Below are 72,089 nucleotides of genomic sequence, written 5' to 3' on the forward strand. Positions count from 1 at the left end.
GGTCTGAGCGGCTGTGGGACTGATGGGTGACAGAGATTTGTCCTGACTGTGGGCAAGGCAGGAAAACTCTAGCTACAGCATGGTGATTTCTACTTCTCATTGACAGTGTTTGGTCTAAATGCCACATCACATCACACCTAGTATCCATGATAAGCCTATTTCAAATCTTTTAGTACTTCTGAATTGCTAATAAAACTTCTTTGTTTTTGTTTCAACAGCTATTTACAGTAATCTTTTAAAATTCTTTCATTATTTAATAGTGTATGCTCACTATTCTTTTTTCTTTGTAAGGTGCAGTAGGATTTACAAATTTCCATGTCACTAGAAATTATCAAGTTAGCTACATTCTTAGTAACATTTATTGAAATACATTTACTGTATTGGTCTATTCAATAAGCACACCCCCTTTTTGAGTGCGACATTAGAACATCTTATCTGCCAATATGCAGTGTCTCTAGATGTTTCTGGATCCATCTCATTGTAGTTGAAGACATTTAATTTGTCCATTAAATTTCCTAATTCCTTCTTTCCTTGTGGCTGGCTGGTTGGCTGAGAATATGTCCATGATCTATGTTATTAATAAAGATGCCATGGTGCATGTGAGATACAGGGCAGGAGTCAAATGTCCACCCAAGCATATGCTCCCAGGGAAGCAACAGATGCTGAAGCCTCAGGAGACACATACCCACCTTGGTTTTATGCCCCTGCTGAGTGGCCAGCTCAAAAGGAGAAATGAGAGCTATGAAAAGATGAATGAGGCCTCAGCTCTTTACACACTCAAACTACATGGAATTGCTTCATCTTCTGATAATGGGTGGAGGGATGGTCTTATTCCAACAATTTATTATCTGAAACAGTTGATCTGATCCACTTTGTACAACAGAAGTTATACTCAGTGGCTTTAGTAAGAGCAAGTCAGTCCTAGAAAATGATTCATGGAATGAACTCATACTTTGATTTTTTTCATAATGGATTTCAAATAAAATAGTGCTTCAGAGTATGCCAATATCATTAGTCCATTGAATACAATTGAATATACAATGAGATAGCATTTCATTAACAGTAGAGTGGTAAAAGTCAAAATGGTAGATAGCAGTGTGGTCAGTAATAATGTAGAGATAATAAACCTCATCTTCTTCTCATGGAACTGTTAACTGGTGCAGCCACTTAGCAAAGGTCTGAGGCAGTTCCTCCGAAGAATAATGATTTTTGCATCCTGGTTATTTAAACAAGACATTTGGAAATATATGCCTATAGAAACACTTGAAATTTGAATATCAGTGTAAGAATGTAGAAAATGTGGGTCAGCATACCTTGCTCACAAAACTGTAAATTTATCCAGCCACTTTGAAAAGGAGAAATTTCCACAGAAGAGTCACAGTATTTTCTAGAATTTCAGATCCTGATAATCTGTTCCCAAAGGGTAGAAACCTATGTCCACAGAAATAGTTGAAAAGTACAGGCTGATATCTATAGCAAAAATGCTTATTAATTTAAAGTCTTCTATATACAGCATTTTTCCTACATGTATGTCTGCATACCAGAAGAAGGAACCAGATCCCATTACAGATGGTTGTGAGCCACCATGTGGTTGCTGGGAATTGAACTCAGGACCTCTGAAAGAACAGCCAGTGCTCTTAACCTCTGAGCCATCTCTCCAGGCCCAATTTAAAGTCTTTAAACCAGTTTTGTCCCCAAACTGGTTAAAGGTTGGCCCACCAGTAGTGTATCCATAGAATTCAAATTAAATTAACAATTACCTGATAGTACAAAATTATACTGTCTGATATATGTCCAAAACAGCAAACTAGTACACAGTTGTTTTAAATAACAAAAGTGATACAAAAAATCCCCCAAAATGTAATTATAAGCCAAAATTACAATACTCTACTGTACATCTAACTAATAATGGTTTATTTTCAGGATATTATATTCCAGGTTATGTTATCTGGACACTGCACCACTACAAATATGAAAAATATAATTTTACTGCAGTCTTTAAATGGAGATAGATGGTGGCTTGCAAAGTGTATCTCAATAAAGCAGTTAAGATCCAGCCACATGAAGATCACCAAATGTCACCACCACTCAAGGCTGATCTGTCCTCTGAGAATCTGATCTGAGGAGTAGGACTCTGGTCCTCACAATCACCCAGTCGTACAGACTGTCTTGGGGTGAATAGACTGGCAAGGGTCATGGGAATGTTTTAGTCTCAGTTCCCCAGGCATCTGGAGCACTGTGTGAGCATTTGTGCTGGTGTCCCATGCTGAGCAGAAATAACTGGCCTCATTCTCAGGCGGCAGGTCTGTCACAGTTATGCAATATGTGTTGCAAAAGGGCCAGGAATAGCCAATTGTCACACGTATGGGCACATCACCTGAGACCTTTTATGGCAGGCTGCATCATATGCTCCAACATCACCACCACTTCCAGTACAGACAAAGGTAACTTCTTTTCCAATAGAACCAGACATGGAGGCTTCCTGACCCAGCCCAGACTGTGCCCAGGTCTCTGGAACAGAGAAGTAGGAGACTCAGCAATACAGGTTTTCTCTCAAATAGGAAGACAGTTACGTTTCTCGTGAATTCTTAATCCCTTCTGCTTTTTATGAGGAGTCACCTGAGAAGAGAATATAATGGGAGAGAGGAGGAGGAAGACCCCAGCCAGTCAAGGTGAGAATTTGCACAGTGCTGGTTCCTTAGGAGCTACAGCTACTGCAAAGACCATCCATGTCTCTGTACCCACGTTCCCAAAAATAGGACAGAGGGACCTCCCCTGCAAATCATGTCCTCCTCTAGAAGGCCTCTCACCTCAGTTTCTGAGTCTTCTTTTGGGGGAGCTGGGCAGAAAGAGCCAAGATCATAGATTTGTTCTGGACCCTGAGCGTTAGCTTTTCCCAGAGGAGTGAAGGGCTGATTTCCAAAGGGACAGGTATGCAGCGCCCCTACTGTCTCCATACAGGTCACTCAGGACTGCCTTACCTAGGAACTTTGGAGAGAAGCAGGGGCCCTGCTCCCTTCCCTGCACAGGAGCTTCCTACAAAGGATGCAGAGACGTTTACCAGGTGAAGCCCCGATTTCAAAGATGTGCTGTCCTTAGCGGTTGACCAAGGTGGCCTTTTCTTTATTGTGAGTTTGCTGGTCAGCACAGCAAAGGGCGCAGCACAGTGGCAGACCAAGCAGAAAGAGTATAAACAGCCTGCAGCTGGGCTTTGTTCATTGTTTGCCACTTCCTACCACGACAAGCAGGTGGTCCTTCTCTAAACCCTTTCTATCTTCCTTCTGCACCGATGGTACAAGAAGGACCCTTGATAACAGTGAAAGACATAGGGTTTGGTTGGACATCAGCCTTCCCAGAGCCAAGCCTCGTATCATCAACCTGAGATGGCAGCAAAGGATTGATGACACCTAAGAATTGAGAACACATGGGCTGGAGAGATGGCTCAGTGGTTAAGAGCACTGGCTGATCTTCTAGAGGACCCAGGTTCAGTTCCCAGCACCCACATGGTAGCTCACTAACTGTCTGTAACTCCAGTTCTAGGGGATCTGACACCCTCACACAGACACACAGGCAGGCAAGACACTAGTGCACATAAAATAAAAATAAATCTTAAATAAGTCTTAAAAAAAAGAAATTTGGGAGCATTTAAACAAATGGCATTGTGAGGCATGTGAGCAGAAGTACTAACCAGAGGTAGTGAAAGGCCCCCAGCACGTTGCATCTTTTACTGTATGCATACCTCAGTTAAATCAACCTGAATGGGAGAAATATTAAATTTACATCTGCCTCCAAATCAGGGTTAAACTATCAACTGAGGGACAATGCCACATCACCATACCTTCTTAAATAGTGTTCCATATCTTCTTAGCAGTGAACTAAATTTAACATAAGATTAACCATTTCAAGAAGCAAGTCAGTGACATTACCTGCATTCACAATGTTATGCAGTCCCTTTCTTAGAACAGACTAGATGTTATGGGTAAAACCCAGAGCCAACCATTCAGAAGGACCAAAGGTTAATACATAGTTTCTGTATGAAGGTGGCTGGAGGAGCCTGGAGAGAAGTGGTTCTCATAGAGCAACTCTAAAGGACTCAGTGTTCTACTCCACAGACACTAGCTCAGCCATCTTCATTACTGTTCTGTTCACAATAGCTAAGAAATGTAAACAACCATATGCCCTACAAGTGACAAATGGATAATAAGAATGTGATAAAAATACTCCATGGAATACTATTCATATATAAAGAAAAATGACATCATGTACTTTGCAGGTAAATGGATGGGACTAGAAAAGATCACATTGAGTGAGGTAAGCCAGAACCATGTTCTCTCTTACTGGAGGCTCCTAGCTCCAAATCTCCACATGTGAGTACATATTCTGAAAAATAAAATGAGACTAATGACAAGAACCGAGGTGCTGGTTGGGGAGCGATAAAGAGGGTAATGACAGCAGAAGTGACTGGATAATAGGAAAGGGAAAGGCATCACCTTTGGGATGGAGAGAGATAAATACAGAGAGAGGAGGGCAGAGGGAAATAGTAGAAGACAAGTCATCTGATAGAAGAAATGGGAAACATGGGCCTTCTGAGAGAATGTGAGGAAGGTAAATAGAAGAGAAGGGTGGAGGATGTTTGGGAAAGCCACAAAGAATCATGTATTAACTATTTACCAAAAATGCTATAGTACATGTAAGTCAGTGAATAAATATGCACATAATTCTAAAAATTTTATCATCTAGGCAGATGGTGCTCCTCCAAGAGCCAAAGGTGACGTAACACAAATGACAGTACCAGACATGAGAATGTCTCTGTTGAGTTGTTGGCCAAGCTGTCAAAAGACTCCTAAAACATACAGCCTACTGCTGTTGCCCTTTGTTGCTTCCCAGATTGGTAAGTTCCTATTGATGAGGACACCATGCACTTCAGAAAAAGACCCCTGAGACCTGTTAACTGGACTGACCTAAACATTCCCCTCCTGAGGTCTAACTCCCATGGTAGAAGGAGTCACGTGAGCTTCAAAGGAAGGAGACAACCAACAGCCCTACCAAGCAATGCTGCCTATGAAACATAACAATGACTAGCATGGTATGATAACCCTGAGGATTTGATATTGACACACATACCTTGGGTTAACCATCAGGTCTCTAATTGTATTTAAGATCCACAAAATAAGATAAATACCGTACCTTGTAGTGGAAATCTAGCTAACTACTCAGAGCTAGAGAAACCATGGCTGTTAGATGAGAATCTACAACCACTAACTTATTAAAGCAGCACAATCTGTAGCAACAATCTATAAACACATCTTTATACTCACAGCCAAGTGCATTTTTCACCTTTCTTCAATGAAACTTCTCTTTGCAACAGATGGAGACAATACAGAAAAGCATAATCAAATAGCCTCAGAGTTATGGAGCCCAGTCCCAATGAATACATCTACAAAACACTCCTGAACCTCAGGGAAAATTGAGTAAGGTGGTAGAAAGATTGGAAGGGCCAGAGAATCAGGGGGTTTGCAGTGAGATTATGTCTCTTAGTAATATCAGAAGCAATTCCCATAAAATCTCACTGACACATCTGGACCTGGGAAAGCCCAAAGCTTCTAAGCTAAATAATGAACTAAATCAACTTAGAACGTTGAGAGTGGGAGAAATGGTCTTTCCCATGGAGGAGCACACTTATTGGCTATCCAGTACTAAATGGTCAACCCTGAAAACATGTATACAAGTAATATTATATAGACTGAGCAGGTTGTATCTATGTACAAAGGAATACATATGTATATACATGTATGTATGTAACAATGAAAAAAGAGGCCATGGTTTGAAAGAAAGCAAGGTCTATGGGAGGGTTTGGGAAGAGAAAAGAGAAAGGGGAAATGATGTAATTATAACCTCAAGAAATAATTTTTATAAAAAAGGCAAGTTTAAAGAAAAGAGATCTGAACTCTATTAAAGTGGAAAACCTAATAGAAATAGATACAATTCTAGATATAACTGAATAAGAGAAATTAAACCAAGAAGGGATCTACAATTTAAATAGGTCTTTCAAAAAAAAGATTGAAACAGCACCAAAAATGTTTACCACATCAAATTTTTGGATGCAGAATGATCCACACCAGAATTATGAAAGACTTTGAAAGAACTACAATCAATACTTATTAATTTATCAGAAAAAAAGAAATGGAATAAGCACTTTCAAACTCCCCTTGTGAAGTCAGATTTACTCTACTGTGAAGCCATGAGAAAAGGCAACACACAAACCAACCAACAAACAAAACTTTAGTAGTAGGTAGATGTAGCATTTTTTTCCACTAGGGCCTATGAAGTGTCCAGCCATGGGTTATTGACTTGGGTTATGTGCAATACATAAGTTCCCTGCAGTTGAGTTTTTTTTAGGTCCAATTAGGGAGCTGTTGGCTCTACCCAAGATGCATATGCCTCTATGGCATTGTTAGGGACGTCTTGCTATTTCTTTTGTGTAGTTTCAACCTTATCATCTGGGTAGAGCAATTGACACCATGTTCCCCTTGCATAGTACCTCCAAAATTTGTGAGGGTTACCCCTCAGGAAAGCAGCCTCCAAATCAAAGACACTTTGGTGAGCATAGGATGTGATGTCTTCAGCAATAAGAAGTGGACGAATTTCTTTCTTTTTTTTTTTTTTTTTGAGACAGGGTTTCTCTGTGTAGCTTTGTGCCTTTCCTGGAACTCACTTGGTAGCCCAGGCTGGCCTCGAACTCACAGAGATCTGCCTGGCTCTGCCTCCTGAGTGCTGGGATTAAAGGCGTGTGCCACCACCGCCCGGCTATGAAGTGGACAAATTTCTAAATGGTCTTATTAAATAAGAAACACAGAGCCAAATACAGAGGTGAAAGCCATAGAGATCAGAGAAATAGTGAGAGTCACCAGCTAACCTTAGCTCACCACACCACCATAGCTTTCCAGGAGAGAGCTTCTTCCTGTCTAACCTGCACCTGTATTGCCTTGCTGTTCTGCCCTCTCATTGGCTATTAGCTCAGCACCTCACTTCCTTGTCACTGCCTGTCTGACAGACCTCCTGGTTTCTATGGTTGATACTGGGATTAAAGGTGTGTGTCACCACACTTGGCTGTTTCCTAGTGTGTCCTTGGACACACAGAGACCCTGTCTGCCCTGTGATCGGATTAAGGGCATGTGCTACCACTGCCTGACTTTTGTTTATGGCTGGCTATGTCCTGTGATCTCCAGGCAAACTTTATTTATTAACATACAAATAAAGTATCACCACAATAAGATCTCACCCTGATGTTTTAACAGGCTAACAAAAGCAGTGGCAGGAGAAGCTAAGCTGTCACCTCTGGGAATGATACATAAATGTTTTGTGAATGGTGATCCTTATGGCAAGGCCCTTTGGAAAATCCCATCCACCTGGCAAGGACCTCTAGAAGCAGTGGTGCAGACCCTTGTGTTACTGGAGTTATCTCCAGTCGCGCCCAGGCTTGCAGCCACTCAGACCCAAATAAACACAAAGATGGTTACATTATTTAAACTGTTTGGCCTAATGGCTCAGACTTCTTGATATCTAGTTCTTATATCTTAAATTAACCCATTTCTGTTAATCTATAAGTTGCCACATGGTTTGTGGCTTACCGGTACTTTACATCTTACTTCTCATGGAGGTGGCTGGCAGCGTCTCCTGACTCGGCCTTCCACTTCCCAGAATTCTCTTCTCTATTTATCCTGCCTATACTATACTTACTGCCTGGCTACTGGCCAATCAGTGTTTTATTTATCAATCAATCAGAGCAACACATTCACAGCATCCCCAGCACCCCAGGGCTGATCCTAGGGAGCTCATGGGCTTCAGGAGTCTCTAACTTTCGCTATATTTATTCTTATGATAATTCTTAGTTTTGCTTTTTAGTTATGATTGTGGCTGAGTTTATTGGGAACAAAACTGATAAGTTTTTAAAATGTTTCTACAAAAAAATTAATCCTTTCTGCAGTCCAGTTTCTCTGGTCACCCTTGACTTCCTGTGTGGTCATTCTGAGTAAGCAGGAGGAACTCACTGAGGTTAATGACTCTTGCTGATTTAACTATCTTAAAAAAGAGATAACTATATTCCAAAGAACTTAAGAACTTAAGAGACAGTTGTAGCATGAATCTTAGAGAGTCTTACTAATAAAATCAAACCCGAGGCCAGTTATTGGGGTGAACATTGGAAGGTCAGAGAGACAGAACAAGCCACAGCTACCTCGCCCCTCCAGATCCTCAGCTGGTCTTGTTTCCTCAGACTAGAGGCCTCTGGGTCCTCATCCAGAATGAATCTCAGCTGAACTGTGTTGCTCCAAAGCCTGAAAGCTTAACCAGCCAAAATGCTTCCAGTTTCTGATCCTCATGCCTTATAACCTTTTTGCTTTCTACCACCACTCCCTGGGATTAAAGGCTGATTTCTGGGATTAAAGGCATGAGTCACCATGCCTGGCTGTTTCCAATGCGGCCTTGAACTCACAGAGATCCAGAGGGATTTCTGTCTCAGGAGTGCTAGGATTAAAGGCGTGTGCTAACATTTTTCTAGCCTAAGTATCTTGTGGCTTTTCTGTTCTCTGACCCCAGATAAGTTTATTAAAGTACACAATATTTTGGGGAACACAATACCACCACAGACAGTTTCTTAAAAGATGACATTACAACTTATAGGGACATACAAGGAAAATGTAAAGGAAATGAAAGGTCAGACATCTCCCTGGTGCCAGGACATGAATGGTTAGATATTTTTCATTTAAAACTCCCTGTTCCCTTGGGAGTAAAAAGTACACATATAAACTGCCAGGAAGAAGGGAAACTGGTCCCAGCAGTTAAAAAGTTAGGTAATCACTGCCATTTTGAAAGTTTATAAAGAATAGCATTATAACTGTCCTCTACAAAAAAAAAGTGATATATAGATTATTTAGAAATTTATTTAGACCTAAAAATTAAATCCTAGGTATGTCATCATACACTCAGTTGATTACAAAAATATAAAAGTATCACATTGTTAAGGTTAAATCATAGGCTTGAATATCTTTTTTTGTAACCGAATTTTTGCTGATAGCTAGGGCACAGTATGAATAAAATGTGGCTAGATATAATCATTTGACTTGCGATATAAAATTTAATGATATGGGATAAAGGTCAATGATGTCAATGGAGTGGGAAAGAGGAAAGTAAACTAAAATGAGTAATGTCAATAATTCTTGGAAAATGATTAAATTAAAGAAAAATGTGTTGCAATTGCTCATGCTTGAATGCATTAGAATTTGTATAAATAAAAACAGGCTGAGTTGTTCGATGTTATCTGTTTGAAATAAAACCAGTAGTCAGATTCTTCATTTTTTGCCTATTTCACACCTCTGTCCTGTGGCTCACAACCCCACTAGAGCTGGAATCTGACACAATAGCAGTAGTTTCTATCATTTTGGAGGTCTCTTGGACCAGTGACCAACAACTCAACGGATGATGAAATTGGGTGGTTTCAGCCAATCTACAGGTCCAAGGGATTCATATTCCCACTATGTGAAGTTACTTCACTAAAACAATATGTGTTTCTATGTATTTTTAAGTGAGCATATAAAATAGTAGGTTTTGCTCTTGATCTCAAACACCCTTAGTGTTATGTCCCTTTCTCTAACTTACAAGTGAAGGGATAGGTAACAAGGTCTGGGAAAGGTGTAGCGCAGTCCGGCGGTGTGGTCCGGTGGTGTTCTCTGGAGAACTCTGCTCAGTCTACCTCCAGCGTCCAGGGTCCAGGAACCAAGAGAACTGGCCCATCTGTATCTTGGGTCTTCAGGGTCCTCTCTTGGCCCTGCCTTGTAGGCGTGACAGTTACCGAAGCCTCAATGGGGGGTTGGAACTTCCAGATCAAAGCTGGAATGGCTACCCACTGCATGCTACTTTCCCCTTTCCTCCCTCTCACTGTGTATTTCTCCCTCCCCTTCCCTCTCTCTATGGAGTACTTCCTTCCTCTTCCCTAGTCAAGCCCCCACCTTAATTTTTCCCTTCATAGCACCTGTGTCCTGCTATTTCTCTCTCAGAAGCTATATCTCCTCCCACAGTGCTCTCTTTCTACTTTCCTGGCTTTCATGATTATTCAAGGTTTTACATTCAAACCAAGAAGATTCGGTTCTAGAATCTACAAAAAAGAGGAAACAGAAGGCATTTGTCTTCCTTCACCTGGGTGATCTAACTAAGTATAATCTTTCCCAGTTTCACTGATTAATTTGCAGATTTCATTTTTCTTTATAGTTGAATGGAATTGTATACTTGTACCACATTTCCATCATCCATTAACCAATCGAAGGATAGCTGGGCTGCTTCCATTTATTAGCTATTGTGAATAGAATGTTGAGGAACATGGCTGCAGAAGTACATCTGTAGTGGGAAATCATGTGTTTTCAGCATATGCTAAGGAGTCATACATCTCAGTCATATAGTATTTCTCATCTAAGACCTTTTGTAGAAGTAACCAACCGTCTTATTAAATAAGAAACACAGAACCAATGCAAAGAAGAAAGCCAAGAGGTCATAGCTAAGAGCTAAAACCTTACCCTTCCTCCTGTGGTGGTCCTACCTCTCTGAACTAGAACTACCCCTGTGTTAAAGTCCTTATATAAAATTTCTGTTCTGCCTTTTCATTGGTTGTAAACCCAACCACATGACTGCCTCATCACGGCCTGTCTGTATAGACCTCCAGGTTTTCTATGATTGGTATTGAGATTAAAGGCATGTGTATCCAATACTGGCTGTATCCCTGAACACACAGAGACTTACCTAGCTCTGCCTACCAAGTGCTGGGATTACAAGTGTACGCCACCACTGCCCTGCTTTCCTATGGCTTGCTAATAGCTCTGACCCCTGGACAACTTTATTTATTAACATACAAATAACATTTTAATACAAATAAAATATCACCATAACCTTTGGAGAATTTTCCACACTGATTTCCAGAGCGTCTGCTACACTTTGCAAGCTCACAACACTGGATGAAAATTCTCCTTCCCCTTCATCTTCACCAGCATTTGCTGTCAAATATACCCTCAGTAGGTCTGAGGGTTTTCTTTGATAGTTTGATTCTTTTTTTCTCTATTATTTGGTGAAAACATGGGACAAAATTTCTGAATGAACTTTTTCCATTATCTTTTTTTAATAGTGTACAAATATTTCAAGGTAATGAAGAAACAGAACTGATGTTTTTATCACAAGCTAGAATTTATGCCTTACTTCCCCATCTGCCTGTATCACTGTGAGACACATTACCAGATAGCACAGTAATAGTCAGCCTCATCCTCTGCTTGTAGCTCAGAGATGTGCAAATTTGCAGCATTTTTGGAGGTATCTTTGGATCCAGAGACTCTATTGGTGACTCCAGGCCCCAGCTTCTGTCTGAGTCTGAGTAGTAGTACAGAAAAAAACTGGGGAGAGCTCCCCTGCATCTGCTTATACCAGTAAATGTATTTACCAGCAACACTGATACCACTCTTCAGGATGCAGGTGAGTCTGGCTGTTGATCCAAGAGCCTCAGAGATGGACGGTGGTTGTGTCAGTATAGACTGAGAAAAGGAACCTGTAAAAGAAGACACCACAGTGAACAGCAGAGCTGAGATGCAAATTCTTGGGGATCTGAAGCAGAAGAGAATCACTGAGTCTAGGAGTCCTCCCCACTACTCTTAGGCCTGTTCCTACCTGTACAGTAAGATAGAATCATGAAGATGAGAGGAGTCCAAGCCATGGTAGGCACAGCACAGCTTCTCCTTAGACCAGAATCTTCTGTCTGGGCTGTCTCAGTATCTCATCTCCAGGGACCTCACAATAGAAGAGGGGCTAGTCATGCAAATGAGTTCTCATATCCTCCTAGTGGTTTATTCACAGTGTGAGTTCCTAAAACAGCAAATTAGGTGAAGTGAATTACTTTGTCCCATAGAATATAAAGCAGGTGGTAACACAAGCAGAACTGTGTGCAAAGACCTCTTTCAGATCCACAGTAGGACAGTAGGTCCTCACAAAAAGTGAGTCAGTCATTTGGCCCCATTTCTGTTAGAGTTACCACATGTGGGTACCTGTCCTCCAGAAACTCCAGAGAGAGACTCAGTATACTCCTTTAAGTCCCAAAGCAACGAATACCTTTCACAATTGTTCAATATATCAGTTCTGCTGTGTTTTCTTCACCTTACATTTCAGACACATGAATCGATGATGTGTTCTAGTGGAGCCATCACTGATACATTTCTCTGATGAATGTGGATGGGCAGGGAGAGCACACAGCAGTCAACCCAGGAGAGCTTGTGAACCACTCAGGGACTGAAGAGGGGAGAGGAAGTCCCTGGATGGATGAACATTCCACTTTTTTGTTGTAGGCATTATTTAAATAAATGAAGTTGCTTATGTCTGGCTGCGCAAACACTTCTAAATCTTGAAGAGGAGTGGGCACCTAGTAACGGACATCAAAGGACTGAGAAAGCAGAAGTTCAGTATTGATGGAAGAGAATAGAAAGACGAGATTTGTTTTACACTATTTGATAAGAAAATTGAGAATTTAGTATTTCTTGCAGGACCACTTCCTATTGACTAGAGGGGCAGCCAAGGAGATATGAGGGATGGAGGTCTGACTTTTGTTTTGCATCACTGTGTGCTAGAGACAATAGAACTGATTTTGATGCTCAAGGTTCAGGTAAGTCAGAAAAGTTAGCAGAGGTGCAGAGGGCAGGATGGTGGATGGGAAAGGTTACTTGCAGTAAATAGGTACTAACAGATGACAGATGAGGTGCTGCTGTGGGAAAGTGTTGAGTGATCTGTGCATAAGAGCAGATATAGGCAGGTGACACCAGAGCTCTTAGGCCAGTCTCTACTGCTGCAATGAGAAAGAAGCAGTTCAAGAGAGAATAAGTGGGCACAGACCCTGATCTCCACAGGGAGTCTAGGTTGCCCCAGGCCTCCTTTCCCACCTTTGCAGAGAAGTGGATGTTCCCTCAGTCATGTCTCCACTGAGACTGAGAAGAATCTGTGAGCCCTACTGTGGGACTCAGCTCACATGACAGCCTGGGGCAGAGACAGTTAGACTTTCAGGAGAGGAAGAGTCTTGGGAGGTATCACTAGCTAAGACAGAGTGGAGCCACTTTCTCCCTCAACTCTGACAGGACAGAGTGTCCTCAGTGAGCACAGGGTGAGCCCTAAGGCCAGCTTCTCTCAGCAAGTGGAAGTGGTATGTCACAGACACACAGTGTCCCCTGTTAGCCAAAGGATCATTATTTACCATAGTGCAGAGACCTCAGAATCCAGCTGGATTCCACTACTCACCAGATCACTGTCTGAACCCATAATCCCAGACTCAGATTTTTAAATCTGACATGGATATTCTTTGATCTGCTGTAAAGGTTGTCACATCCAGAAGAAATCTTTGACACTCTTACAAAAATCTAAGGAAATAATAAAGTGTTAACTCTCCCACAGAAGAATGGCAAATATCTGAATACTTCATTGGTATATAATTTAACATGAAGATATATATTTTGGGTTCCTCATAGCATCCATTATTAAGGAAATATATTACAGTTACTATCAAATAAATTAACTTCACTACAATCTCCACGTTTTGGCCTTTACAACAGTGAATCTTACTTTACACCTCTTAACTTCCAATGTTCCATCTGTGCCCCAGTAATGTCCAGTTCTTCCCATGCATGATCAGACAGCCATTATTGAGTTTCCTGCACTCACTTCCAGTGTCTCTGTATTTCTTCAGTTGATGTAGAAATTCTAAAAACCATTACTTTTGTTTCTTATACACTCCCCCCCACCACATCCCATCACATTGTCCTCATCAGCAACAACAGAAACACTCTCTACCTGCAAACACACTTGGCATGCTGAGCACGGAATCAGGTACGAGAACTTCAATCTCCTTCCCATCCTCCATTTCTACTTCCCCGTCTCATTCTCACCTTTGTAGCAGGGCGCCTGCTCTGGCCTCTCCTTTTTCCTGTTCCCAAATCCTGGGAGAGTAAATGAAACCTCTCTTGCAGCCTACTCCTCATCTCGTCTCATTTTCTCAGCCACCTTCACTGGAGACTGTCTGCCACTGAAACCTCACTGGCCATACTGGCCAGGGAAGCAAGAAGGCAATCTTCTCTGCTCTGTCCTCCATTTTCAAACATCCAGTCTCATGCCCAGCCCTGGAGTAGAAACCCTGCTGAGGGGGGACCTGACTTCACCCTCTTCCTCCATTTCCTGGGGACTCCACAGATCCAGCTGGGTGACTCATATTTCCATCCTCCCTATGTACCCTCTCAGCCCCTTGCCAGTCTAGCCCATCCCATTCTTTCCTGCAAGCTCCCAATACCTAGACTCACTTTCTACCTTGGACCACCAGTGGCCACACTTGGAAGAGACTCAGAGCACTCCCTTCAAGGCAACCCACAGCCACAATACACTTTGCCAATATCGGGGGAGGACAAAAGAAACTAAGGAATGAAAAGCCTACCCAACAGAAGCAAGACCAGCTATCAACTTCTAGAAGTGCTATCCTCCTAAACCCAGATGCCTAGATGCCAGCAGAAGGACACAATCAAAATAGTCCTGACACTGCGTCCCCACTAGAGCTCAGTAACACGACTACAGTGGTTCCTGAGAAAGGCAATAATGCTGAAGCACAAAACAAGGACTTCAAAATAGTTATTATAAACATGGTCAAGGACCTTAGGATGACATAAATCAATCCATTAATGAAATCTAATGTAACACAAACAGTGGATTTGAATAAAGAAAACTGTTTAAGAAGTGCACTGAAGACCAGATAGAAGAAATGGATTCTCCTGTCAAAGAAAATGTGAAATCTAATAAAATTCCAAGCACAAACCACCAAGGCTATCTGGGACATCATGAAAAGACCAAATCTATGAATAATGGGAATAGAGGGAGGAGAAGAAACCAAAGTCAAAGACACAGTTAACCGTCTTCAACAAAATTATAGAAGAAAATTTCCCTAACCTAAAGAATAAGCTGCCCATTAAGGTTCAAGGAGGATCCAGAACACCAAATAGACTACACCATAGAAGAAATTCCACTTGGTACATAACAATCAAAACAATACAATAAATAATATTAAAAGCTGTCATGGAAAAAGACCCAGTAACATATAAAGGCAGAACTATTAGAAGAAAAGGTTGACCCATTATACTATGACTGTCACTAGGGCTAGGGTGAGCATGCTACATAAAGGACTTGGTCATGGCTACAGGTACAAGATGTGGCCAATGAAGTGGATTCCAGACAAACTGATAAGGTGTCACAAAGGACCATACTACCATTGACCATGGCCATCAGCCTCTGCTGAGAAAGGAACTCAGTAGGGATGGTTGGTGTACATCAAGACCAGGATGTAGAAACTCATCTTCCACCACAAAGAGAAACACAGTGGACACAAATTTACTACACCCAAATGATCCTGGAAGAGCAGACTCCTGCAACCCTCTGTCAGCTGGGGTGCCCTTTGGTGACTCAAGAAGATGTTCCCTATGTGAAAGGTGGGCAGGAGAAGACTGCAGACAGCTCACTCAGCAAGGCTCTACACCACACCACCAGCTGTCATCTACAGCTCCTTGCCAATTAGGTTTCCTTCTAATCCTAACCCTGAAGGTGGCACTGGGCTTAAAGAAGTCCCAAGTTTGCTGGCCTTGTCTGGGCAGTGATGTTCCACAGTCCTGTCAAGCACTGCTCACCTATTCACACATTTAAGGAATCCCCCATGGGACATGAAATTTATAAGTTTGAGTAGTCTTTGGATGGGTGGACAGCAAGCACCTTGGCCCTGAAGGAAGAAGGCAGTGAAGACAAAGACACAGATGCCACCCAATCAATCCAAGACGGGGTCCAGCAGAAAGAGGAAGAGGCTCCCGGGAAGCATGTGGCTTCTCTTCTCTACAGCCACACCCTGTCTGAGCACCCCAGGACAAGAGCAGAGGGTACACAAGAGGAGAAGACCATGTCTTGTGCCCCATGAGCCCCAACTCTCCTCTTGAGGGGAATTTTGCTTCTTCTCCTGCTTGGCTGTGGCCCCTTTCGCCACGCCACACATTCATCCCTTACTTTCCTGCTGCCAAACTGGAATTCCCTCTGGACAAGTCGCCTCCTCCTCATCCTGCTTCATGCCCTTTCCTCCTCCCACTCTTACTGCTTTTCTCTCTTGACATGTCCTACTTGCCTCCTCTTCTCCCCTCCTCATTCTGTGCCTCTTTACCACCTAGGAGTAAAGAGTGCAAGCACTTCTTTGAATCTGCTTTACTGATTCTGTTGCTGGAAATGAGAGGAGCAGGTGATGAGGACCCAGAGTCATGTGGGGCACTTACTTTTCTCATGTGGACTGTGGAGCAGGATGGATGCCTCTTCATCACCAGATGATTCTGTGGCTGGCTTCTCTGTCCAGCCACTAGTGCTTGGGACCAGTTAAGTTAAGCCTCATACGCTGCAGGAGAGGAGGGTTACAGAGCTTGTGCCCTGGTTGCTGGCAGTGTCTGGCAGCTAATAAGAGGTTTGGGGCAAACCTCCTCTTTCTCGTTCTGGCCTGGTTCCCTCCTATGGCTGTTATGCCCCACCAGGCCGAACACAGACCTGTGGTTTAGGAACCACGGGCCTGGGCCTCATCTTCCGCCCTTGAAAAGACACAAACAAAGCAATGTTAGTGTCTTTGACATAGAAGGACCTAGCAAAGAGCTGCCCTGTGGTACAACAGCTTTCTACAGGATTCTTCCCTACCTAAACTCTGCTCCCTTTCACAAAGCCCTCCTCCCTCCACCTGCATCTCCAGCCCCTGGTAACACCCTCTGCTGTCTGCTCCTGGCTCAACTTCTCTAGACTTCTCATGAGCAGGATTCAGTGGGAAAGCTGCTTCTAGGGTCACAGACACATTGAGGTTCATCTTCTATGAATGGGTGCAGCCTGTCAGGGGCAAAGTGCCTTTGAAAAGGAAATACAAATATGAATTTAGTGGCCTCACCTGCTCCATTTCCCTGGGACTCCAATTTCCATTCCTTGTTATCCCTTACCTGGATGCTGTGTCTCCTCTCCTTGGGGTGGGGAGACAGAAACATAACCTTCGAAACAGGTTCCGAGCCTGCCTCCTCAGGCCCTTCCAGCCCCTTCTCGTGTGCCTGTTGGAGGCTATGGGTACCTCCTGGGGCTGTTCATTGGTAGATGTAGATGGTGATTCCCTACTTATTAAGTCTTTGACTGTTTCATATTGGCTGCTCCCATGCTGTGGAGGGGAAACAGTGAACATGAGATCACTTGTCATCTGGCTGATATTGTCGTTCAAATCCATATTGGTGGTTTCCTCCATAATGCCAGCATCATCCGGTGGTCCATGGTAATTCTGGCATGTGGTGTCCTCTAGGAAGTACAAGACATCCAGCGTTGTGTGACTGAAAGTGATGGTATGGCCAGTCTCCTCAGTCTCAGCCTCCACATGTGTCCTCTCTGATGTTACACCCAGTGAGGCAGATGTCTCCTCAGATGTGTCCAATGTCTTCACACCATCACCCTGTGGGGCAGAATTCACACGTGAGTTAATGTCTGATGTGTAAATCAGGTGAGCTGGACATAGAGGAGCCCTTGCTACGTTTTTCATTTACCTCCTGCCCTTGGTTGCCTTCTTCTGTTGTCACAAACGTCGGCAGAGCCAGCTCACTCCATCTCCTCTTTAAGGGAAAGGGAGGGAGAATGAGACGATGTGCAGGCCTCTTGGTGGAGGAGTTCTTTGGATGATTTCCCATTTGTCCAATGACATAAGTACTTTTTCTCTCATATAGTATGTCATTTTTGGCGAGGGTCTCAAAAAGTCTCTTTGTTCCAGGAATTTCTAAGTTGTTCTCTGCCATGTGGCTAAGGGAACACATAGTTTTTACCAGGGTGGAGATGGACCACCTTGAACCTAGTTTTATGGATTCTGGTTGTAAGTTGTCATCGCTGAGATCCCTCCATGATAATTCCTCTGCCATGTCCTCTACCTTTTCAGGTGAAGAATGGCACCCCCACAAGACACTAGAAGTAAAAAAAAAAAAAAACAAAGTCAGCTCTAGAAGACAAGGTTATAGCTATCATTTGTACATCACAAAAAGCAGAGGTCTCTCAAAAATCCTAATGGTGCATCTTGGGGTCAAAGTTAAAAAAAAGAAAACCACCCAAACCCAAAAGCAGTTATGAGAAAGCAGAAGAAAGATTAGAGCTGGAAATAACTGGTCACTTAGAGGTTGAAACAAAGATCAGAGGAACAAAGAGCTGGTCCCTTGAAAGGATGTACAAATCTGAGAAACCCTTGATATGACTCACACAAAGGAAGACACAAATTATTGAGATGTGAGACAGGGAAGAGATGAGTAAGACCCATGGGAACCGTAGGGGATGCAAGACAACCATGTATTCCAGAGTGTTGACAATCTGCAAAGAGAGATGCTGGAGATGTCTTTTTATATGCTGTGAATGTGTTGCTTTGGTTGGTTGATAAATAAAATGCTGATTGGCCAGTAGCCAGGCAGGAAGTATAGGTGGGTTAAACAGACAAGGAGAATTCTGGGAACAGGAAGACTGAGTCAGGAGTCGCCAACCAGACACAGGGGAAGCAAGATGTGAAGGCAGAACTGAGAAAAGGTACCAAGCCACGTGGATAAACATAAATAAGAATTATGGGTTAATTTAATGGTAAGAGCTAGTCAATAGTTAGCCTGAGCTAATGGCTGAGCAGTTTTAATTAATATAAGCCTCTGTGTGTTTACTTGGGTCCAAATGGCTGCAGGACTGGCAGGTGAGAGAGATTTGTCCTGACTATGGGCCAGGTGGGATACAGGAAAACTTCAGCTACAGAGAGATATTGCTCAATTCACAAAAGACACCAAAATTGATAGAAGAGGTTATCACAATGCACCACCTGCTGCCTTTCCACTGCTACATCCTGAGTGTGATGATAAATTCAGGAGCTTATGAAACATGTAAAGAGATCGATATTAGTACAAGATTGAAAGAGTAATATAATCTCTCCCAGTAAGGACAAACTAGCACCAACAGATTGTATAATGGATCTTTCCTGCTGGCTGTAAAGGACAGTGGGGATCAATGTTCCTCAAGGTGTTTCACCAAAGAACAAGGAAACATCATTCTAAATATTCTAAAAAGCCATTATTCCCCTATGCTAAAAATCATAATAAACACACACACACAGGCAATGTATAATATAATATACTTGATGAACATCATCTGAAATGAGGTTCCTTGTTCATCATTGTTCAATAACACATGACAGAGATACCTCATGTTCACATTGGGTTCATCATGGAGTTCTAGGATAAGTCCATACAAAAACTGATAAACAGTAAATAGGCAAGGTCAAAGAAAGAGGCCATGCTCAGCCAGGAAGAATGAAATTTTGTTATTTTTGCAAAATACCCATGGACATAGAGTTTGTTGTAATATGAAAGTCCCAGAGATATGCTGAGACTAACTAGAGCCATGGATAGGTAGGTGGAATCTTAATCAAGAGGGGAAGAATATAAGCACATGCTGGGGGCTGTTGCAATATGACACAGGAGGTAAAAATGATCCAAGTTCACAATATGCACATATACATGTGTCACAGGGATATTTCTTACTCTGCACAGTTAAAGTTTCAAATAAAAAAAAAACAAAGGAAACTAGAGTACAACATGACAAAGAAAAATTATTGAAAAAGGACCAATTAATAAAAAGCAAATGAACACAAGCAGAAATCAAGGTCTCAAACACAAGCAGTGTTTGTATGAATAAAAATGAAACAGAACATGAAACCCACAGCAACAGAGGAGAACTCCCAATGTCAAGGTCCATGAGACTAGGAAAGTCCAAGTGTATCAGGACCAGTGCTGGAATCTAACTGTTCTCCATCCAACATGCCTTTCTCTGCAGCTTCAGGATTAAGCCCAGCATCCTGCAATGTCTTGTATGAACAGATTTATATCATTTCTCACAGAGGTCAAATGATGTCACTACCAGGGATGGATCAGCAACAGCAGGGAATAACCCAAAGTAGTTTCTCTGTCTGATCCCAGGGACTGCATTGCTTTTTATCATGGCAGTGAACAAATCCTCAACAAGATGCAACTTAAGGGACAAAAGGCATCCCTTCTCCATGTTCTCAGAGGACAGGGAAGGCATGGCAGTTGGAGGAGCTGGGGAAGGTGACTTGGGGAAGATGAGTCTGAAGCAGCTGGTTACATGGCTTTGGTAGGCCCTTGCTGCATCCAGTTACCTAATTTCTCCTGCTCCTCCCCAGTGTTTTGTGATTTCCCAGACCAATCAGTGCTCCATCCTAGAGACCAAGCATTTAAATACACGAGGAAGTGTGAGACCTTTCATATCTAACCTCGAGGAGGACATTTTGTCTTTACTCGGGGTAAACCCCATACTACAAAGGAGGATAGACTCAGGAATGCTGAGCTGACCTGGATTAGAGATGTGGGTCTGGACTAGTTGGAGTGTGAACCTACAGGTTGCTTCAATGGCTTTTTCACTATGATACAATCATACAGGTGATGCATTCAAAGTGCAGGCCATCGTGAAACTCCTTATTTTCTACAATTATTTCATACTAGTGAAGCATTTAAAATCAGAAAACGTATTTTAAAAATGTCAAAGAATCATGCTCATTTAAGAGTAGAATTTTGGGGGCTCCTCAGCTAGTGGTTCATAGTTCATGTGTTTCCACTAGTTTGGCTATTTGTCCCTGTGCTTTGTCCAATCATGGTCTCAACACCTCTCACTCATCTCTCTTGCTGATTAGACTACTGGAGCTCCACCTGGGGCCTGGCTGTGGATCTCTGCATCCACTTCCATCAGTCACTGGATGAGAGTTCTATCACGACAGTTAGGGTGTTCAGCCATCCGATCACCAGAGTAGATCAGTTCGAGCTTTCTCTCAACCATTGCCAGTAGTCTATTGTGGAGGTATCTTTGTGGATTTCTGGGGACCTCTCTAACACTTTGCTTCTTCCTATTCCCATGGGGTCTTCATTTATCATGAGCTGGGTTTTTGGAGCCTGGGGCCTTTGCTGGGACACTTTGCTCAGTCTGGGTGAAGGGAGGAGGGGACTGGACCTGCCTCAACTGAATCTACCAGGCTGAGCTGAATCCCCAGGGGAGTCCTTGCCCTGGAGGATATGGGAATGGGGGGGGGTGGATTTGGGGGAAGGCGGGGGAGGGAGGAGGGAGGACAGGGGAATCTGTGGCTGATATGTTAATTAATTATAAAATTTATAAAATTTAAAAAATAAAAAAATAAATTAAAAAAAAGAGTAGAATTTTGGGTGGTGGAAAACAAGAAACTAAATTAAAAAGCACAAATTAATCCAAAAACCATTCAAGAGTTATAGATAAAAACCAGCAAACCAGGAAAGAAACTGTAGCTCTTGAGATCAAATCAGATCAATTATGTCTGTTTCCATGTGATCAATAGTAACAAAGTCTACGTGACCCAATTTCTGAGTCCAAACTTCCTGCAACCAACAAAGCAACACCTTCTCTGCAGTGTGAGCACAAGACTCAGACCCAGCCAGTGCCTAAAATGGGCGGGGTCTGAAAGTCCTCACAATGGCTCCAGTGAGGTCATTACAAGAAACCAACCATGCTGTTCACAACCAGAGAATTTTTTCCCCTTTGTATCTGCCAGTACTGCATTTCTTTTCTCATGGCCATGACCAAATCCTTGAGAAGAAGCAACATAAGGTACATAGGGTTTATGTTTGCTCTGGCTCTCAACAGACAGGAAAGGCATGAATGGAGACTTGGGAAGATGGATCTAAAGCATTCTTGCATGGCTTTTGCAGGTTCCGTTACCTCTGATGACCCAATTTCTCATTCTGGGTTCTACACCCTGATGTTTCACAACCTCCACAGATAGCACCTCCTGCTAGAGATCAGGAATTTGGATATATAAGACAATGTAAGACTGCTGTCATTCAAAGTTGAAGGAGGGCATTTTGACTATAATGAGAGCAGCAGTAGCACCAAGAATGGACTCAGTGAGCTTTGTGCTGACCTGACTGAGAGATGTAGTTATTCACTAGGTAGAGAGTGATCACACAGGCTTCTTCACCATCCCTTTCACTTAGACCCTCAAATTCTCTAATGGCTCTGACTGCTGCAGACCTCATAGTTTCTACAGTCATGATACTCAATCCATTTATCTTTACTCATATTTATGGGCATCAAGGGATGGTACCCTGTCCTTGACACTATGATGCCATGAGGAAATGTATTCTCCCTCAAGATCCCGGAAGGGATGTTTTCTCATGAGTGGCATGGTGGCAGGGGAAGATTCCTACTATGATAAGGGAATTGATAATCACAGGGAAATGCTGTGGGAAGTAACAAAGCTGGTGAGTAGGATCCAAGTGCATGACATAGTCAAACTCCTGATTTTTTGCAGTTAATATATAATGACAAAAGTTTTAAGGTATAGAAATAAACCAATGTACAAAGTGGCAAAGATAAATGAGTAGACAATAGAAAATGACTGGTAATAAAAAACTGAAGCAAATGCACAAAGTAAATCTAAAACTACAAACAGTAAATCAAAGTCCAGGCCCCAAAACCAACCCCCCAGGAAGCAAACTCATTATGTTCAGGTCAGTGGGGATCACAGATGTTCAATTCCAAAGATGGATGCTAAAAACAAAGCTCAAATCAAAACTGTGAGTGCATCTGCTTTGTAGCCTCCTGACAGCCTCACTGCAGCATAAGGACACAATCCAGGCTCCACTGGTGCCTTACATGGGTGGCGGACTATCATTCCTCACAGTGGCTCCCTATGAGGTCATATGAATTGTAGAAAAATCACAGCTAGCTGCAACCCATCACCATTCTCCAGGTCTTTTCATGGGTCCTCTCAAATCTATGCCACAAAACAACTTCAGAGAGGCAGAGGTTGTTTTGTCTTAGGCTTTCTGAGTAACAGGCACAGCTTGGTGGTGGGTTCACATTGCCAGCAGCATGTGAGGCAACTGTTTTCACTGCTTTGACAGTCTCCCAAGTCTCTTAAGGACCCACTGCCTCCAGCCAGGTCACACATCCAAGCTTTCTCTAATTACCCAAGCAGGACTATCTAAGGGGATCAAGGACTGCCTCCATCCAGGCCACACATCCAAGCATTCTCTAATTACTCAAGCAGGACTATCTAAGAGGATCAAGGGACCAAACACATCAGTATAGGACATATCATATTCAACCCATGACAAAAAGACCTTTTGCCCTTAATGGTAATGATAAATAATGACAAAGAAAATGATAGACTCAGGAAGATTTGTGGTTCTCTGGGCTAGGGTCACTTGTTTTTACTTGTCAGGAAGTTATGTAGGGTTCTTTAGTGGACTTGAAAATTGTGACCTAAAATTTTGTATCAACACTTGGCTTTTACAATCCTCATCATCTCTGTATTCAAGATGTTCAGATCCTTTTTCTTAAAACTCAGACTGGTGGATTTAAAAGATGTGGTTCCTCACTGACACTGAGATGCTGTATTAAGATACTGTGTTCCAAGGCACCCAAGGGTATGTGAGGAAGAAGTTTTATCACAACTGTCCCTTATGACCCTGGCCTGATTTGTCATCAGAATCCATAGGTCTCATAAGATGGTGATTGATGGTTGCAATATTATTGAGAAAGTCTTGTCATTCCAGAGTACTATATACAAAGATGTTTTATTTCTAGTACCATGGGAGATGGAGCCCTGTCATCCTTACCTTCTGACAGAATACCTTTGCATTATTACTAAACTGTGGAAATTGATTTCCTGTTTTATTACCATGGTAAAGTCAGGACCACCCTCCCAAGAGATGAAGGGTGGAAGGGGGCTGCTTTTCCTCTCTGTAAATCTTCTTTGTTTTTCCCAATTACTCAACAGAAGGACTGAACTCAGTCATTTATTTATTTGTCTTACATTCTTCTTATTCTGTTATAGAATGTCTTAATTAGTGTCTCTATTGCTGTGAAGAGACACCATGACCACAGCAACTCTTATAAAGGAAAACATCTTTTTGAGGGGCAAGTTATAGTTCAGAAGTTCAGTCCATTATCATCACACGGCAGTTAGATGGACAGCATGAAGGCAGACATGGTGCTGGGTACTTCTTGATTAGAAGGCAACAGGAAATGGACCTAGCAACTGGGTGTGGCATGGGCATATAGAAGATCACAAGCTTACCCCTACAGTGAAATTCTTATTCCAACAAGGTCATACCTCCTCCAACAGAAGTACACCTCAGAATAGTGCCACTTCCATGAGCCAAGGCTCAGCTCAGCTGAGTGGAAGGAGTTTCTTGACAGTTGTCCCCTCCTAAGGATAGAGGGTATGTTCTAAGCACAATATGTCACAAAGAGAAAGAAAGACTTGAGTCTTTGATAGAGTAAAAACAAACATATCAAACAGAACAAAATAAACAAAGAATAGAAAAGGACAAATAACACATATAGATGCAGACACACACACACACACACACACACACACACACACACACACACACACACAGAAATCCCATGAAAGCACAAAACTGGAGAACTTAATATATATGCAAAGGACCAATAAGTTAAAAAATTAAGGAAACAAATAAATGAATAAATATGATGCCCCAAAAAAGCATTATGCAGCAAAGAACCTCCAAAAATGCCACTGAGTTCACTTTGTGTTGACTTCTGGTCATAAGGTCTGTCCACACAAGTGGTTGTATACCCATGGAGATTCCATTGGAGATAACTAATTTTTCATTTGTGAGCAGTTATCAAGTGGAGGTAACTCTGGGCTAAGAATGTGAGATTGTGTCCTCTTCTCCTCTCAGCCCTGGGACCCCATCTGGCCCTCTCCCATGCAGGCCCTTTGCGTGATCACACAGTCTGAGTTCATATGTGTATGTGCATTGGTTCTTCTGTGTATAGAAGACATTGTTGTTTTCCAGTGTCCTCCATCCCTCCGGCTCTTACACTCTTTATGCCTCCTCCTCTGAAGAGTTCTCTGAGGCCTGAGTGGAGAGTTCTGGTGGAGACATCCCATCTAGGACTGAGTTTTTAATGTCTCTCATTATCAGCTCATTGTCTAGATCTGGGTCTCCTCATTGTTCCCATGCACTGCAGGAGGTAGTTTCTGATGACTGCCTAGGAGACACTGACCTATGAGATAGCAGAATGTCATTAGAGTGTTTGTATTGCTATTTTCCATTGCCAGAACAGAACTATTCTGTGTTCCCAAGCCCCTGGGCTACGCAGTCTCAGGTTCTTGGCCCTCACGTCATGTCAGGGATAGTTCCATCTCATGGATTGGGCCTTAAATCCAATCAGACTGGTTGGAGACTCCCACGAGCTTTGTGTCACTATTACATTAGTGCATCTTGCAGGCAGGATAGGGGTAGGGTTAGAGTTAGTCATACTGTTAGGGTTTGGTTTAGAATTAGAGCTGTGGTTAAGATCATTACTGGGCTAGAGATAGGTTAGGGTCAATGATTTTAAGACATTGATTGAAACTGTGAGCTTATGTGAGACTGTGTGTGTATAAGCATGAGTGCGGGTGAGTATAATAGTACATTCATGTATCATGATGTGTGTGTTTATATAATCATAAGTTTGCTTTTGCCTATATGAGCATGATTCGAAGAACATGGGTTTGAGTATAGGATTGTGTTTCTCTGGGTATGTGCTTGGAAGTACATTACAGTGGTGTGTGTGTATGTGTGTGTGTATGTGTGTGTGTGTGTGTGTGTGTGTGTGTGTGTGTGCATGTGAGTGAAAGAGTGCATAGAAGTGACAGTGTATAGCAGACAATAGTATAAGTATCTTGAGTGTAAGCGAGTGTCAGTGAGGTAGTTGTGCATGTAAGGAGTTAGTGACACCATGCAAGAACATGTGTTTATGAGAACAAAAGTAAGTGTGAATGTGTGAGTGTGGGTGAGAGAAGAAAAGTATATAAGAGTATGTGAGTTCACATGCGTATCAGTGGCAGAATGTATACTGAGTGTGTGTTTTGTAGTGTGCAAGTTTGTGGCATCATGACCAATTTACATTTTGTTGCTGTGATAGGCATCAAGGCAAAAGCAACTTGGGAAGGAAGTATTTATTTCAGCTTGCAGGTTCATCCACCAGTGAACGAAGCCAAGGCAGGAACACAAAGCAGGACCTGAAAGCAGAAACCGTGGAGTAAAGCTGCTTATTGGCTTGCTTCCTCTGGCTTGCTTCTTCTCGTGTGCTCAGCTACCTTTCTTATATAGACCATGCTCATGTGCATAAGAATAGCACCACCCACAGTGGGTTGGTTCCTCCTTCATTAGTAGTAATTAAGAAAATGCCCCACAGATATGACCATATACCAAACTGAAAGAGACAGTTCCTCAACTGAGATTATCTCTTTTATTTTAATATCTAGGTTTGCATTAAGCTGATAAAAACTAACTAGCACAGAATGTATCATTAGTGCACGGACTATGAAGAATGTGTAAAAGGTATGATTGTGTGATTGATTATGTGTGTATACGACCATGTTTACATGTCTTTTGTGCACTCTGACATCAATCATCCATCAAAAAATGCACCACAGACTTGGCCACAGGCCAATGTGTTTAAGGCATTTTCACAATTGAGGTTCCCCTTCCCAAATGACTCTATCTTATGCTGACAAAACACTAGCCAACTCCAAGTACAAGTGTGTGTGTGTGTGTGTGTGTGTGTGTGTGTGTGTGTGTGTGTGCATGATTATCTGTGAGCATGTTAATGTATGTGAGAGAGTGTGTAAATGTTTGAGTGCCTAAGTGTGTATTAGTACAAGAGCCCTCAATTCACCTCCCTCAGCCTATTCAATCTCACCCTCTGGCATTTCCTGGAGTCCAGGCCATGTGTGCTTAGGGCAGAATTACATGCAAATGGCCAGGTGGAGTTACTCAAGTTAGGGTCCAATGACCCAACCTTGACCTTGCTTCTAGGATGGAATACCTGCCATCTGCGGGCTGAGGTGATACACCTACAAACAGGCACAGCTGATCTCATAAAGACAGCTGTTATGCTAGGATACTACTGCACAACATCTGGATTTGCCTCCTGTTTATACTCTAGGGGGGTTTGAGCAACAGGAGCTGCATCCTGGAATCACCAGCTTACCTACTCAAGCCAGCAACCCCACAAGAAACTAAAGAGGCAGGGCCTACAGGTACATCATGGCCACAGCTATGCAAGAACCTGAGGAAATATTCTGGAATCCTGCAGGCAAACACCTGGATGTTCCACTCTGTGAAGTGGGTGCCAGACTAGATGCACATATATCATGTGATGTCTGTTCCTGGAGATAAACTCAGTCCCCACAGCCAGCACTAGCTCTTTACACTCACCAGCAGCTTCCCGGCACCATGATCCTCATTGGTGACAGATGCCCCATTTATCATGGAGAGCCATGTCTAGAGCATCCACCCCAGGGTTTAGTCCTGAGGTCTGGACCCTGGTGACTGGCCAAAGGTCCCTGAAGTATAGGTGATGTGAAGCAATGAAGAGCAGCAGATCCAGAGATGCTGTGTCTAGTTCAGGGAAGAAAGGAGATAGGCTGAGTACTGAACAGATGCTCTAAACCCTCCCCTTCCCAGTAATGGACAACTTTTTCTAAGACTGGAGACTATTCATCTCACATACTGCTTTTTTATTGAAAATAATTTTATCCCCTATAATCTGATGCTGGTTTCCCCTCCCCTATCTCCTCCTGATCCTCTCACCTTCCTAACCTATTCAACCCAAGGTCTTCTTTCTCTATCTCTGGCAAACAAAGAGGTCCATTGGGAAAAAAAAAAATCAAACCAAGAGAAAAAAAAAATTAAAGGAAAAGAAAAAGACACAAAATCCATGAAAACACCTAGATGGACTCCATAATACATAAGCAAAAGACCGGTAAGGTTTAAAAGTATCCAAACAGAGCATTATGAGACCAAACATCTCTCAGAACACCTGCACAAATCTTAAACGCCCCTCCTCGTCCCACTCCCCCTTCATGGGCCTCCTGGACTGGACCCTCGGGTCACTCTGCACAGATGGCAGTGACACCTGTCTCATGGTGGCCGGTCAAACATTTGCCATTCACATCACACAGGCCAAGCTGACTTGCTGGGTTCGTCTCTGATCATTGTATGAGTCCACCTACCTTCAGAAATAGATGCCACTCTCCAGCCAGCCACACTACCTGGAAATAGTATCATCAAAATGAGTCATCAAGCCACGCCCCCTGCCTAGCAGGAAAACCGCCTCAACTGCCTGGGAAACGCGCATGTGCAATACAAAACCCCACTGAGCTTAGGAACAAAGAGCAGTTGGCTACAAAGGCGCATGTGCAGTGATGGCGTCCGCTTCCCCTTCGGCCTAAATGTATGCGTTCCAGGGGGAAAGAATGAGTCTGCGCATAAAAGTAAAAGCTGTTTAGGGATCCTCGGCAGAAGAGATAATTACATGAAATCATGAATACCCATTGTCTAACAGGCGTTTGCCAAGAACCCAGTATATGCCAGGAACGGTTCTGGGTGCTGCTTTGCACCACACTATCCCCATGTCTAACACACTGCTCTGTGCACACTAGTCGCTCAGTACAAGTCAAGCAATCAACTGTGTAAAGATTCCTCCCAACCTCTGCCCTCCTTGCTGGAGCTGCCTGGCTGGGATCTGAGGGGACCCTGCATGGAAACGGGTGGCCAGTAGGAAGCGATGTGGAATCTCCTGGCGGCCACCCTATGCTCATCTTTTTCAGGTTGCAGTATTGATGGCAGCTGGTAGTGGTGCTGGACTCGGGACAGCAACAGGGCTGGAGGCCTCAACAGTGCAGAAGCAGGCGCTTTGGCGGATGAAGGTGCATGGAACCTAGGAGATGGAGCTGTGTGAGGCTGCACAGGCTGCTGGCATCGCCATCCACCTTCAGGTGTTCAAGCGAGAAGGCAAGGGTCAGGGCTTCCAGCTCATACTCCCTGCAAATAGGCCTGCTTCAGGACCCCTCAGAGCCCCCATCAGCTACTATGAAAACTTCCATGTCTCTGTACCGGTTTTCAGGGTGGTGGCCCAGCTGCCCCCAGGTCATGGAGCAGGTCTGCCCTGAGACTTGCAGGTTTCACTAAGCACCACATTTGTTTCCCGAGGATCATGGTGAACTTGATGAATCTGATGTGGTTCCCCTCCATGTCTTCCAGATGCTGAAGTCCATGTGTGCTGAGCAGCCACTGGCTAGTGATTGCTAGGACTCCGTGTCCATATTCTTGTCTACATCAGGGACTGGAGGTTAGAGATGGGGCAGGAATTCCAGCCATGGGTGGCAGGCATGGGGGAGGGGCAGGGAACTATATTCTGGCTTTGCTCACAATGGCTCAGCCTGTCTGTGGGTCTCCTCCTAGGGTCTGCAGACCAATTCAACTCCCAGGCACTCCATCTTTGGGATTGTTCTGCCGGATCAAGGACTGGAAGCAGTCTAGGGTCCTTCTGTATGACACCTTCCCACCTCTTTATCATGCCTTCCTTCCACAGGTACTGGAATAAACAAGGCTTTGGTCTCCATCTACCTGACAATCACAGCCTCAGGGAAGTACTCAGAGAACATGGCAGACAGCTCCTAACCCACCCTTCCCAGGCCCAGGTCTAGCTCCCCTTCATCTCAGGCCAGGCCTGAACACCTCCCATCTGGGGATTATTCGGGTTACAGGACTGGAGCCATCTGACTGCCTTGGAACATAGAGTAGAAGTCTGGCAGGAAGATTACCCCAGGCTCAAATGCGAAGGGCTCCCCTGCTCCTGTGGTCATGACTGGGATGGTGTATAAGCAGATGGTGGTAACAGAGTGTGTGACAGAGGGATCTCAGGTCCTTGCACCTACCATCTACCTGGTGCATCTGTTCTCTTTGGCTGCTGGAATGCTCTTAACACAACTTGTCCACCCAGGCAAGTGGATGGTTCACTGCTGGTTCACTGCCCGAAAGCACAGGAAGACCCTGGAAGGCATCCAAAGGGGGGAAGTGCCGACCTGGCCCACTGAAGTGGCCCACCGACACACACTCACTGACCCACCCTCTTTCTGCTCATGTGTGTCTCTCTGGCCTCTATGGCCCTCCTTTCTCTGCGAGGAACAGAAACAAGGCCACCCTTTCCTCAGGCCTGCAGCCTCTCCAATTCTCAGGCCTTCAGTCCTTCCAGGACCAAGTGCATGTGTCACTGACCTGAGAATGCTCCTAAGATTCTGATCCACAAATCATTGGTTATTGGCTTTTATAACCAAACCAACTGCTCAGATAGACAACCATGTTGTCAGTGATGTGAGAACCTGGGAATTGGCTTTTTGACCATGCTACTATGAGTAGTGTAGGAAGGAGGTAAAAAAAAAGCTGGTTTCTAGGGGGAGCAGTAACAGGAGTATGGGCTGTAGCCTGCAATGCTTGGGGAACTATGTGACCCCATCAGCAATAGCAACTAAAACACCAAATAGAAATAGAAATAGAAATTCAAGATGTTTCAAAATCACAGAGGTGATCACAGAGATGAGCTACTTTTGCTGTGGAGGAAGAGTTGCCTTGCTTTTGGTTCTCCCAGCCCTATAAAGCCACAAGTTCTAACCTTGGTTGCCTTCTACAACTAGATGATAAGAACCTATGTCTGAAGATGCCACCCATCTTGGTTGGAAGATACAGAGAAAACAGCTGAAAGCTTCCTCCATGCTGGCTAGCTTTCATAGTGCCAGAAGATACCACACTGGCTACTGGAGGAGAAAAGCCTTCAGCAGTCTCACCTAGCTGTGATCCTCCTGGGCTAGATATGCCCTCTTTGCTACAATGACAAACTGTTATGTGAGCAACCAACTACACTCTGATTACATTTGAGTCCTTTCCACAGAAAAGAACCCATACACGGTACTGTAAATCTGGTCAAAAGCACATGCTTGGGGTATCATAGGACATAGGGGGAACTTAATACTGTTATCTAGTTAAATGGACATAGCATTTAATGACCTTGTAAGTAGCTATATTTATACCCATAGACAAATGCTACCATCAGCCTTAATGAGAAAAGCCTCCCTCTCTTTGCAGTGAACAATGGTAATGCAGAAACCCATGGCTTTGCAGGTGTTGAGAATAAGTGATGGTTAAGTTTTGAGCCTAAAAGAAGACATTTATACCAGCTCCTCTGAGCTCAGCAACACTGTGGCAGCTGGGCAGAGAGATTATACAATAAAGAGAGTGTTAGAATTCTGCCCCCACTCCAGCTGCATGACCACATATGCGTAGTTCAGTACGTCATCAGTGTGCACTGATGATTATGGAAGCATGGCATGATCATGCAATCTGCATATGCATGGCTTAGCTCCATAAGCCCACCTGCGCCTTAAAAAGCCGGACACAGACCCCCTCTTTCCTCCTCTGTTTTCTCTCCTCCCCACTATTTCTTCTTTGTTCTCTCTCTCTGCTCTCTGCACATGCTTCTTCCCTAGGCCTGGTTCTTTTGTTCCCCTTTCCTCCTAATAAAGCTCTGATACTGGGTTTTGTCATGGCTTGTGCCTCATGACCTTTGCACATGGTAACCAAATCATTTTTAAAAAACAACATTGGTGCCATGACGAGACAGGCTCTTCCAGCGCTCTGTGTCTGCGGCTCTGCATCTGGGATCCTGTACTGTGGTTTATTGGAGCTGAGATGCCTGCTCTTCTCTTTTCATTTGCCCAGCTGCCAGGACCGCTCTGCGCAACACACCCGCTCATCAGATTGGTGAGTTTCCCCTTTCCTATCCCTTGCCATTTCCTGTGACTGTAGCCTGAGACATATTCCTCGCACTAGACCCCCGGGGGTCCTTGGCTGTGTACCATGACACATTCTCTATTGACAAAGTATTGAATGCTGTCTGGGCCCCCAGGGAGTCCTCCGGTTAATACGTCCCAGCCCTTGCCCTTTTCGTGATGATGATTGGGTAATTTGTGCTGTTAATTTATGTTGGTCCATGGCTGCCTATCCTCAAGGATGCTTGACATAGGAGCCTGGGATCCCGTTTGTTATTTTATTTTTTTTCTCTTGGCTGCAGCCATGGGACATAGGGGTTTTCTTCTCATGGTTCCACTCCTCCTCCGACACATGCCTTAAATATCCCCAGATACTTGGCCATTTAATGGCTGCTTGAACCTGATATTTCACGGGAATTATCTAACTTCTGCCAACAAATGGGCAAAGGAAGAGTTGCCTTATCCTCACACTTTTACCTAAGCTCTAAACATTCCCTTTCTGATTCTCTCTTTCCAGTCTATGTGCTTTCCTGAACCCAAAGAATCTCTGACTCTAAAGAACCTTATCTTACCTGTTCTCTGGTACCAGATGGACCACTAAGCATGGACAGTTCTGGAAGCAGGCTAGGATGCATGCAAATAAGTTTATGATCAGGACCCACATGGGGATCACAATAATGTAGATGGCTCTTTAGCTAGAGATCAGTTTACAGCCTGCCTCCTGGTGAGTCTTCCTAAAGCTGTCTTCTAGCCAGCAAACTATAAAAAAAAATTCAAGACACAGAATAAAATCCATCTCCCAGAATTCCCTGACAGTAGAGCTAAAACTTAGCATCTGAAGAACAAAGCTCCTGACCCCACAGGCCGAAGTGTTAGCAGTGACATTTAAAGTATACCATGGGAGAGATGAAAAAAGCTCCCAAAAGAAACTGCCAAATGCTGGCACACACTATCCGACCGGCTCCCCAGAAGCCGCTGGGTCCCTGTTTTAAGTGTGAGAAAAAAGGCCATTGGGCTCGGGCTTGCACCACCACCCCACAAGGGCACCAATAGGGCCTTGCCCAAAATGCTGCCAGAAGGGCCACTGGTCAGCTGACTGCCTCAGTGTACCTAGCAGCATAGGGACATCAGATCAGGACCACCCTCCAGCTGACTTCCTGGGCTTGGCCTTCAGCGATGACTGAAGCTGCCCAGTTCCCCGCCCGGCCACTCCCATCTCATACAGAGAACCCAGGGTAGTAACAATAATATCTGGGTGACCCATCTCCTTCCTTCTGGATACCGGAGCCACTTTCTCAGTCCTGAGGGTGTTTGGAGGTCTCATCTCTCCTTCTCGTTTCCCTATTGTCGGGGTAGTGGGGCAGCCTAACCCATCTCACCAGACTTAATTGTGCTTTCAGGGTTAGTAATGGGAAAAGATTTTCCAGCTAAGGTAGGAGCTTTCATTTCATTTGCTCCCTCCATGTGCCTCACTCCAGACCAGTCAGCAGTGCTTCCCATGCACAATGACACAGACAGGGCCCTGCTCTCTCTCAATTCCAGAGGACATCAGGATCCACTGCCTTGTCCCCAATTCCCAAAGAATGAGTTCTCACCCCACAAGCTTCCTCTTCCTGATTCACTCTTCTAATTAACTACTCAGCTAATTGTTACAGTGTCATCATAGAACTGGAGTCCAAGGACCATCAAATATATACCCAGGTGGTAAATAAACAGTAACAGTTAAAAGGTATTGACACCCCCAGACCAAAAAGGGTCTGGGCTCTGCAAAAAAAAAAAAAAAAAAAAAAACCCCAGACTTTAATATAACCATCTATTACTGTTAAATACTCTCAACAATTGATCACCTGTGTCTCCTGAGTGCTAAACTAATAAAGGAAACAGGTGCCTTAAAATAATCTATCTCTGATAAAGATAATCTCAGGTAAAAATTAAAAACATGTTCCAATCTCTCTCTCTGTCTCTCTGTCTCTCTGTCTCTGTCTCTGTCTCTCTCTCTCTCTCAATAACACTAACCAATATAAGCAGAGTACTAAACACTACAATGGTCACTAGCCCAAGACTTATTTTCTCATGGCTGCTTCTTAATATGTTTAAAATTTTTTCCCAAGCTCCAGAAACCGGCTTAAACCCACCCAACAGGTTGAATCTACTTCAAGATAAGTGCCAAACCCAAACTTTCCTGGTCTTGGGACCCCCTCTATCACCCTGGGAACCCCCCCAAAGGGAAAATAAAAAAATAATAATAATTATTCTAAGCTTTTCTCTGTCTCACCAGCATCCTGTCAAACACAAAAGCAGCCAGAGTGCCAAGCCAAGAAAGATGAACAGCTCCGAGGCAGTAGATAACAGCCCACCATCCCAGGACACCTGTCTACCTCAGAAGCCCCCCATTCCCTACCCCCTGAGAGTCAACTGACACCCACAAAGTCAGCTGGAAGCAGTTTTTCCAGAAGAAACAATGCCCCTCTTCCTGTTCACCTGCTTTTTTTTTTTATAATAATCAAAAAGTTTGGAATGCTAGGATTCTGCCCCCATTCCAGTGGCATGACCGTACATGCACAGTTCAGCAGCTAAGCAAGGGGTCTTGCATCTTACAACATCAGTGTGTGCTGGTGATTATGGCACATGGTGTGGTCATGCAATCTGTGCATGTGTGGCATAGTTCCGTAAGCCCACCTGTGCCTTAAAAAGCCGGACTCTTTCTCTTCCTCTCTCTGTTCTCCCCTGCCCCACTCCCTTTCTCTCTCTCTCTGCATGTGCTTCTTTCCCAGGCCTGGTTCTTTTGTCTCCCCCTGCTTTCCTCCTAATAAAGCTCTGATGCTGGGTTTTGTCATGGCTCATGCCTCATGACCTTTTTTGCACAGTAACCAGCGGCATTTATCATTTTTTAAAAAACAACAGAGAGGTGCTGCACAATGCCATCACTGGGTGGAACACAGCCATGGCAATCATTTCAACTTGCAACTGCTGTAGTTACCTGAACTACCTACCCCTGCACAAGACTGGGCCTGTCACCAGTCAGTATGGAGTTAGGAGAGGCATGTGGAACACACACACACACACACACACACACACACACACACGCACGCCAACTGAACTATTGGCTACTGAAATATTCTGGGACAGGATGAGTGATTGTCTTCAGTTGTGTGTCCACTGGTGAGGCCACCAGGTTCCAGTTGACAATTCCAACTCAGAGTCACACAAATGTTCCTTTTTAAACTCAGTGGGTAAGAAAACAAAACAAAAAAATAAAAATAGGGGAAAGGGATTTGTAGTGGTGGAACTGACAAGGTAGGAGGTAAGAGTATTTAAAATGCATTCTAGACATGTATAAAAATATCAAAGAATACATTTCATTAATAAAAGGCAGAGTCTATCATTCATCCAAGTGGGAGGGATACTAAAGATCTCTCTTCTTAAAGGCAAGTCTGCACAAAAGCACAAGAACAGTGTCAGAGTGAAGAATATTTTCTGCCACACAAAGAGGATTGCAAGTTCAAGAAAAGAATGGGCCACTTGGCAAGACAGCCTAAGTTATATAACAGAACCCAGTCTTGACAACAAACAGAAAAAGAAGAAAAAAGAATATCCAGTTTAATATCATCCCAGATTGGCCAACTCTGAAGTTATGTAAATCTCTTTCATGAAGGAGTCTTAAAGGGATTAGGAGATCACCAACCAATATACATGAGAGGTTTGGGCTCAGCAGGATGACTCAGTGGTTAAAGCTCCCTGCCAGCAAGCCTGATGAGAAAACTGACTTCTACAAGGTGTCTTCTGACTAACATGCAGGCAGGCAGGCAGGCACGCACGCACGCGCGCACACACGCACACACTCACAGACAGATAGGTGATAGTTATATAGATAGGAAGTAAGTGCGTTTTTAGAAAATAAAGGGACTCTTGAACACATGTTTCCAAAACGAGATGCAAAAGCTCAGTTTTCCGAGGTTGAAGATAACAAAAGGTGGTGATGCTCTAGAGAGTTTCTGTCTCAGTTCCCCATGAATCTGGGGGTCTCTCAGAAATAGCTGTCATAAACGCACAGGCAGTTCTAGCCAGCCTCATCCTCAGGCTGCAGCCTAGATGTAGTTAGGGTGGCAGAGTTGGAGGAGCTGTGCTTGGAGCTAGAGAACCTATAGGAGCGTCAGACAGTCTTAGGTCATACTTGTAGATGAGCAGACAGAGTGTGCTTGCTGAACGCTGAAGATACCAAGATACAGAGCTGCTTTCAATGCTGCTGGTGCAGCAGATGGTGATCTTCTGCCTCAAAGATCCCAACACAGATTGTAGCTGGGTTAACATATCCTCAGCCCAAGACCAGGAGAGGATGGAGTGAAACAGAGTATCAGTGAGGACAAAGCAAGGCCAGTCTCTATGTGGGGCAGCGGTAAACTATCATTTCTCCTCTTCACACTCCCAAAATCTTGTGTAAACAACCACCTGAGCAGTGAGTGAGGAAAGAGAGGAGAACTGGAGCCCAGACAATGGTGGAGACACCTGAAAGTTTTGGAGCCACACAACCTACTGAGAGGCAGTCACTTCTTATCTGTCCCTGTCCTCAGAGGGGACCATAGCTATGCAAAAATCTCCTGTCCTGGAGGCTGAGAAAGCCCCTCCTCCAGCATTAGACTAGGCTCCAGCTGAGAAAAAAAAAAAGTTACAGAAAACTTGCTTTTTCATGCCCAGGAAATACTGCTGAGCAAGGAGAAATCAGGTGAGAGTCTGGCAACACTAAGCAAGTTTGAGCTGGCAGAGCCCTCTGGTGGCTGGAGGAGACATCGATCCTGGGCAGATCCAGTGCTCAAGGTTTCTGCCATCCCTAAAACACTTCTGACTGTTAGAATCAGGAGCCCTGGGGGGTCTGCACAACAACCTGTGCTCTCTGTATAGTCCTTCATATCTATCCATACGACCAAGAGTTACCACTCTTTCCTATATTCTGTTTCCTTTGTTGTTGTTGTTGGTGGTGGTGGTGGCAAATTTCACAAAGAAGGTATACTCTACTCTCACTGGTTGCAGTAGAAGATAGGATATCTGAAGATGGTGAAATTGAAGGAATCTATCTCCTCCAATAGATGCACCAAAAAAGCTTATGTATATGAAGCAACTACCTCCAAGTGTTAGACAGAATATAGATTATAGACTTGTGCACACTGTATCAGAAAAATTGATCTTCATATAACTGAATAGGAAACCCAAGGCATATTCAGGCATGAACACCACTATGCCTTATATTGCAAAAGGAAACCTCAAGTCATGTTCCCTGAAGAGAGATTTACACCACACATGTAATACTCTAACTTGAAGATTCCCCAGGAGTGTTTGATTTTTCATCTACATTTATCTATAAATCATGGTGACTTGGAATCCCAAGGTTCCCTACATCACAAAACAAACAAAATTTAAGCAACTACCTCACAACTGCCAGGGTCTACATCTATGACAGAGTAGAGGATGGGCTCAGATGGTCTCATAAAATCAGCACGATTTTTTCAAGTTGTGGAGTTGGGCCAGGACTCCAAATGGCATGAAGATGGAAACTGTGGGCTCAGGGCTTCTTCACGTCTAGACATCAAAAATGCTCGGTCAAAAAACAAATCTCAACAGATACAAAAAATTGGAATATCCCCTTGTATTTCATCAGATCACCGTGTCTTAAAGTGAGATTTCAACAACAGCAAAAATTACAGAAAGCCTACAATCTCATGGAAACTGAATAATACCCAAATGAATCACCAACGGGCCAAGAAAGAAATAAAGAAAGAAATTAGAGATTTCCTAGAATTCAATGACAATGAATGTACAACACACCCAAACTTATGGAACACTATAAAAGCAGTGCTAAGAGGAAAATTGATAGCACTAAATGCCCACATAAAAAAGTTGGAGAAATCTCACACTTGTGACTTAACAGAACACCTGAAAACTCTAGAACAAGAAGAAGCACACTCACCCAGGCGAAACAGATGCCAGGAAATAATCAAATTGAGGACTGAAATTAATAAAATAGAAACAAAACAAAGAATCAAGAAAACAAAGAGTTGGTCCTTTGAGAAAATCAATAAGATAGACAAGCCCTTATCCAAATTAACCAAAAAGTAGAAAGAGAGCATCCAAATCAACAAAATCAGAAATGAAAAGGGAGATATAACAACAGACAATGAGGAAATCCAGAGAATCATCAGGTCATACTTCAAAAAACTGTACTCCACAAAATTAGAAAATCTGAAAGAAATGGATGATTTTCTGGATAGGTACCACATACCAAAGTTAAATCAAGACCAGATAAACTATTTAAATAGACCAATAACCCTTAAGGAAATAGATATGGTCATTAAAAGTCTCCCAACCAAAAGAAGCCCAGGACCAGATGGTTTCAAGGCAGAATTCTACAAGATTTTCAAAGAAGAGCTAATTCCAATACTCTTCAAATTGTTCCACACCATAGAAACAGAAGGAACATTACCAAATTCTTTTTATGAGGCTACAATTACCCTGATACCCAAACCACACAAAGATGCAACAAAGAAAGAGAATTACAGACCAATCTCCCTGATGAACATTGATGCAAAAATACTCAAGAAAATATTGGCAAACTGAATTCAAGAACACATCAAAAAAATTATCCACCATGATCAAGTAGGCTTCATCCCAGGGATGCAAGGATGGTTCAACATACAAAAATATGTCAATGTAATACACCATATAAACAAACTGAAAGAAAAAAAACACATGATCATCTCATTAGATGCTGAAAAGGCCTTTGACAAAATCCAACACCCCTTCATGATAAAGGTCCTAGAGGGATCAGGAATACAAGGAACATACCTAAACATAATAAAGGCATTTTACAGCAAGTCGTCAGCCAACACCAAATTAAATGGAGAGAAATTCAAAATGATTGCTCTAAAATCAGGAACAAGACAAGGCTGTCCACTCTCCCCATATTTATTCAATATAGTACTTGAAGTTCTAGCTATAGCAATAAGACAACAAAAGGGATAGAAATTGGAAAGGAAGAAGTCAAACTTTCACTATTTGCAGACGATATGATAGTGTACATAAGTGACCCCCAAATCTCTACAGGGAACTCCTACAGCTGATAAACTCCTTCAGTAATATGGCAGGATACAAGATCAACTAAAAAAAAAATCAGTAGCCTGCCTATATACAAATGATAAATGGGCTGAGAAAGAAATCAGAGAAACAATGCCCTTTACAGACTTGGAAAGAACAATACTCAACTTCATATGGAAAAACAAAATACCCAAGATAGCTAAAAAGAATCTTGTACAAAAAAGCAACCTCTTCAGGCAGCACAATCTCTGACTTCAAGCTCTATTATAGAGCTACAGTAATAAAAACAGCTTGGTACTGGCATAAAAACTGACATGCGGACCAATGGAATCTAATTGAAGATCCTGACATTAATCTGCACAGGTATGAACACCTAACTTTTGACAAAAAAGCCAGAACTGTACAATGGAAAAAAGAAAGCATCTTCAACAAATGGTGCTGGCATAACTGGATGTCAACATGTAGAAGATTGCAAATAGATCCATATCTATCGAAAGTCCAAGTGGGTCAAAGACCTCAACATAGATCCAGTTACTCTGAACCTAATAGAAGAGAAAGTAGAAAGTAGTCTTGAATGCATTGGCACTGGGGATCACTTCCTAAATATAACACCAGTATCACAGACACTGAGAGTAACAATTAATAAATGGGACCTCTTGAAACTGAGAAGCTTTTGTAGGGCAAAGAACACAGCCAATAAAACAAAATGAGATCTACATGAGCAAACTGGGGATGAGGAGGGTAATGGGGGACAAGGGACGGGGATGGGAGCTTAGAGGAGTGGGAGGTTCGAGCTGGAATGGGAACAGAGTGGGAGAGCAAGGAAAGATACACCATGATAAATGAAGGCACCACGGGAATAGGAAGAAGCAGAGTGCTAGGGAGGTTCCCATGAATCCAGAAAGATGACTCCACCATAGACTTCTGGCAATAGTTGAGAGGTTGCCTGAGCTGGCCTACTCTGGTGATCAAATGGCTGAATACCCTAACTGTCATCATAGAACCCTCATCCAGTGACTGATGGAAGCAGATGCAGTGATCCATGGCTGAGTCCCAGGCAGAGCTCCGGGAGTCCAATCGATGAGAGAAAGAAGGAATTCCATGAGCAAGGGACATCGAGACCATGACTGGAAAAAGTAGAGACAACTAGCCAAAACAGTGGAAACACATAAACTGTGGACCAATAGCTGAGGATCCTCTATGGTACTGAACTAGTCCCTCTGGATAAGTGAGATAGTTGTTTAGCTTGAACTGTATAGGGGGCCCCCAGGAAGTGGGATTGGGACAGACCCTAGTGCATGAGCCGATTTTTGGAGCCTAGTGCCTATGGTGAGACACTTTACACAGCCTTGGTGCAGTGAGGAGGGGCTTGGACCTGCCTCAACTGAATGTACCAGGCTCTGCATGGGAGACCTTGCCTTGGAGGAGGTGGGAATGGGGGGTGGGCTGGGGGAGAAGGCTGAGATGCAGGAGGAGGGAGGACAGGGGAATCTGTGGTTGGTATGTAAAATGAATAGAAAATCTCTTAATAAAAAAAAATTCCCTACAAGCTTGCCTGCAGCCACATCTTATTGAAACATTTTCTCAATTGAGGCTCCCTCTTCTCTGAAGATTTCAGATTGTGTCAAGTTGACATAAAACTAGCCAGTACAATGTCCCCCTTTGGACCTGACAGTGACATGGTGCTTCTTGGCAAGTCTGATTACCCAAGTTCAATCCCAAGAACCCACATGGAAGTAGAGGACTGCCTCCTGCAAGCTGTCCTCTGACAGCCACATATATGCCATGGTATAAGTACATAAATAAATATAAAAAGCAAAAGAAAGCCAAAGGGAAGTAAAGCACATTTGGTCAAAGTTGTGAGTTCCGAGTGGGACAGATCTGTGTATGTCACCTTGGAACTGTAGTCTACAACTTCCTTCCTAGTATGTTTCACCCTAGGATATGCTTGTAGGATTGCTCCCTGGTGGGAAGCAGAGAGACGTGGGGAGTAGTGCCCCGTGTAGCCTGCACACTTCCCAGGAGCCACCTCACTGAACATGAACCTAGGTGTCTGTGTGAAGGGACTTTACAAAGTTTACTGATCATTTCCCTAAAGAATGGCCTGAACTAAGATGGTCTGTGTTGGCCTGACTTGGTCATTTGGAAAGTCTATAAATTAAAGGAAAGTTTGGATTTCTCTGATTCAAAACAACAATGAAGTCTAAAGCTGCCCTTTTCTTCTGCATTCTCCTTGCATTTTTTGTCTGTGGTCATGTTCAAACCGTACCTGTTGGTGATGTCCACTCCCCAGACTTTATTGCAGCTTAGTTTAACCCTATGGGTACAGAGATTAATACCTGTAATAAGTGTGATTACATAACACATTCCATTATATTTTATCTTGTGTTTCTACAAATACATATATAGCACATATTGCGTCTTCATGGTGAGCAGACATGAATGCATTCACCTGTGTCCTGATTGTGAGTATCATGTGACCAGCTGCTCCCAGCTCCTGCTGCTTTGACTGTCCCACCATGCTGGACTACACCCTGGAACTGTGAACCAAAAGAAACCACTTTTCCCTTAAGTTGCTTTTGTCAGGATTTTTTTTAAATTACAGCCAATAAAACTTGCATTATGTGGTTGGTGGGTGCAAGACAAGTTCCCGAGTTCTTTGTCTGGTGGGAGGAACACAAATGAGTCTCATTTGCATATAGTGGGCTATTGAAGCCTGTAGCTGAAGTTACAGTTATAGTTAGTTGAAGATTAGATAGTTATAGTTACAGTTAGTTGAAGATTAAATAGTTATAGTTTTCCTTGTTAAGAATTTCAGAAAAGAAACTCACTAAAGAGGTGCAAAGTGTATAAATTTGAAAGATATTATAAGATAGTTCTCTGTTAGTAATATAAGATAGGATAGAAAGTGAATCAGGTACATTTTGGACTTACCAAAATAGGATAGAGAATGGAATATTTTCTCTGAGTTTGTCAAATACAAATGGACTAGACATTGTTGAGGTTATTTATTGCTTGTATATATTGTATATAGTTATTGTACTTATTGTATATAGTTTTTTAATATTAGTTATAACTTTTTTTTCTTTTCATTAGAATAAAAAGAGGAAGTGTGGTGATTTTTTTGTGCTGAAATGTGATATTTTATTTGTATGTTAATAAATAAAGTTTGCCTGGAGATCAGAGGTCACATAGAGAGCCATAAACAGAAGTCAGGTGGTGGTAGCACATGCTCTTAGTCTGATGACATGGCAGGCAGAGTCTTTGTATGGTCAAGGACACAGCCAAGTGTGGTGACACACGCCTTTAATCCCAGTACCAACTGTAGAGACCTAGAGGCAGTGATGAGGAAGTCATGTGGCTGGGCTTAGAACCAATGAGAAGGCAGAACAGGAAGGCAATAAAAGTGAAGGTTAGACAGGAAGAAGGTCTCTCACTGGGGAAGCTACAGCATGGTGGTAAGCTAAGGCTAGTCATGGCTATTTGCTATTTCTCTGATCTCTTTGGCTATTACCTCTGTATTTGGCTCTGTGTTTCTTATTTAATAAGACTGTTTAGAAATTTGTCTACAGAAGCCTAGCAACACAAACAGTTATAGGCACAAAAACTCCAAGAAGAAAATTATCAGACACAGGGAAATGTGGTGATATGGACTATTTTCCATGAATGGAAAGATGGTCTTGGAAGAGATTACTTGCACTTTTACCATCAAAGAACAAAGTAAGTAATAGATCAATACATTTGATATTGTCTATTCCAGTTGATCTGGACTGTCTTAGTGAGGACTTTTATTGCTGTGAAGAGACAATGACTGTGGAACTCTTATAAAGTAAAACATTTGATTAGAGTGGCTTGGTTACAATTCAGAGTTTCAGTCCATTATCATCATGGCATGCAGGAGCATGGTGGCATGCAGACAGACATGATGCTGGAGGAGTAGCTGTGAGTCCTACATCTTGTAGGCAATAGGAAGTCAATTGAGACACTGGGAAGTATCCCGAGTATAGGAAACTTCAAAGCCTGCTCTCACAGTGACACACTTCCTCCAACAAGGTAATACCCACTCCAACAAAGTCATACCTCCTAATACTGCCAGTCCCTATGAGATTATGAGTTCCAATTATATTCAAACTATCAGATGGACTCACTGTGGAAAACTTTTATTTTGACTTGTCTGAGGTGAGAAGATTCATGCTAATGTGCTGTGACACCATTACATGGACTGGAATCACGGAATGTATAATGAAGAGAACTCCAGCTGAGCACCAGCATTCATTGCTCTCTGCCTCCTGGTTACAGATACAAAGTGATAAGCCATCTCACTCTCTGTCATTATGCTTCCCTCACAATGATAAACTGTGATAGGTCACAGATGAGGACTCAATGGGCTCACTGAAATGGATTGTGGGGGCAGTAAGAAGTTTAGTATAAGGGTTACCAACATCATGGTCAGCAGACAGTCAAGAAGTACAGCAGAGGTTCTGAGGAGGGTTAAAGCACAGTACCAGAGACAGACAGCTTGGTGAGAGATCTGAAGAGAGGAATCTGGGCCTCATGGCACATGCAGACTCCCTTCTTTTTACTGATTCTGAAACAGTATTTAGAAAGGATGAGAAGAAAGCACTGTGGCCATCAACACCTTCTAGGATGTAAACTCTCATCCCCAGGAGAAAAACTATGGTTGCTGGAAATGTATTGGTTGGAGATTCACACTCAGTGACTCTGCAGAAGCCTGGTGATACCTGTGAGAAGGGAAGGTCCTCTGCAGGCTCTAAGGCCTTAGCAGTGGCAGCAGCTGGGCATGGTCTCTAATGGCACAGACTGTGCCTTCATTGTGAGCCACAGTGAACACTGCTTGTACTGCTTTTGTCAGGTATTTTGTGACATTAATAAGAAAAGTAATTGGGATATACATCCCAAATATATAAGTGGAATAATCTGTGGTCAGCCATTGCAAGGTGGTGGACTTTGCATCTATAGGTATTTGATATTCAGCTTCCTTAGTGTCAGGCTGGATGGAGGCTGCTGTTCTTTGATTCTGAGGTACATGCTTAGAATATCTTTTTACCAATAAGAGATGTTAGCCCAGATATCAAGGTTGAAAGTCAGAGGCTTAGGGTTTTTGTCACACTTCTATTGCTGTTGAAGAGACACCATGAGCAAAGCAACTCTTATGTAAGAAAATAATGAGTTGAAATAAGGAAATATGACATGTCCCACCAAGGAAACTAAGCAGAGCTCATAAGGGCTCACAGAGACTGAAGCTGCAAGCATGGGGCCTGTATTGGTCTGCAGTAGGTCCTTTGTGAATATGTTATGGTTGTTAATTTGGTGTTTTTGTGGTATTCCTAACAGTAGGAGCAGGTGTTTCTCAGACTCTTGTTATAGGGTAAAAGGGCCAGCCAAAGAAACACACCCTGGCCCTGAAACCAGAGCCAGTGAAAGGAGCACACTTTGACCCTGAAACCAGAGCCAAAGAAACATACTCATCTGTGAAACTAGAGCCAAAAACACACTTTGGACCTAAAACCAGAGCCAGTGAAAGAAACACTTGGGCCCTGGAACCAGAGCCAAAGAAACACTCTGCCCTTGACCAACTCAGCACAAAAAACAACCAATCCCTGAGCAAAAAAAATCAACCAATCCCTGAGCAAAAGAATCAACCAATCCCTGAGCACAAAATCCAGCCAGCCTCTGAGCATGTCCAAACTCAGGGATTGAAATCCTTCCAATTCATACTCTGAACATCTTCACCCTGGAAAAACTCTGCCCCTAAGAATCTTGTGGGCCACAAGAATATATCATAGAGATTCAGCTGTGTATTAAAGCTATACCTTGACCAGACCAAGGGTCTGTCAAGAGGCAAGCCATTTATTTTAAATATTTGGTGCTATCCAGCCTTTAATGTTTCAGCTGTCTTCTGCTATGAAATCCTTGCGTGCCCAGACCAATTGGCAAACAGTTCAGCTCTCCAGACCTGCTGAACTACTAAGTTACTAACTCCCCTGCTAAGCTTAGGAGACAAGCTGGCAGGAGACTCATGGCTTTGTTTCTTGTGCTAATGAAGCTCAGACCATCCCCTGCCTTGAGGAGGCCTAGTGGTTCTCCAGAGCAATTGGCTGAGAACAGAAGAGGTTTTTACATATCAAGGTGGGAAGTAAAACAACATTCCTGAGGAGGCAGAGAACTTCCTGCCCAGAGAGAGAAAGGACAGCCATTTTCCATAGAAACAGACAGACAGGAATGGTGAGAGAGAATAGAGGATGATAGAGGTTCTGTAGAGCATAAGCAAATCTCTGTTAGGGTCTTCTGAATGCCAGGAGTAGAGAGCAGCAGAGATGAAGAAAGAGGATACAGAGGACGAAGATAAGGCTGGAAGCATAGTAGTTTAGTCATTAGCAGGACTATGAACTAGGGAACTGGACAGAACTGAAGCTATGGAGACAAAGTTTCATCCCAGAGAAATAAAGTTGATGGATAAAGGGCTTGGTGTATCTATATTTATTCTTGTCCTGAGTGCCTGACTGAGCTATAGCGGAATTGATAGAATTTTGTTTTAGAGAAATAGTTAACAGACATAAGAACATAGTGTGCACAGATTTTTTTTCCCTCAGATATCCCATGCCAGATGTAGCTAAGCCCCCAGACCCTGGGAACTCCAATATAAGAGGCCCTTTATAAGAGTGTACCTTTTCAGTTGGGAGCTGCCTTTTCCACCCTGGCAGAGGCAGCCACTCTCCTGGATTCTTCCCTCACAATAAATCTCTTGAATGAGGTTTGGGTGAGACCTTTTTCTGGAATGGAGGGGAGCAGAGAAGTAACAATTCTTGCAGGAATCTGAGCAGAGCAGAACTGTAACTTTCCCTGGGGAAACCTTCCCCTAGCATAGCAGAGTTGTTAAACTCCAGGGCACCTGAGCATAATTCACTGGGGAAACCCTCTCCTGCCAGAGAAGAGTTGTTACATTGGGGAAATCTTTCCCTGGAGCAGGGCTATGAGTGGCTATGATTCTGTGACTTCATGGTACTCCTTGGCTCCTGACTGCCAGGATCCCTTTCAGTCTAAGCTGCAATGCTCATACTTTTGCCTGCTCTTGAGACTCCTTTCCTCCTATTGTGTTTTCCTTTTCTGCTTCATAGGAGAGCTTTTATCTTGTCTTATTTTATCTTGCTTTGTCCTGCTTGACTGTCATTCCTTGAAGACCTGCTCTTTTTTTCGGAGGAGGAAATAGAAAGGGATTGGACTTGTGGGAGAAGGGAGGTGGAAGTGGAGCTAGGAGCATTTGAAGACAGAGTAGTGGGCAGCTATAAGCCAAGGCTCAGCTCAGCTGAGTGGGAGACGTTCACAGGCAGTTATACATTCCTAAAGAGAGAGTTTGTCCTAAGCACATTACTTCACAAACAAAAAGAAACACTTGTGTCTTTCCACATATCACAATTTATCGAGTAACAAATTCATAAGGTGTGAATGTCTCAAAGACAGAAATTCATCATAAATTCTCACTTTTGCTCTGCTGAGGTGAACAGCTTCACTTATTTCAACTTTAATTAGGAATACTAGTGATCAATCACACACCACATAGTAAATCTATCAGTCTTTGTATCTATCTATCTATCTATCTATCTATCTATCTATCTATCTATCATCTATCTATCTATCTATCTATCTATATGTGTGTGTATTGCTTTTTCTTATCTATCTTTTTCTTATCTATCCTTCTCTCTGTTTGCTTGCTTGCTAGTTGTTCTTAGGTTACACAGTGACATTAAAGGTTTAAGAGGCCACAGCAGACTTCATCTTCAGAAGTAGGATAGTAGAAATGCGAACAGTCTGCAGTGATAAGAGAAAAATGGAAGTCAAGCTGGAGCAGAGCTAAAAAAGCAGCTTGGATGTGAGATCAGAGCTGCAGACGTGAGTCCATCTGCAGAAGCAAGAAGATAGGACAAGGTCCGGATGAAGGACTAGGCAGACAGATGGATATCAGGTTCTACAAGAGGAAATACAGGCTTATGTCCATGGATTAGGCCATGTCACTGGCAGGAACTAAGCCAAGCTGAAGCACTAGGGACAATCAGGAGCCCTCCATATGTCAATCCTCAAAACATACAGGGGTGACAAGGTGGAAGCTTTTCAGGAAATCTCCTTTATGATCTTCCTACAATTGAAACAATTTAGTCTCTGTGCAGGGCAGAGGGGAAATCAATGCTTTGGAAAAACTTATGTAACAGAATAAACAGAATATAAGACAAATAAATAAAAGACAGAGTTTAGTCCTTCCATTGAGTATGCAGGGGACCAAAAACAGAATTATAGAGAGGAAAAGCATCCCTCCTTCTACAAAAGCAAGAAAATGGGAAAAGCCCAAAGGCAGAAGGTAGATGGGATAATTTAAGTTTAGGAAAGCTGGCAATAAACAAGTCAAGCTAAGGTTGGGCATTTATAATTAAGTATAAGCCTCCATGTGTGATTTATTTGGGAGTTGGGTGCCAGGCCTCCCAAAAAAGAGCGAAAACAAACAACAACACTGAATTTTAGGTTTCAAGTCTCAAGGCAATTAAAGAATCCTACATAACTTCTTGACTAGTAAAAACCAGTATCCATTACCTAGTAAATCTTCCTAAGTCTATAATTTTCTTTGTCATTATTGTGTTTCAGCTTGGATGGAAAGGTATCCTGGCAGTTGGGAGTCAAGGAATACAACAAATTCACACCACACAACAAATCTTACACAGAGATATATTGAGGGGAAAACCAGGAGGGCAGTTGCCTCTGTTCAGTAGAGGACAAGGGTTTACATAGAGTTTCTTGGGGAGGGGGTAGAACTTTTCAGGGTGAAGCTTTCCAGGGTGGAAATTGGTGGGATTTCATGTCCAGAGATTGGGTTTTTTACTTTGTAGGGTAGGGGGAAGAGTCCAGCTGTTAGAGTAGTTAGAACATTTGGTGGGTTGAATCTAGAATTTGATGGGAGAGGCCTGGCCACTTATGTGGCTTAAGGGGCTTAAATTTCCTCCTTTTTTGTTTATTATTGTTAAACAATTAGGCCACAGGAAAGGGGGTGATATTGTCATTAGACTACTTCCTGCTGAATCAGGAAGTTGAAGTCCTTTGGGTGAACTTGATCTTGACCATCAGAGAATAGTTGGGAGCTACTGATCTCTGACTCTGTAGCTAAGGACTGGTAATCCTGAAATAACAAATGATTAAAAGTCTAGTTAGAAATCTTTTGATTCTGTTGAAGAAACATAGACAAGAAGTTTATAAGGGAGGGTGAAACTAGTAGAATTAAGACAAGGAAGAGAAAGAGGGTTAAGAAGGGAGTTATCCAATTCCATATTGGACTGCCAACGAGCCACTGACTAGAGGCATCAAGCTCTTTTGTACATTTTTGGAATTCCATCTGCAGTTGTCAGATCTTGTCTTTTACTATACTTGACTGGTTGACATAGAAGCAACATTCCTCCCTGAGGAAGAGACAAAGACCACATCTTTCTGCTGTTAGTGAAGTTAATCCTCAACAAATTTGTAGCACTTATGGCAGCCAGTGAGTCTACTTGGTCCTGGAGAATGAGGATGGCCTGAGCCACCCATTGGAGATGCTGGATGAAAAGAGAGGAAATCTGATGGTAAATAGTCAGGGAAGTTTTCAGTCCCACCACTCTAGTGCTAATGCCAGTGGTTATACCCAGGACTGCTAGAGGGTGTATGACCTGAACTGATCTTTTGTCATGCTGTGCTGCTATAAACCCTGTTATGGGAATTGGCAAAGGCTCTTCACAGGTACTACCATCTAGTTTTGGGAAACCAGGGCACAAGTCCCAGACCACCAGCAGGTAGGCAGCAATAAATTTGAGGGCCATAGAGAATCAAGGCATTGTGAATATTTGGGCATAGGGGCTGAGTGGAAGTACTAAGGGTTAAGATACTATTGAATTCTGTGGAATCCAGCATTCCCACATAGCGTGTCTGTGATACTGAAGAGAGAGATGTGGGGAGAGATAAAGGATGGTAGTTATATTTGGCTTAGAACAATTATTGAAAGGTGAGGTAAGAGAATCTAATAAGACTATGGGTGAGGGCACAAATGGTGGTCATGAGTTTGACACAGGAGACACATACAACCAGATTCTCCAAAGCAGCCAGGCAGAGAGAATAAGAGCTGATATGCAGAGGTTAAGGTCTGAAATAAGGGGTTACGGTATGACAGGGATGTGGGATCAATATCATCTAAAAGGGGTGATATTAGGAATGTAAAGACCATTGAGGAGATTCTACTGTGCCTATACCTAGAGTTTGAGAGAGTGGGATGTGTACCCCCTGTATTTGGACTGTGCCTGGTGGACAGCTGTAAAAAGTGCTATTGTAAAGTTTACCAGTGACCTGTCTCCCATCTGAGGTGTCACTGGTCATTAATTAGAAAACACAAGATTGGTCATTTTGCATAAAAGGTAGAACACCTTCTTGAATATGCCTCATGTCTCCTACAGGACCAATAAGGGCAGCCTCTATAAGTCTCTGGCCAATGTCAACAGTGATCTCTAGTTTAACCATAGAGAAAGCAAACATAGGGGACAGGTGTTTTAGAAGTCAATTTAGGTGTTATAGGGACAACTATCTCCTTTTGGCAACCTGCTGGTTAGCAGTCTCTAGAGCCCACTGCATGAGTGCTCTGGCTGAACCATTAATTATAGATTTCCTGGACTCTTGAAATCTTAATATAACAATAGCGTAGAGGAAGAAAGAAATCTGAAACATTTTTCATTATCTTAAATCACTTTCTTACACTTTCATTTATATGCCTTAAAACATTTTATTATACCTTCAGAACTTTCTTAAGTTTTCGTATTCTCAGACATTTATACACTTTCCTATGCCTTCAGAACTTTCTTAAGCCTCCATAACCTCAGACTTTTATCCACTTTCTTAGACCCTCAGAACTTACTGAGATTTCACTAATAGCCTCTCCTGGGCTCACTTTGGGAACTTCTGTTTTGCCACACAGTGCCCAGTCTCAGTTTCTCTCTATGACTCCTTCATGTCTTTTTAAAACTAATACCACACAGGTGACTCATATTACAAAGTTTGGCTGCTGGTATGAGGTACATTCTTGTATGAGTACATGGATGTCAGCTTTAATACCTTATTAAACAAGCATTGTTTTTTAAAATCTTATCATTTTTGTTTTCTGGACAGAAATTATTATACAAAAACTAAAGAAAACAGGCACAGAAGTAAACACTAGTGAAGGAGAGGTGGATAAGAGAGTTATAGAAAACTGAATCAGCCTTTGACAGCCTGATATAGAGCAATTTCCCTACTCTATTAGGCTAGGATATTAGTTAGAGGTAGGGGTTCTGCACATGTAAGAGCTACCATGGACAGGTATAGCTAGGAAGAAATAGAGGAAGAGAGAACAAGTTTAGCTATAAAAGATTTTCAGATCCTTTGTGCAGTGGCAGAAGTTGCCACCATCGAAAATCAAGTATGCCAGTTTAGGCCATTGAAACGTACTGAGCCAAGCTGTTTGTAGTAACAGAGTGAGGATTTAATAAAATCCAAGTACATGGAGGAAGACTGGAAGGGTCACAAACAAACTCCACTGGAGGGAGTTTCTATAAGCTCCAAGTGGGAGCTGAGAGACAAATAAGAAGTCCAGGAGGGCATAGAGAAGCTGAGAGACTTCCAGGCAAAAACTGAGAGACAGGAGAGGCAAGATTACAGAGGCTAAGAACGGTGTAAGGAAGCTGCAGAATTTAGCAGGCAGCTTCTTTTGAGAAGCAAGACAACATGCATTGAGGGTAGAGAACAGGTAGCTCCCAGGGAAGGAGGCAAGGAAAAGTCATGGAATGTGGAGCATATAGGCAGCTCCTAGGGGGAGCTCAGAAAGTTCCAGAAGGACATGAGAGGAAGCAGAGGGTTGTAAGTGTTGTGGTAATAAGAATTTCAATCCTGGGCATCTCAAAGCAGACTGAGAGACTTGTCAGAGAGAAATGTCCCAAATCACACAGGAGAGGTATGCCTTTCTATGTGATGGGGATCTGGTAGGGCAAGAGGAAGCTTCCTGGGTACCAGTGTGGCTTTCATAGTAAAAGTAAACAAAGCAGGAAGCTCCATAGTGACACCTACCCAGCAGAATGGGAGAGACACGTGGTTAAAGCAGGCTGAGAATAAAAACAGCTGGAGACTACAAATGTCTTAGTAAGCAGAATTGCCCACATGGTGGGGTCTTGAAGGGCGTTTGCAGGGAGTGTGCCAACATGATGGGCAGCTCAAAGGGAGATGTTCATGTAGCAGTTGGCCCAAAAAGGGCATAGTAGGGAGATGACCACTTGGCGGCAGCCCAAAAGTACATAGCTGGGAAAGAGGACACTTACTGAGTAGGCAAGGGGAGACGGATGGTTAGCTAAGGTGGCAAATAGTGGCCGAAGAGGCAGACTATAGAATCAAATTTGGTGGGTGGCAAAAGGCAGCAGAAGCAAATGATCTGTTCATATCTTAGGAGAGTCAGATCAGCAGCTTGAGTCAGTTTGAAATGTTGAGATGTGGGCATGGCTGAAAGGTAAGTAGAGCACTTTGGAAGGGGGTGGTGTTTGGAGATCCTTGTGTGTTAGGAGATGGGTCAGGTGGTGAAGAGAGAAGACAGCAGTGGGTGACCTGAAGGTTACCCTTTTTTATCCATATATAAGAAGTTCAGCTGCAGTCTGGGCACACAGGCAAGGTGCCCATCCTTAGATAGTATGTTTTAATTTTTTGATAAGTATGCAACGGGTACAAAGGAAAGTCCCAGTGGGTGACCTAGCACCCTGAGGGCATCTCCCTCCTTTTCTGTAACCTGGAGGAAGGAGGGGTGAGCTAAGTCCACAAGATGGACTACAGCCTGGAGGAGGGCTTGTTGAAGATTACAAAATGGCTTAGCAACGGGTGTAAGAAGGGGTTTGTGTGAGGATCCAAGGGCCATCTCACACAGGGGGTGGTCGAGAAGAGAGAAGGAAGGAATCCAGAACGTCAGAAGCCAGTTGGACTGAAGAAAACTACAGGATTGCAGCTCAATTGGTGGGGAGGTGGGTTCAGGTGAAGATGAGAGGGCCAGCTGTAGCCTTAAAGACCATGGTTGGGGATACCTCCACCTCCAAAGTACCAGAGGGGTACTGGACACTCAACAGTCACTTCCCCAGACTCGGGGAAATGTTTACCCTGACCAAAGGGGAAACTTACCTAATTGATGTGGTGAATGGGGTGCTGAGCAGTCAGTGAGCCAGAAGGTAAGATTTTTGCTGGTGGACTGGAGATGAGAGATAGGGACCCAGGTCAGCTTAGACCTGGAGGGGGAATACAAGCACTAAGAGAGACCATCCCAGGTTTTGGCACAAAATTTAAGCATTGCAGTTTGTATGGGAAGATATCTGGGCTGTTAGGAGCCAAGGAATACCAGAGTCACACCACACAACAAACCTTACACAAGAGATGAATTTGGAGGGGGAAAACAGGAGGGGGACTGTCTCTGCTTGGGTGAGAAACAGCTGGGAACTGAGCAGAAGGCAGGGCTTCTGAAGAGTTTCTTGGAGAAGCAGGTGACACTTTTCAGGGTACAGATTGGTGGGATTTGAAGTCCAGAGATTGGGCTTTTTACTCTGTAGGGTGGGGTGGGGTTCAGCTATTAGGGCAGTTAGAGTGTTCTGTGTGTAGAACTGGCTGTTGGAGGTCCTTTTCAGAGAGGCCTAGCCACTAGTGTGGCTTGAGGTGCTTACAATTATTAATCATTATTTTTAAGGGTAAAAGGTTTTTGTCATGGGCTGAAGGTGATATGACCTATACTGTCTCATGTGATTGAAGCCTTGGGCACTTTAGGAATCCCTATTTGAGAAATTAGGGAGTTCTTGGATGTGTGGCTTGGCTAGAGGTGGTGGGTCCTTAAGAGAGCTTGGAGACTGTCAATGCAATGAAAACAGATGCTTCATACTCTACTGCCAGTGCCAGAACCTGAACCCTGTGCATGGTCCTCTGAAAGCTAAGGTAAAACAACCTCTGCTTCTCTGAAGTTGTCTTATGGCATAGATTTGGGAGTAGCCATAAAAAGACTGGTAATGTGTTTTGGCTGTCTGTAGTTGATCCACATAGCTCATATGACCTCACAGGGAGCCACCGTGAGAAATGACAGAACCCCATCCATATAAGGCACCATCTGGGCTTGGATCTTTTCCTTATACTGCAGTGAAGCTGTTGGTAGGCTACAAAGCACTTAGACTCAGACTTTTGATCTGAAAGCTTTATTTCTTTATTGTTCATCAACATCTGTGATCCCCACTGATCTGAAAACAATAAGTCTGCCTTTGGTAGGTTGGTTTGGGGACCTGGATTTTGTTTTACTGTTTACAGTTTTGGATTTACTTTGTGCATTTGCTTCAGGATTTTTGTTACCAATCATTTTCCATTACCTACTCATTTATCTTTGACATTTTGTACATTGGTTTATTTCTATACCTTAAAACTTTTGTCAGTATATATTAGCTGTAATATCATGACTGTAGAGGTGAGATTTTCAGTAGTCAGAATCAATGAATAGACACTAATATAAAAATGCATGATAATAAAAATCCTGAAGCAAATGTACAAACTAAATCCAAAACTATAAACAGACTAAATGTCTTCCTTAAAGACTGAATGTCAGAGGTCTCACACCATCTCATATCTTTGAATTCCTAGAATCTAGCAGCGGGTGCTATTTGGGGAAGTTATGAAACACCAAGGCAGTAGAACCGAGAAGAAAAAACTGGGTCATTGGAGGTAATGAGACCTGTAAAAGCCATGTAAGCATGCTTCAGACCCATCTTCCCAAGTTTCCACCCATGCTTTCCCTGTCCATTGAGAGCTGGAGCCCAAGTAAAACCTATGTACTTTTGTTGCTCCTATTCAGGATTTGGTCATGGCCATGAGAAAAGTAACACAGTTCTGGGAGATACAAAGTGAAAAAGGATTCTTGTGGTTGTGAATAGCATAATTCACGTGGTGTTTCTTGCAATGACCTCACTAGCACCAGTGCGAGGACTTGCAGACCCGCCCATTGAAGGCACTGGCTGTGACTTGGGTCTTGTACTCACACTGCAGAGAAGGTGTTTTGTTGGCTGCAGGGAGTTTGGACACAGAAATTGGGTCATGAAGACTTTGTTATTATTGATCACATGGAAAAAGACATAACTGATGTGATTTGACCTTTAGAGCTTGAGTTTCTTTCCTGGTTTGTTGATTTTGATTTATATCTCTTGATTGTTTTTTGGATTAATTTGATTTTATTTTAGTTTCTTGTTTTCTAACACATAATTCTATTCTATTCTCAATTATACAGCATTGCGGTGTCAAATGCGGGCTACCATCTTTTAGCTGTCCATCCCCATGAGTTTAAGGTAAAGGAATTGATTATCAGGAATGGGGTAGTGATGATGTCTGTAGTAGTGAGTTCTTAAGGATTTATGATCATAGTGAAAAGGCCATTGAAGCAGCCTGTAGGTCACACTCTAACTAGTCCAGACCCACATCCCTAACCCAGCTCAGCACAGAGTTCCTGAGTCTATCTTCCTTTGTACTATGGGATTTATTCACAATAAAGACAAAATGTCCTCCTCAAGGTTAGGTGTGAAAGGTCTCACACTTCCTCATGTGTCTGAATGCTTGGTCTCTAGTATGGAGCACTGATTGGTCTGGGAAATCATACAACCCTAAAGCTTTGGGGAGCAGGAGGAGGAATTAGGTGACTGGATGCAGCAAGGGCCTACCAAAGCCATGTAACCAGCTGATTCATCTTCTCCAAGTCATTTTCTCCATCTCTTCCAACTGCCATGCCTTCCCTGTCCTCTGAGAACATGGAGAAGGGATGCCTTTTGTCCCTTAAGTTGTATCTTGTTGAGGATTTGTTCATGGCCATGATAAAAAGCAATGTAGCACCTGGATCAGACAGAGAAACTACTTTGGGTTATTCCCTGCTGTTGCTGATCCATCCCTGGTAGTTACATCACATGACCTCTGTGAGAAATGATAGAAATTTGTTCATACAAGACGTTGCAATGTGCTGGGGTTTGTCCTGAAGCTGCAGAGAAACTCATGTTGGATGGAGAACAGTTGGATTCCAGCATTGGTCCTGATACACTTGGGCTTTCCTAGTCTCATGGACCTTGACATTGGGAGTTCTCCTCTGTTGCTGTGGGTTTCATGTTCTGTTTCATTTTGATTCACACACACACACACTGCTTGTGCTTGTGACATTGATTTTTGCTTGTGTTTATTTGTTTTTAATTGGTCCTTTTTCAGTAATTTTGCTTTGCCATGTTGTATTCTGATTTAATTTTTTTGGACTTAAAACTTAAACTATAAAGTAAGGAATTTCCCTGTGACACATATAGATGCATATATATGATGGGAACTTGCATCATTTTCATCTGCCATGTTACATTGTAGCAGCACTTGGCACGTGCTTACAATTCTTCCCTTTTGATTAAGAATCTACTGACGCATCCAAGGAATCTCATTTCAGATGTACATGTGGATGTTAATTTAGGATATGAGCTTATACATTTTGAGTGTGTGTGTTTGTTATTGTTATGGTTTTGATGTCAGGGTAATACTGGCTTTGTAGACCAAGCCTGGTATGATCTTTCCTTGTTTTTTTGGTGAAGCAGCTTGAGGAACATTGATCTCCATTGTCCTTTATAGTCAGCAGGTAAGATCCATTATGCAATCTGTTGGTGCTGTGCCATCCTTATTGGGAGAGATTACATTACTCTTTCAATCTTGTACTTATATCAATCTCTTTACATGTTTCATAAGCTCCTGAATTTATCATTACACTCAGGATGCAGCAGTGGAAAGGCAGCAGGTGGTGCATTTTTGGTAACCTCTCCTATCAATGTTGGTGTCTGTTTTGTGAATTGAACAATTTCTTTTTCTGAGGATTGTCAACACTCTGTAGTACAAGATTATCTTGAAGTTCCTAGAGTTCCCATGGATCCTACTCATCTCTTCGCTGTCTCACATTTAAATAATTTGTGTCTTCTCTCTTGGTGATTCATGTCAAGGGCTTGTCAGATTTGTACATCCTTTGAAAGGATCATTTGGTGGTTTGAGTGTAATTGGCCTCCATGAGCTCATAGAGAATGGCACTATTGGGAGCCATTCCTGCTATGATGGTAATGGGCTGAACCCATGAACTGTAAGCCACCACCACAATTAAGTGTTTCCCTTTATTATGGTCATGGTGTCTCTTCACAGCAATTGAAACCCCAACTAAAAGAGACCAGATCTTTGTTTCTCTCACTTTTGTTTCAACCTATAAGTGTCTAGTTACTTCCAGCTCTGATCTTTCCTATGCTTTCTCATAAGCAACAAAGGAAAAGAAGTCAATGAAAAAAGTAGCAAGGGCTTCCTTAGGTCCAGCTCACCTGATTTATACATCAGATATTAACTAACCTGTGAATTCTGCCCCAAAGGGTGATTGTGTGAAGGCATGAAACAAGTCTGAAGAGACGAGAATGCTGTCTCTTTTGGTGACACATCTGAGGGGACACATGTGCAGGCTGAGATTGAGGAGACTGACAGTACTAACACTTTCAGTCACACAACTTTTGATGTATAGTGGTTCTTGGAGGATGCAAACTAAGACAAGGACCTTGGACACAGGATGATGTTGACATCACAGGAAGCATCAACACAACTGCAGACTTGAATGAAATTGTCAGCAAGACAAGATATCATATGCGCTATGGTTCCTGCTCAGCATAGGAACAATGAATATTAAAATGGCAATGACATAGTCATTGAGGAGTTATCATCTACTTCTACCAAGGACCAGCCTCAGGAGGCACCCATAGGCTCTAGTGGAAACAACTGAAGGGAGTGGAAGGTGGTGAGGAGCTACATTGCTGCCTCCTCACCAAGGAGAAAAGATACAGCATCCAGGTAAGGAATAAGGAAAGATGGAAAATGGAGTACCAATGAAGAGGAGTAGGTATGGGGAGCTGTGGTTCGACAGGGTAGCTCTTTCCTAAGTCCTACTATATCAAAGTCACTAACACAGTCCTTTGTGTCTTCTTTCAAGGGTTGAAGATGAGGCCTGGGCCAATGGTTCCAAAACCACACATTTGTGTTTGGCTTGGTGGGGCATAACAGCCTCTGAAGGGAGCCAGGCCAGAACATGAAAGGAGGTATGCCCCAAACCTGTTGTTTCTTATCAGACAACTCCAGCAACCAGGGCAGTAGCTTTATAACACTCCTCTCTTGCAGAGTGTGAGAAATTGGCTTCCCAAGCCTTAAATTCATTGCTCCTCAGCACTAGTGGCTAAACAGAGAAGACAGCCACAACTTCAACACTGGGCATCAATGTGTCCAAACAATTTGTCTAAGGGTCTAAGGGGGGCATTTTTATCCAACTCCATTTTTATAATCAGGTGACCTGGAAGAGGAGCCCAACTAGGGTAGGATCACATTGGGTTCTGACCTTTGAAATGTCCCCCATTGTGCTCTGCTTCCATTTTCAGAGTATAGAAATGTTAACCCATTTCTCTCCTCATGGGCATGATCCAGGAAAACTCTCTGAAGAGCTACAGAATTTTCCCTACATGAACTTCCTAGGAAGATTTGAGAAGAGTCCCTTTTGCTCCATTTTATTTCTCTAAGAAGCATTTCTTGTGGTGCTGTTTCATAGAGGATCCCTGATTTGCTCCCCTCATCCAACTTACGTGGCTCATGTTCACTACCCAAGCATGGATACCCCCAGAAGTCTGGCAAAGCTCCTTTACCACCTCTCTTCTCTTACAGAGTGTGAGCTATAATTCCCCATGGCAGAAGCTCCTTGATCCTCCAGCCCTTGTGACTGGACAGAGAAGCCAGCCACATAACACTATCTTGTTATGAAGAGGCACACACCCTGCCTCTGTAGTCCACATGAGGGAGGTAAGTGCCCCACATGCCTTGGGATCTTCAAGAGCTTGTTCCCTCATTTCCATCAACATAATCAAGGACCAGATTCAAAGAGTGTTGGTACTTCTCATGCTGAGGTGGTAAAGAGGTACAGCAATAGAGGAGGAGATGAACAGGGGAGGGGCAAGTGGGACATGTCAAGAGATAAAAGCAATAAGATGAGGAGGAAATAGCATGTAGCTGGGTGAAGAAGGGGGTGAGTTTGTCCATAGGAAATACTAGCTGGGCAGCAGAGAATAAAGGGATGACTGTGAGGGGTGGTGACTGGGGCCATAGACAAGCAGAAGAATGCCACGCCCACGACTGTGTCGCCCGCGTGACAAATGCCTTGGATGAGGTGGTTACGTGGGAAAGGAGGGCTCGTGGCCCTTGGGTCTATGCCCCTGGCGACCCCTTATTAATCTGTCCGAATCATGGTGCCAGGCTACACGGAACCACGCAAAATCTGCTTGCAGAGGCTGGCTGACACTCTGCCTTTTTCTCTTTGCATCTGTGACTATTGCTGTTTCCTTGTGTATTGATTTCAGGAAGTTTACTCTCAATGTTCCTGATGTGCCCCATAAAGAGAATAATGATTCCTCAAAAGTGGTCTCAATACCCCCACCTATAATTCAAGCTTTTAGGCAAACAGTTAAAGAGGGTCCTAGAAGTTTGGGGGAATTTATGAATGATTTAGAGCAAAAAGAACTTATGACTCAGAGGGACAAAGATTCTAGCAAAGAGAGAATAAAAGTAAAAGTCCAGGAACTCATAAACAATCCACACGCGCAGCCAACAGCAGCTACAAGGAAGCAGTTACAGGAATTAGCCATTCCTACAAGAATTATCCAGGGACAAATAGAGTTTCTCATCAAGGGTCGGTGGTGGCAACCCCCTAACTTTAATCCTAGATATAATAATTATTTGGAGCCATTGCCCTTTATGAGAGCTTATGATAAACATGGGAACCAATGGATGAATCATAATAGTATGAAAACAGAATGGCATAAGTTACAGTTCATGGAAAGAATAGCTAGGTCCCAACCCCCCTGGTGCCTTCTCACCTGCAGGCAGAGGTTAAATATTTTCACACAAATGAAACCATGGTGAGAACGATGGTGCGAAGGGTTTAATTTTGATACAAAACAAAGGTCTAATAATTATGTAGAAGGAAAACTTCAGCTAGGTCCGTAATGTTCTCTATCTGGATGAGGGACCACAAAAGAGAAAATAACACCTGTACGCATGAGATCTGTTAGTCATTCTGAGAAAATTGTGTGACCACATTGTAAATTCTATGTCTATCGCCCCACTGGCCGATTGCCATGTTTCCTCAATTGAATGTATAAAAAACACTGCTTGATCTGAGTAAAATTGCAGCAGTTTCACAGCATACTCTGATGTCTGTGTCTGTCTGTCATTTGCCGAATCTCACTTATTCTGAGTACCTTCACCCCATTCTCCCTCAATATGGTGTTTCAGCTGAGACCCAGTCCACGGCAGAAGGAACACAATTCTCCAGAAGAGGAAAGCTGGGGCTTGTGGGGTATGGGTGCTGTGGGATGTTCTGTATGGCAAATGTGTTGCTGATTAGTCAATAAATAAAACACTGATTGGCCATTGGCTAGGCAGGAAGTGTAGACGGGAAAAGGAGGAGAATAAAGCTGGGAAGTAGAAGGCTGAGTCAGAGAGACACTGCCAGCTGCCACGATGACAAACAGCATGTGAAGATGCCAGTAAGCCACAAGCCACGTGGCAAGGTATAGATGAATAGAAATGGATTAATTTAAGCTGTAAGAACAGTTAGCAAGAAGCCTGCCACAGCTTCTTATAAGCAATATAAGTCTCTGTGTTTACTTGATTGAGCGGCTGTGGGACTGGCAGGTGAGAGAGATTTGTCCTGACTGTGGGCCAGGCAGGGAAACTCAAGCTACAAATGGCATCCAACGTGGTGGCAAGAGTTTCCACCTAAAAACTGAGAAAAAAGGTTCTAAAATGGAGCTAAAAACAGCTTCCTAATTGTCTCTCTCAAATGAGCGGCAGCTGCTGGTTTGAGCTACTTGTGGGTTCCTATCGTGCACACTCTACCTGCAGTATGGCAGGAATGAGGCCTCTGCAAGTGGCACATTAAGCTGCGTGGTGGATTTAGACTTTGCTAGTACAAAACAAACAAAAAAAGAGGTTTGTGGGCTACATGCTGCTTGAATAAAAGCATAGACCCACAATAGCTCCCAGAGCTTGCGGTAAACGTACCACCATGTTGGGAAGCTGAGGTGGGCAGAGCCAGCAGCCACAGCTGCTGCAGTTTAAAGCAAGAGATTCACAATAAGACAGATTCAGATGTAATAGTTTACAATGTGTGTAAAAGATACATAGGCTTGAAAGAGACAAAAAAGTGATATATAGAGTTATAGAAACAAATACATAGTTTTAAAAAATAAAGTCTTTAAAGAGACAGTAAAATTAATATATGAAATAAGCCACGTAAAGATGAATATTACACAGAGAATCTGGATTGTGTTGTCTTTGTGATTTTTAACTGCAGAAAAGCATTTGATTGTAAAAGCTGTTGAGTTATGCCAAAATGTATATTTTAAAGGTACTTTGACTTCAAAATTTGAATATAAGGATGTGTTACTTTGGAAAGGAGACTCTGCTTTTGTTCCCACAGAAAGCCAGAGGCTATGGATTTGTTCCAGATTAAGATACATCAGGTTTAACCAGCCAAGACCCCCTGAAAGGTCTCCAATGACACCATGGCCCAGATGATTCAACATCCAGAGTGGTTTCAAGGCAACTGGCTCAGACAATACAGCCTCACGGACTACTCCATGATCCTAAAAATTTTTTTGTGTCCCCATAAGATACAGTGCCCCCCTCCAGCAGGAATTAGTAAGAGAAGCTATGCCCAAATTCCCAAATTATATGTAATTTTACTTTGTTAAGGTTAAAACCTTCCTTTTTGAAAAAAAAAAGGGGGGGAAGTGCTGTGAGATGTTCTGTATGGCAAATGTGTTGCTGATTAGTCAATAAATAAAACACTGATTGGCCATTGGCTAGGCAGGAAGTGTAGACGGGAAAAGGAGGAGAATAAAGCTGGGAAGTGGAAGGCTGAGTCAGAGAGACACTGCCAGCTGCCACGATGACAAACAGCATGTGAAGATGCCAGTAAGCCACGAGCCACGTGGCAAGGTATAGATGAATAGAAATGGATTAATTTAAGCTGTAAGAACAGTTAGCAAGAAGCCTGCCATGGCCATACAGTTTGTAAGCAATATAAGTCTCTGTGTTTACTTGATCGGGTTTGAGCGGCTGTGGGACTGGCAGGTGAGAGAGATTTGTCCTGACTGTGGGCCAGGCAGGAAAACTCAAGCTACATATGGGTACACAGAAGAGAAGACCATATGTTCCTTGTGGGTCCCAGCTTGTTCTAACATACAGCAGTTGAATACTGCCTGGGAAATCTGCTCTTGTCCTGGTGTGCTCAGGCAAGGTGTGGCTGTAGAGAAGAGAAGCCACATGGTTCCCAGGAGCCTCTTCCTCTTCTGCTTGACTGAGTCTTTGATTGATCTGTTTATATCTCTGTCTTTGTTTTCACAGCCTTTTTCCTTCAGGCCCCAAGGTGCTGTTCCCTCATTCAAGGATTATACAAACATGTAAATTTCATGCCCCCAGGGGGGATTCCTTGACTTTGAGTAAGCAGTAAGTGGCAAGAGCGTTCTTTCTACTGTGACTAGGTAAGCAGGGCTTGACAGGCTTATGGAACATCACTGCCCAGACAAGGCCAGCAATTTTGGGACTTCTTGAGCCCAGTGCCATGTTCGGAGTTAGGATTAGAATGAAACCTAACTGCTAAGGACCTACAGATAACAACTAGTGGTATTGTGTGCAGCCTTGCTGAGTGAGGTGTCTGTAGTCTTCTGTTGTCCACATTTAATACACGGGGCATCTCCTTGGGTCAGGAGAGGCAGCCAAACCACCAAAGAATGCAGGGGTCCTAATCTTTCAGGAACATTAAGATGAGGTAACTTTGTGTCCACTGTTTAACTACTTATGGTGGAAGATGAGTTTCTGCATCCTGGTCTTGATACACACCAACCATCTTCTTTTCTCTTCAGAGGCTGATGGCTATGGTCACTGAGAGTACTGTCCTTTGTGGCAGTGTATCAGTTTGTCTGGACCCACTTCCTTGGCTACCTATTGCACTTGTAGCCATGACCAAATCCTATGTGGAAGCTTGCTCTTCCAGCCCTAGTAACAGTCATATTACAGTGGGTCATCATTTTATTCTAATAGTTCTACCTTTATATGTTAATTGTAATTTTTCAATTATAGCTTTTAATATTCTTTCTTTTATTATTTTGATTATGTACTGAGGGTAATTTCTTCTATGGTCTAGTCTATTTGTTGTTCTGTATACTTCTGGTACCTTAATAGGTACCTCATTCTTTAGGTTAGGGAAATTTTCTTCTATAATTTTATTGAAAATAGTTCCTGTGTCTTTGATCCTTATTTCTTCTCCTTCTTCTATTCCCATTATTCACAGATTTGGTCTTTTCATAATGTCCAAGATTGCTTGGGTGCATTGTTATTGGAATTGTATTAGATTTCATGTTTTCTTTGACTGGTGAATCCATTTCTTCTATCTTGTCATCAATGCCTGAGATTCTTCCATCTCCTATATTCTGTTGGTAAGGCTTACCTCTGGTATTCCTGTTAAAGTTCCTGATGCTTCCATTTCCAGTGTTCCCTTAGTTTGAGTTGTTTTTATTGATTCTATTTTTACATGCACCTCTTGAATAGTTTTCTTTATTCAAATCCACTGTTTGTGTTACATTAGATTTCATTAATGAATTGATTCATGTCATCCTAAGGTCCTTGACCATGTTTATAATAACTATTTTGAAGTCCTTGTTTTGTGCTTCAGCATTATTGCCTTTCTCAGGAACCACTGTAGTCGTGTTACTGAGCTCTAGTGGAGACACAGTGTCAGGACTATTTTGATTGTGTCCTTATGCTGGCATCTAGGCATTTGAGTTTAGGAGGATTGCATTTTTAGAAGTTGATAGCTGGTCTTGCTTCTCTTGAGTAGGCTTTTCATTCCTTAGTTTTTTTGTCCTCCCCCAATAAATTGGAAGGTGTGTAGTGGCTGTGGGTTGCCTTGTAGGGAGTGCTCTGAGTCTCCGCCAGGTGTGGCTACTTGTGGTTGTAAGTAAATTTGTTGCAACTCTGTGGGTTTGGTCCCAGATTTTGGCACCTAAACGTGAATTTTGCAACTCTGGGAAAGGTGTCATAACTATCTGGGGAGTCAGGCAACCTCTTGAACTGCTTAGGACAGCTCTGATGGCTGAAGCTGCAAGGAGACCATTCAGCCCTGGAGGGTAAGATATCCAGAACACCTTGAGCTGCTCAGAACAACACCTCTGCCCTGGAGATGTCCCAGACACCTGGAGCTGTTTAGCACAGCTCTGACAGCTGGAACTGCAAGGAGATAGTTCAGGTCTGGAAGGAAAATTTTTCTGACTTCTCAGGAAAGTCAGGCCTGAACCGCTTCAGCAGGGAAGGGTATCCTCTCCTGACTGTTTGGGAAAGTCAGGGCACACTTGGTGTGATGGGGGATGGTCTCCCCGCAGGATATAGCAACCCTGCTCCTCTCCTGGAGAGCTGCTACAGCTGAGCTTTACTCATCCCCCACTTAAGGGGGCTACCTAGCAGAGCTCTGCTTCTCTGGCTTAAGATGTTGCTTTTTTTGCTTCACTCTGGAAAAGGGGAAACCCTGCAGAAATGTAGCAATCTCCTCTGACTCTGGAGAAAAGTGTTACTTTTTCAGCTCTCTCTTGCTCTGTTCACTGAGAAGATCTCAGCAAAGATCTTCTGTTCCAGTCCTCCTTCCTCTGTTCTTTCAGCTCTCCCTTGTCTTGTCCACTGAGGGACGTCTCAGCAAGGATCCTTTCTATGCCAGTGGATGAAGATCTTCACACCCAAAACTCTTTTGAGAAAGAGGTTTATTTAGGAAGAAGGAGTCCAGGAGAGTAGCTGCCTCTACCAGAGTGGAGAGAATAGCCTTTTTCTAACTGACCAGGCAGGGTGGTTTACATAGGATATCTTGGGGGTGGAGTCAACCAGGGGTTGACTTGGGGCCCAGGTTTCTACTGTCCTGCTCTGTGATTGGTTGGTTTCACAAGTCAGTTGGCCAGGGGAAGAGATGGCTCTGATTTGACTGAGCCAAACTGTGCTTCTTTCTGCCCTGATCTGAGCCATCTTTCCCTAGTTCTGGGCTCCAGGGTCAGGGTGGGTTTCTTTAGGCAGCCCCTTTTCCCTAACAGTGGTCCCAGCTAGAAATTGTTTCTAGGTATTGGGAGCTTGGAAGACAGAATGGGATGGACTAAATTAGCAAGAGGCTGAGAAGGTACATAGGGAAGGAGGGAAACTGGGTCTGCTAGCTGAATCTGTGGAGTCCCTAGGAAATGGGGGAAGAGGGTAAAGTCAGGTGTCTGATAAATTGGCTGGGCATGAGACCAGGTATTTGAAAATGGAAGACAGGAAGGAAAGTGAAGATTGTCTACTTGCTTCCTTGGTGAGCATGGCCAGTGGAGTTGCAGTGGCAGACTGTCTATGGTGTAGGTGGTTGAGACAAAGGGATGGAATCAGGAGTATTGTAGCTAGAAGATTTCCTGTGTCCCAGCCTGTTGGTGGTCAGGACAAATCTCTCTCACCTGCCACTCCCACAGCTGCTCGGACCCAAGTAAATACACAGAGGCTTATATTATTTATGAACTGTATGGCCATTAGCTCAAGCTTACCACTAACTAGCTCTTACACTTAAATTAACCCATAATTCTTATTTATGTTTAGCCACATGGCTTGGTACCTTTTCTCAGTTCTACATTCACATTTTACTTCCTCTGTGTCTGGCTGGAGACTCCTGACTCAGCCTTCCTGTTCCCAGAGTTCTCCTCTCTGCTTATCCTGCCTGTACTATACTTCCTGCCTGGCTACTGGCCAATCAGCATTTTATTTATCAACCAAATCAGAGCAACACATTCACAGCATACAGAGCGGTATCTACAGCAGAGTATGTTGCAAGAGAAGATTTGTTTACTCTCAAAGGAATGGGGACAGGAAAAAAGAAGAGGTGAGAACAGGTGGCCTGTTACAAAGAGGATGATACTACTGGGGAATTAGTACTGTAGGATGGGAAGGAGATCAAAGCTCACCTACCTGATTCTTTACTCAGAATTGCAAGTGTATTTTCCAGAGAGAGAGTGTGTCTCTGGTGTTGCTAGTTGAGACAAAGTGATGGGATGTGTATGTGAGGGGTAGTATTAAAGAAGAAAGAGTAATGTTTTTTTAGAAATTCTACATTTACTGAAGAAAGATATAGACACTGGAAGTAAGTTCAGGAAATGTATAAATGAGTATCTATCTGATCATGCATGAGAAGGACTGGACTTTATTCTGGCACATATGGAACAATGGAAGTTCAGAGGTATAAACTAAGATTCATTCTTGTAAAGGCCAAAAAATGGAGATTGTAGTAAAGTTAATTTATTTGATAGTAACTAGAATATATTTCCTTAATAATGAATGCTGTGAGGAAACCAAAATATATATCTTCATGTTAAATCATATACCAATGAAGTCATCTGATATTTGCCATTTTTCTGTTGGAGAGTTAGCACTTAATTATTTTTGTGATGGTGTTAAAGATTTATTTTCTGGATGGGATAACCTTTATACCAGATCAAATGGTGTCCATTTCAAATTTAGAAATCAGAGTCTGGTTATGTGGGTTCAGACAGTGACCTGGTGAGAAGTGGAATCCAGATGGATTCTGAAATTAGGACTTTGATTATTAAGGATCCTTTGGCTAACAGAGAGCACTGTGGGACTGTGGTATGATACCACTTCCACTTGCTCAGGGCTCAGCCTGTGCTCACTGAGAAGACTCAGTAGTGATATCATTCTGGCCTGTCAGAGTTCAGGAAGAAAGGAGCTCAGTCTTTTTTTTTTTTTTTTTTTTTTTTTGGTTTTTTGAGACAGGGTTTCTCTGTGTAGCTTTGCACCTTTCCTGGAACTCGCTTTGGAGACCAGGCTGGCCTCAAACTCATAGAAATCTGCCTGCCTCTGTCTCCCGAGTGCTGGGATTAAAGGCCTGTGCCACCACTGCCTGGCTATAACAGACAGCTGTGAGCTGCTATGTAAGTGCTGGGAGTTGAACCCAGAACCTCTGGAAGAAGAGTCAGTGCTCTTTACCACTGAGCCATCTCTCCAGCCCCACAAAAGGAGCTCAGTCTTAGCTAGTGATACTCCCCAACACTCTCCCTCTCCTGAAAGCCTAACTATCTCTACCCCAGGCTGTTATGTGAGCTGAGCCCCAGCAGTAGTGTTCACAAAGAGTCCTCTTAGTCTCAGTGGAGACATGACTGAGGGAACTTCTCTGCAGAGGTGGGAAAGGAGGCCTGGGGCAACCTAGACTCCCTGTGGATACCAGTGTCTCTGTCCACTTATTCTTTCTTGAACTGCTTCTTTCTCATTGCAGGGGTAGAGACCAGCCTAAGAGCTCTGGTGTCACCCTGACTATATCTGCTCTTATGCACAGATCACTCAACACTTTCCCACAGCAGCACCTCATCTGTCATCTGTTAGTACCTATTTACTGCAAGTAACCTTTCCCAGTCCACCATCCTGCCCTCTGCACCTCTGCTAACTTTTCTGACTTACCTGAACCTTGAGCATCAAAATCAGTTCTATTGTCTCTAGCATACAATGATGCAAAACAAAAGTCAGACATCCATCCCTCATATCTCCTTGGCTGCTCCTCTAGTCAATAAGAAGTGGTCCTGCAAGAAATACTAAATTCTCAACTTTCTTGTCTTTCTTTCTTTGTAAAACAAACCTTGTCTTTCCATTCTTTTACATGAATACTTAAATTCTGCTTTCTCAGTCCTTTGATGTCTCTTACTAAGTGCCTACACCTCTCCAAGATTTAGAAGTGTTTGCACAGCCAGACATAAGCAACCTCATTTATTTAAATAACACCAAAACCAAAAATGTAATGTTCATCCATCCAGGGACTTCCTCTCCCCTCTTCAGTCCCTGGGTGGTTCACAAGATCTCCTGGGTTGACTACTGTGTGCTGTCCCTGCCTATCCACATTCATCAGAGAAATGTATCAGTGATGGCTCCACTAGAACACATCACTGATTCATGTGTCTGAAATGTAAGGTGAAGAAAACACAGCAGAACTGATATATTGAATAATTGTGAAAGGTGATGGTTGTTTTGGGACTTAAGGGAGTGTGCTAACTCTCTCTCTCTGGAGTTTCTTCAGGCCAGGTGCCCACATGTAGTAATCTTAACAGACATGGGGCCAATGACTGAGTCCTCCACTTTTTGTGAGGATCAGCTGTCCTACTGTGGTTCTGAAAGAGGTCTTTGCACACAGTTCTGCTTGTGTTACCACCTGCTTTATATTCTATGGGACAAAGTAATTTACTTCACCTAATTTGCTGTTTTAGGAACTCACACTGTGAATAATCCACTAGGAGGAGTTAATGAGAACTCATTTGCATGACTAGCCCCTCTTCTACTGTGAGGTCCCTGGAGATGAGATACTGAGACAGCCCAGACAGAAGATTCTGGTCTAAGGAGAAGCTGTGCTGTGCCTACCATGGCTTGGACTCCTCTCATCTTCATGATTCTATCTTACTGTACAGGTAGGAACAGGCCTAAGAGTAGTGGGGAGGACTCCTAGTCTCAGTGAGTCCCTTCTGGTTCCGATCCCCAAGAATTTGCATCTCAGCTCTGCTGTTCACTGTGGTGTCCTCTTTTGCAGATTCCTTTTCTCAGTCTATACTGACACAACCACCCTCCATCTCTGAGGCTCTTGGATCAACAGCCGACTCACCTGCACTCTGAGGAGTGGCATCAGTGTTGCTGGTAAATACATATACTGGTACAAGCAGATGCAGGGGAGCTCTCCCCAGTTTTTTCTGTACTACTACTCAGACTCAGACAAGAAGCTGGGGCCTGGAGTCACTGATAGAGTCTCTGGATCCAAAGATACCTCCAAAAATGCTGCAAATTTGCACATCTCTGAGCTACAAGCAGATGATGAGGATGACTATTACTGTGGCATCTGGGAAAGTAATGTTTCTCACAATGATATAGGCAGATGGGGAAGTAAGGCATGAATTCTAGCTTGTGATAAAAAACATCAGTTCTGTTTCTTCATTACCTTGCAATATTTGTACACTATTAAAGACAAAGATAATGAAAAAGTTTATTCAGAAATTTTGTTCCATGTTTTCACTAAATAATAGAGAAAAAAAGAATCAAACTATCAAAGAAAACCCTCAGACCTACAGTATATTCTACAACAAACACTGGTGAAGATGAAGGGGAAGGAGAATTTTCATCCAGTGTTGGCGGGGTTGCAAAGTGTAGCAGACACTGGAAATCAGTGTGGAAAATTCCCCAAAGGTCTTAGATGAGATATACTATATGACTGACCTGTATGACTCCTTAGCATATGCTGAAAACACATGATTTCCCACTACAGATGTTCTTTTTCATTCATGTCCCTTTAACCATTGTAGTCACAATAGCTAAGAAATGGAAGCAGCCCAGCAATTATTCAACTGGTCAATGGATGATGGAAATGTGGTATAAGTATACAGTTCTATTTAACTGTAAAGAAAAACGAAATCTGCAAATGAATCGGTGTAACTGGGAAAGATTATACTTAGGTTACCCAGGTGCAGAAAGACAAATGTCTTCTCTTTCCTCTTATTTGTAGATTCTAGAACCGAATCATCTTGGCTTGAATTTAAAACCTTGAATAACCATGAAAGCCAGGAAAATAGAAAGGGAGCACTGTGGGAGGAGATGTAGCTTCTGAGAGAGAAATAGCAGGGCACAGGTACTATGAAGGGAAAAATAAAGGTGGGGCTTGACCAGGGAAGAGGAAGGAAGTACTTCATAGAGAGAGGGAAGGGGAGGGAGAAATACACAGTGAGAGGGAAGAATAGGAAGCATAGGGAGAGGGAAAGGGGCATAAGTAATGCTAAGGGTGTTTGAGATCAAGAGCAAAACCTATTAATTTATATGCTTACTTAAAAATACATAGAAACACATTGTTTCAGTGAAGTGACTTCACATAGTGGAAATACAAATCCCTTGGACCTGTAGATTGCCTGAAACCACCCAATTGCATCAATGAAAAACATCCATTGAGTTGTTGGGTCCAAGAGATCTCCAAAATGATAGAAACTACTGCTATTGTGTCAGGTTCCAGCTCCAGTAGGGTTGTGAGCTATAGGACAGAGGTGTGAAGTAGGTGAAAAATGAAGAGTCTGACTACCGATTTTATTTCAAACAGATGGCATTGAACAACTCAACCTGTTTTTATTTATACAAGTTCTAATGCATTTAAGCATGAGCAATTGCAATAAATTTCTCTTTAATCATTTTCCAACAATTGACATTTACTCATTTTAGTTTACTTTCCTCTTCCCCACTCCCTTGATGTCATTGACTTTTATCTCATATCATTAAATTTTATATTGTGAGCCAAATGATTATATCTAACCAGGCACATTTTATTCATACTGTGCCCTAGCTGGCAGCAAAATGTGCTTACAAAAAAAGAGATTCAAGGCTATGTTCTTTTTTTTTTTTAAAGATTTATTTATTTATTATGTATACAGCATGTATGACTGCATGCCAGAAGAGGGCACCAGATCTCATTACAGATGGTTGTCAGTCACCATGTGGTTGCTGGGAATTGAACTCAGGACCTCTGGAAGAGCAGTCAGTGCTCTTAACCTCTGAGCCATCTCTCCAAGGCTACGTTCTTAACAGTGTGATACTTTTATATTTTTGTAATCAACTGAGTGTATGATGCTATACCTAGGATTTATTTTTCAGTTCTAAATCAGTTTCTAAATAATCTGTATATCACTTTTTTGTGGACAACAGTTTTATAATCCTATTCTTTATAAACTTTCAAAATGGCAGTGATTACTAACTCTTTAACTGCTGGGACCAGTTTCTTTTCTTCCTGGCAGTTTCTATGTGTACTTTTTACTCCAAAGGGAATTGTGAGTTTTAACTGAAAAGATAATTCACCATTCATGTCCTGGCATCAGAGAGATGTTTGAACTTTGATTTCCTTTACCCTTTCCTTGTGTGTCCCTATAAGTTTTAATGTCATCTTTTAAGAAACTGTTTCCCATGTTCTTAAGTTCTTTGAAATATATTTATCTCTTTTTTAGGATAGTTAAATCAGCAAGAGCCATTAACCTTAGTGAGTTCCTCCTGCTTATTCAGAATGACTGTACAGATAGTCAGGGATGACCAGAGAACTGGTTCCTATGAATGACTGCAGAGAGGCTTAATTTCTTTAAAGAAACATTTAGAAAAATTATCAGTTTTGTTCCCAGTAAGCTCATCTACAATCATAACTAAAAAGCAAAACTAAGAATTATCATAAGAATAAGAATAGAACAGCGAGCTATCTTTATTACTATAGCTCCTTAGTAGAGTTTAAAGTCAAAGATCATGATGCCTCCAGAGGTTGCTTTATAATAAAGGATTGTTTTAGCTATCCTGGGTTTTTTGTTTTTCCATATGAAGTTGAGTATTGTTCTTTCCAAGTCTATGAAGAATTGTGTTGAAATTTTGATGAGGATTGCACTGAATCTGAAGATTGCGTTTGGTAAGATTGCCATTTTTACTATGTTATTCCTACTTATCCATGAGCATGGGAGATCTTTCCATTTTCTGATATCTTCTTCAATTTCTTTCTTCAGAAACTTAAAGTTCTTGTCATACAGGTCCTTCACTTGCTTAGTTAGAGTTACCCCAAGGTATTTTATATTGTTTGTGGCTATTGTAAATGATAATGTTTCTCTGATTTCTTTCTCAGCCTGTTTATCATTTGTATATAGGAGAGCTACTGATTTTTTAGTTAATTTTGTATCCCACCACATTACTAAAGGTGGTTATCAGTTGTAGGAGTTCCCTGGTAGAATTTTTGGGGTCACTTATGTATATTATCATATTGTTTGCAAATAGTGAAAGTTTGATGTCTTCTTTTCCTATTTGTATCCCCTTGATCTCCTTTTGTTGTCTTATTGCTCTTACTAGAACTTCAAGTACCACATTGAATAAATATGGGGAGAGTGGACAGCCTTGTCTTGTTCCTGATTTTAGTGGAATTACTGTAGCAGGAATCTTAAAAGGTCTTATTAATTAAATCAAACCTGAGGCCAGTTATTGGGTTGAATGCTGGAAGATCAGAGAGACAGAATAGGCCAGAGCCACCTCACCTTGCCAGTTTCTCAGCATTTCCTGTTTCCTCAGACTGGATGCCTCTGAGTCCTTATCCAGAATGAATCTCAGCTGAACTGCTGCTCGAAGGCCTAAAAGCTTAACCAGCCAAATGCTTAACCAGCCAAATGCTTCTAGTTTCCCTGGTCCTCACGCCTTATATACCTTTCTGCTTTCTACCACCACTCCATGGGATTAAAGGCTCACTTTCTGGGATTAAAGGCGTGAGTCATCATGCTTGGCTGTATCCTTGAACACATGGATTTCTGCCTAGCTCTGCTTCCCAAGTGCTGGGATTAAAGGCATGTGCTACCACTGACTATCCTCTATGTTTAATATTGTGGCTGTTCTGTCTCTGACCCCAGATAAGTTTATTAGGGTGCAAAATATTTTGGGGAACACAATACCACCACAAATTACTTTGAGTTTCTCTCCATTTAATTTGATGTTGGCTGTTGGCTTGCTGTAAATTGCTTTTATTATGTTTAGGTATGTTCCTTGTATTCCTGATCTCTCTAGAACTGTTATCATGAAGGGGTGTTAGATTTTGTCAAAGGCTTTTTCAGCATCTAGTGAGATGATCATGTGGTTTTTTTCTTTCAGTTTGTTTATACAGTATATTACATTGACAGTTTTTCATATGTTGAACCATCCTTGCATCCCTGGGATGAAGCCTACTTGATCATGGTGGATAATTTTTTTGATGTGTTCTTAGATTTGGTTTGACAGTATTTTATTGAATATTTTTGCATCAATGTTCATGAGGAAGATTGGTCTGTAATTCTCTTTCTTTCCAATGGAATCTAATTGAAGACCCTGACATTAATCTGCATACGTATGAACACCTGATTATTGACAAAGAAGCCAAAACTGTACAATAGAAAAAAGAAAGTATCTTTAACAAATTGTGCTGGCATAACTGGATGTCAATACATAGAAG

General features: G+C 42.7%; 1 protein-coding gene across 6 annotated transcripts; it reads right to left on the reverse strand.

Annotated features, from left to right (window-relative positions):
- Nucleotides 1-1,687: 1,687 nt before the first annotated feature.
- On the reverse strand, nt 1,688-28,368 carry LOC131922179 (uncharacterized). Of its 6 annotated transcripts, XM_059276903.1 has the most exons (8): nt 28,193-28,368; nt 27,396-27,572; nt 17,643-18,051; nt 16,362-17,551; nt 11,704-11,898; nt 11,480-11,584; nt 4,267-4,380; nt 1,688-2,511 (listed from the first exon to the last, which is right to left on the reverse strand). In XM_059276903.1, the coding sequence occupies exons 2-4, from the start codon at nt 27,440-27,442 to the stop codon at nt 17,054-17,056; spliced, it is 954 nt and encodes a 317-aa protein (XP_059132886.1). In that variant the 5' UTR covers nt 27,443-27,572; nt 28,193-28,368; the 3' UTR covers nt 1,688-2,511; nt 4,267-4,380; nt 11,480-11,584; nt 11,704-11,898; nt 16,362-17,053. The 6 variants fall into 6 exon arrangements, 3 of the variants coding, with proteins under 3 accessions (XP_059132886.1, XP_059132887.1, XP_059132885.1); XM_059276904.1 differs by lacking the exon at nt 4,267-4,380; XR_009382229.1 differs by lacking the exons at nt 1,688-2,511; nt 4,267-4,380 and adding an exon at nt 25,009-25,194 and having other exon boundaries at nt 10,522-11,584; nt 28,193-28,367.
- Nucleotides 28,369-72,089: the final 43,721 nt, after the last annotated feature.

Source organism: Peromyscus eremicus, chromosome 12, assembly GCF_949786415.1.
Source record: "Peromyscus eremicus chromosome 12, PerEre_H2_v1, whole genome shotgun sequence".
Classification (NCBI taxonomy): domain Eukaryota; kingdom Metazoa; phylum Chordata; class Mammalia; order Rodentia; family Cricetidae; genus Peromyscus; species Peromyscus eremicus.

Coding starts and splice junctions, on each gene's coding strand:
- LOC131922179 (XM_059276904.1), bottom strand. CDS start 27,442: ATGGGGCATCTGTCACCAATGAGGATCATGGTGCCGGGAAGCTGCTG. Junction 18,052..27,395: donor ATGGTGCCGGGAAGCTGCTG/GTGAGTGTAAAG, acceptor TTTTACTTCTAG/TGTCTTGTGGGGGTGCCATT. Junction 17,552..17,642: donor AAGGCAACCAAGGGCAGGAG/GTAAATGAAAAA, acceptor TCTGCCCCACAG/GGTGATGGTGTGAAGACATT.